Below are 72,089 nucleotides of genomic sequence, written 5' to 3'. Positions count from 1 at the left end.
CCATCAAAGGGAGAGGGGTATGCTGTCTGTTGGTGACGCCTAAATCCTGAACCATAGATCGGTCTGGTTTAGAACATGACTTATAAACTTGCTCAAGAGAAAAGGGGAAGAGATATGGCCTCCTCCGGTGACACCCGCATTATCTAGAAAAGATAAGACTTTTATGTTTAAATTGCTAAACAAATTCTATCTTGATTATCTTGAGTGTAAAAGATACATCCTGCATTCCAAAAATCAAAATACCTAATCCAAACAGATACTATCTTGGCTCAGTTTAGAAGCCAGAAGAGGACAGAATTACCTCTCAGGTCCCGCATCCACTCATCATCATGCAATCCCGGGCTCTAACTCCATGCCAGGCACCAAGCCAGGTACAGTAACCGGTGTAACATGTAATTATTTAGGATTTGCAAGGCATCCCTCTTTCCCTGAACCAAGATTAATAAAACCTCCGTCTTAAATATTAAGACAGAGCCTTCATCTTAGCTGTCACAAGAATAGTCAAGAAATTAACTGCAACTTCTAAGATCAGAGAGCTTTCTTCATCTGTCTTACCATTTCAGTGCTATCAGAAGTTGTTAAAAATAGCATGCACACACACTCAAGCACACGCACACACACTTCCTTTAGACTCTCCCCCAAATAAAATAAGTTAAGTGATAGCACCCAAATAAAGGACAATGGCTAACACCTCCACGTAGAGCTTTCCTTTCTGACATAACAACAAAAATCCCAGCACTGGAGAAGAAAGGATGGAGGGAGGGCACACATTACTCCTGACAGGGGCATGAAGAGGGCACTCACTCTAGTCCACTCTGCAAAACCTGCAGTCCAACTAGGAATGAAAGAAACATCCCCAGCCCCTCCTGGAAGGGAAATATAGGAACTTAGGAATCGATTAATAAGATGCCAGGCCCAATCAAAGAAATCGATCCTTTACTTTTTCAGAAACAGGATTTTAAACAGACACCATGCCAAGATTTCGCATGAGCAAACAAGCCACCTGGTAGACAAGGAGAATGGAGCGATGTATCTCACGGTTTTCTCTGCGAGTGGGTCAGCGGGAAAGCACAGTAAAGCAACCTCTCGAACTCCAGAGTTTGTTTTGTTTCCCCTCTGGTCCATTTAGTGGGGAAGGACTTTCTTCAGTGTTTTCACAGGGATACCTAACACACTCATAAAACCTGACCTGTCTCCTTTAAGACTTTGTTTTCTCCCCCACCCCACCTCCAGTATAGCCCCTGACTTTTACGGGACAGTTAGCTTCAAGGCACTTGGGAATTATTGAAAGCACACTGAAGTGGCCAAACAATGATTTTATACGAAAGCCAAAAAAAGGTGTTAGGGAAACAGGTAAAACAGATGGGCCAAGTCAAAGTGAAACCCAGGGCCCAGTGACAATGACCTAAACTCCCAGGGTAACCTTATACCTACAAATATTCATCCATCTACTCTGAACCCATGTCTACATGGCAGGTGACCTGAGCAATCTGCAATGCTGTTTTCCCTCAGGTCTTTTAGTGGGCCTGCTACCTCAAAGACAGCTATGTGCTGAAGTACTACAACAGTCTCAGCAGATCATGAGAATCCACCCCACCCCACCCCCCACCCCCCGCCCCGAATACCTCTCCGAATCACTAAGTATCCAAAATTAGCAGTACAGGTAAGATGCCCTATACTTTCTTCTTATTTGGTAATTTTTTTTTCTCAGCAAACTGGCGTTTTGTGGGGCAGATTACAAGACATAGCCATAGCATGATATGGGTAAACTACAAATCAACCAACCATTTAACTTTCAAAATAGCCTCCTGGACATATTTGAGAATCATCAACCTACAAGGACGCTTAAAGAATGTTCACAGATAGCCCACCTAACCTGGCGCAGCGATAACACCCCTTTATGACAAAGATAGAAGTCACTGCCATGAATACATAGACAGCAAAACCAAAATTCAACTGAGACTCTGACTTCGGCTCTGTTCTCAAGGTCGCGCACTAACTGGTCTCCATCCTTGCCAGTTTCTACACACCTGAATAAACCCTCATACACTGGTAACGTTACAACGCAGCCCTCTCTTTCTTGGTCTGGAAAGTATTCGGTCTTTCTCCGTACAGCCTTAAGTGTAATTCCTAGAAGGCACTGACAAATCTCTGCTAGGCCAATCTGCAGTGGAAAAACCATGTGTCCTACAGGATGACAGAAGGGCCAACACTTCTAACCCTCTACTTCAGCACTGCATGGCAACAGCCGTTCGTTCTGACACCATCCACGCAGAAAATGGGCAGGATCGAACACGGTTCATGTCAAAAAGGATCTGCTTGACCACAAACAGGCAGCTCTGTGGAAATACAATTTCTGGAACGAAAACACGAGGCTTGCACAATTCTAGAAACACGTCTAAGTGTTCCGTTCCAGCGCTGTGCTAAAAAAACTTTTCCTACCTAAACTTCCCAGCACGGGGCTGATCTCAAACCGATTGCCAAACCATGCACACCATGCACAAAAGCGGCGTGCACCACAACCACAGCCGCGGGGCAATGCCTGTCCCTGCCCAATCCTGCTCAGGCCGGGTTGCAATGTGGTTTAGTCCAGTCTACTTTCTGGTAATGTGTTTTTAAAATCCCGCCACGACCCAGGTCATTCCTTTAGAGATCTAATAACGACCAAATGACCGGACCTGCCAGGCACTTAGCGAGCCATTCTGCTTATGGCTCTTTAATAGCTCTTGGAGTTCTGCTAAGAGGAGAGCGGAAAACTCCAGCTTCCCCGGAAAGAAAGTCCTGCGCCGGGAGCGCGGAGAGGCGCGCGGAGCGTGGCCCCATCTCCCGCAGTCCCGCCGGTCCCCTCCGCGCCTTTACCTGTCAGCCCGTCCTCTCCCCCCGCCGCCGCCCCTCAGAGCCAGCCCCGGGAGAAAGCAACCCAAGGCATCCCATCCCAAAGAAAGAAAGCCGAGAGGCTGCTGCTCCAGGCAGGGGGCCATGGGCCACCGCGAGATCCGAGAGGCGACATGCCGCCGGCGCCCCGCACCTACCAGATAATCCATGTACAGAAACGCCTCAGTTATCCGGAGATCAGACATCCGGCAGCCTAAAGCATCCGGAATGGCTCCGAACCCGGAAAAAAAAAAAAAGCAGCAGCGTCTCGGGCTGCCAGCGAGCAGCTCCTGAAAAAGCCAGCAACAGCGAAGATCGCCGAGAGCAGCCGAGGAGCCGAAGATTACACCAGGGAAGCGACGATTGGCTGGGAGGGCGGGCCGAGGAAAAGGAGCGCGCTCATTGGCCGGAGTGTCTATAAAAGGCAGTCCCCCCGGTGGAGGGCAGCAGAGAAGCGCGGGACCCGGGACGGTGCTGGTTCCTGTTTGCTGGGGGAGGGGCGGGCGGAAACGCGCTGCGGCCCCGGGAGGCCGACTCTCAGCCTCTAGTCCGCTCGAGACCCGGCAAGCAGCCTGCCTGAGATTGAAGAGCAGCGGCGGCGGCGTCCCCGCCCACCCCTCCTTAAGAAAGCAGCCCAGGGCGGTGGGAGGCAGTTGCCCCGAGCGCCTTCCTGTGGCCTTGAAACGCCCTGGACCTGCGGATTAGAAGGGCAGACACCTTAAAGAAGGCAAACTGTGCAGTACTGGGGACTGCATTGACCCTCCAGGGTGTGGGTGTCTGCTACGGCGGACAACTTGAACTTGACCTTCCTGCGGCTCAGCACCAGTGCAGTCCAGACTAGGAACCTAGAGACTCACAAGTAAATTGATCACCCCAAACATTGAAGGAGACAGGCATCTGATCTTTGCATGCTTAATCCAATGTACCTGAATAGAATGAGCGGTGGGATTGTGAAAGTCCTCTAAAGGACCCAAGTAATACTGTTTGTGAACCTTATCTTAGGAAAAACAGAGCCGGTGCACTTGAGACTTGTGCGTTTCCTAAATTAAAAAAAAAAAAAAGAAAAAAAGAAAAAAAAAAGCAAGCCGGGCGGTGGTGGCGCACGCCTTTAATCCCAGCACTTGGGAGGCAGAGGCAGGTGGATTTCTGAGTTCGAGGCCAGCCTGGTCTACAGAACGAATTCCAGGACAGCCAGGGCTACACAGAGAAATCCAGAGAAACCCTGTCTCAAAAAAACAAACAAACAAACTTGGGGCCCGGGCAGTGGTGGTGCACGCCTTTGATCCCAGCACTTGGGAGGCAGAGAGGCAGGCGGATTTCTGAGTTCGAGGCCAGCCTGGTCTACAGAGTGAGTTCCAGGACAGCCAGAGAAATACAGAGAAACCCTGTCTCGAAAAACCAAAAAATAAAAAATAGAAAAATTTTAAAATTTTTTTAAAAAAGAATTACTTGGAATTGAGTGAAAATGGGAGTCAAGCGAGATAAAGACAACGGTCAGTTCTGGATTTTTTTTCTTTCACCTCCAAGATTCAGGCTAGAAAGGACAGTCAAGGCAAAGGTGAGACAAGATAAGCATGCCATTTGGAGTTGGGTATGGAGAGGAGTAAAATATAGAATGGCAAGAAAATAAAAATCAAAATTGAATCTACTGGCTTAGTGCAACTGAGACTTACTAACCCTGGAGTAAAACAAAACAAAACAGAACAACTCCTTTTAAGAAGTTATTACTTAAACACATATATCTTGAAAATTATATCAATAAAGGCCAGCTCTGTCTGTACACGTGTATTCAAAAATGAATATTAAAAGGGTGCCATATCTTTTGTACCAGTAATTCCATTTCTAGAAATTCTTAGGATAAGAGCTGTGGACAGTGTTCTAAGTGAACATTTCCTGCAATGATTATAGTAGAATTTTGTCGGCCTGGTGGTACCTTTAATCCCAGCAAAGATACAGGCAGATCCCTGAGTTGGAGACCACCTGCAAGGCTACACAGAGAAGAAACCTTGTCTCGGAAAAAGAAGAGGAGGAGTCTCCTATGATTTGTTAACACAGCACACTTACACAATAAAACTTTATACAGCTGTTAAACATTTATGAAGTTTCATAATGTAGTGAAGTTTATAGTGAACTCATACTCTTTCCTCGGATGTCACATGTCAAAGGAGTATTCTGAATGATAGAATTTGGAACACTAAGTTGCAAAAGTACTATTCTGTTAGTTCTTGCCAAACACTGCCCTCTTTTAAGGTGGTGACTAAAGTTTCCCTCCATTTCTCTCTGTCCCTACACACACATACACACACACACACACACACACACACACACACACTTTTTGTGTGAGTCTTCAGAAAACAAATATCATTAAAAGTTTACCCCAGGGCAGTGAAAATAGTTGTTAGACAAAACTATATAGTTCATTATAGAAAACCAAAATATTTACCCTAAATTTACACATAATCAGGTTCTGCGCACCCCCCCCACACACACACACACACACACTTATGAGTCATGTGACTAGATCTAATCTCTGAAATGCTTTCCTCAGATACAAAATGAGGAAAGATGGCTTTCAGGGTAATTAGAGGACTTTGATTGTATACATACACGTGTACAGACAAAGCTGGCCTTTATTGATATAAATTTCAAGATATATGTGTTTAAGTAATATCTTCTTGAAAGGAGTTGTTTGTTTTGTTTTGTTTTGTTTTACTCCAGGGTTAGTAAGTCTCAGTTGCACTAAGCCAGTAGATTCAATTTTGATTTTTATTTTCTTGCCATTCTGTTAACTCAAGCACATGTAAGTTTAGAAAAGATTTTTGACCAGGCTTCTGAACCTGAAAGACTTCCAAAAACCTGGCCTTTGTCACATCTGCTTGAAACCACAGAAATCAAAAAGCCTTTCAAAGGTCTCAGCAAAGTGACTCAGTCAAGCAACAATTGGTTTGTTTGTGTTTTCTTTCTCTCGTGGTTCAGCATACCCCAAATGAGAGCAAGAGCTGAGTTAGCAGAGAGACTTTCCATCCATCTTGTTGACCGTGTAAAGTTTTAAGAGCTCTGGTGATGGCTATGCAGAAATGTGCCATAAAGGAGATGGCGACTCCAGATGTGCTCATTGACACAATAAAGCTCAGTAAAGCTGTCTGGGCCAAGGGAATAAGGAATGTTCTGTATCACATCCGAGTATATTTGTCGAGAAAACGTAACAAAGATGAGGATTCGCCAAACAAGCTCTACACACTAGTAACGTATACGCCTGTTACCACATTCCAAAATCTACAGACAGTCCATGTGAATGAGAGCTAACCTGCTGAATGTCAAATAAAGTTGCAGAACTGCCAGATAGATAGATAGATAGATAGATAGATAGATAGATGGATGGATGGATGGATGGATGGATGGATGGATGGATGGATAGATAGATAGATAGATAGATAGATAGATAGATAGATAGATAGATAGATAGATAGATAAAACTGCCTTTAGTAGTTATGCATCACGCATGATAACTCTGAACTGGGTCAGGAAATGCCCCATTAATGTTTAACGGCATAAAGTTCTCTTTTATAAATATACTATGTTAACAAATCCTCTGTGACATAGCATGTTATAACTATCGCAGTGAGCATTTGCTTATGAAACTAGACACAGTTCTATATCCTGAAGCTTCCAGGCAGAGGAGCCACTCCACTTACTCCCTATGGAAACCAGTCAGTTGAGAGGCAACGCGGTCATAAAAGAGTTTTGCTACAATAAGCTAGCCGGTCGGAGAAGATGGGAATTCTTGTCCCTAAAGAGCCATTGTGCTGGGACATCGTGTACAGGCGAGTTGTAAATAGGAGAGCGATTATCCCAGGTTGATGGGTACCTTCTCACCGATGGAGGCTTACCCAAGTGATGTGTACATAATTGTAATCAGCCGGAGATGAGGGGTTACTCTTGCCCGCAAATGTCAAGAAGAAAGATCATTTCCTCTGAGCTGTTGCTGTCACTGGTTTGTGTGCCCACTTTCCATGCCTGACCTATTTATACAATAGACAGGCTAGAGAGAGCCGCTGCCCCAATGCCCTATCATCGGTTGCCAAACTCAATGTAAGAACTCAAGGAACTCTACTTCTTGTGTGATTATTGAAAAAAAGGATGGTGTTAGGGAAATGAACTCTAAGGCTCAACGTGGAACGGCACTAAGAAAGTTGCTAGGCACGGATGGCATCGTTCTTTTCAGCTTCTATGGATGCCTGCATCCCCTTACTTCTGGCAGTATCACATCACTCCTGTCTTTGCCTGTGTGGTCACATTGTCACCTGTTCTTTTATACTCTAATCTCCCCTGGCCCATAAAGACATTGCATTTAGGCTCGCAGATAAAGATAATCTCCTCCTGCCAAAAAATTTAATTACATCTTCCAAGTTGCTTTTGCCATATAAGGTAACATCATAGGTTTTAGAGATTAGGACCTGTGCTGGTTAGGGGTTTGTTTTGTTTTGTTTTTGTTTTTGTTAACTTGACACAAGCTAGGGTCACCTGGGATGAAAGAACCTCAAATGAGAAAATCCTTCCCTCAGACTGGCCTTTGATTAATGATTGTTGGGCACTTTCTTAATTAATGATTGATATAAGAGAGCCCAGCCCACAGTGGGCAGTGCTACACCTAGGCAGATTTTCCTGGGTTGTATAAGAAAGCAAGCTCCAGGGCTGGTGAGATGGCTCAGTGGGTAAGAGCACCCGACTGCTCTTCCAAAGGTCCAGAGTTCAAATCCCAGCAACCACATGGTGGCTCATAACCATCCGTAACGAGATCTGATGCCCTCTTCTGGTATATCTGAAGACAGCTACAGTGTACTTACATATAATAATAAATAAATCTTTAAAAAAAAAGAAAGCAAGCTCCATAACTTATTTAAGAATATTACACACACACACATACACACACATACACCCAAACATACACACACACACATACACACTCACACACAAACACAAACATACAAACACACATACACACACACATATACACACATACATACACACACACATACACACACACATACACACACATACACACACATACACACATACACACACACACATACACACACACATACACACACACACAAACATACACACACACATACACACACACACAAACATACACACACATATATGTGTATATATACATAATATACACATACATATATAACATAGATAATTACAGATATACATATATACATATGTATATGTATATATGTATGTATAGTCACATACCCATGTGTGTGAGTAACAGCAAAGTCGTAAAGGCCATGAATCTGAGAGCAAGAGGATTTACATGGGAAGGGTTGAAGGGATAATCAGGAAAGGGGAAATGATGTAATTATCTTTTAATTTCCAAAAATATAATATTTAAAAAGCAAGCGGAGTGATCCGTGGAGAGCAAGCCAGTAAAGTAAGCCAGTAAGTAGCTCCGCTCCATAGCCTCAGCTTCAGGGCCTGCTTTGGTGCTCCTGCCCTGACTAACCTCAATGATGGCGTGTCATCTGGAAGTACAAGCTAAATAAACCCTTTGTTGGTTTTGGTCAGTGTTTTTATCATTGAAGCAAACTAATACAAGACCCAAGTATATCAGGAGGCCATGTTTTGGTCTACCATGCTGATTTTATGCAGAGAAGGTAAATTGCATGGAATTTGAGGTAATTAACGGAGTTTATTAATACCTAAGAAATCAGAAAAGTATGACTTCTTAACTCTAGAGATGATTCTCATTTCCCCTTTGCATGTTTACACGTATCAAAGCACTAATCCAAACTAGCCCGTAAGTCAAAGCAGCTTGAAATTAGACTCTGTGCCACAAACCTGCACTGACAGCCTCTTCGTAGACCAAAGGAGGAGGCCCACCAGTGCTAGACCAGCTTATGGTACAGAAGACATTCAAGGATTGTCAACTCAACAAGATCCCGTCTCAAAATACAAAAATAGATACAAGCTAGATACACAGTTTGGCGATAGAGTACTGGGTAAGCACATACTAAGCCCTAGTACTTCAGCAGGGGTTATCAGCAGAAGTAGAGATGACCCAAAACAGCTTCACTAGAAACTTTTAACCCGACATGGATGATGGCTTCCCCATAGTCAAGCAGACGGAGTGAGTCTGTATGCTATAACACTCCAGGAAACTAGAACCATGTTCGGTTAGGACACGCTGGCATATAAATGGCTTGGGAAGCAGATGGGCTCTCAGGGGAGACCAACCAAACCACCTTTTATGAGGGGGTGTCAACAGCGATGGACTCTTGAAAGCATGCACACAGCAAGACAGACATGTTGGCACTCTGGGTTAATATATTTTAATAATAAGCTCATTTATCCCATGAGCTTATTAAATACCTACTGTCTAATGAGATGCTAAGGTGATAGGACCATTCATCCCAGATCTTAGTCTTCAGTGAAGACAGATAAGAAAAACATTAACCAGTGACAAGTACTACTTGTTGAAGGAACTTATATTCTAGCAAACTTGAGAAGTGAAGACCCCTTCAGGACTGAAGGGACCTACAAGAAGCAGAAAGAGTTAGGAATGGACTACCATTAAAGAAACACATGTTTGAGGAAGCACTATGTGTGGCATAGTCACTGTCAAATTCCACACAAAATTCCTGGAGCAAAACTGTTCAAACTTGAAATATTTGCAGAGTACAGAAAAGGCACACACACCACATCATCTTCAAGAGCTTCAGTATTCTTGATACCCAAACCTGATCAAGGACTCTGAGGAACTGTATGTAAGTCTCCCGTCACAGAACGGACAAGAAACAAGCAATTCCTCCTCCGATCGATCAGTGGTAGCTTGGTATGGAAAACACGTTCACAGGCCAATTTCTTTTAATTTTGCCACTACCTAAAAAATCAATATAAAGCTCACTGCTAAATTTACAGAGCAACAAAGTTAGCGAGTGAGTTTTAGAATGAGTTTTAAAGCCGTCTTTATACTTTTTTTTTTTTTTTTTTTTTTTTTTTTTTTGGTTTTTTGAGACAGGGTTTCTCTGTATAGCCCTGGCTGTCCTAGAACTCACTTTGTAGACCAGGCTGGCCTCAAACTCAGAAATCCAAAGCACCTAAAAGCAATTCTCAGAACTGTGGGATTCAAGAGAGTGTCTAGAGATACAGCGTTCTCATGGATATAAAGACTGGTGGAAAAAATTTAAAACTCTCCAAATTGACATGTAGATTCAAACCAATAACTCAGAAATACCAAGCACATTATAATAGATATTTCTTAGCTACCCTTAATTTGACAAGCAGTCTCCTCTTTCAGTGAGCTGAACTGTGTATTTAAGTAGAGCTTATATTGTTTCAATGCAGTGGTTAAGAACGTCAGATGCTCTCCTGGAAGGCCGGTCTTGCTAGTATGGGGGAGGGGGGTGCTTTTACATCCTCTCTTGTGCCAGAGGATTTTTGCCCCGTCTGAGTACTAATGTGCCTCGCTCTGACTTTGGTATGTGAGTAAGGGCTGAAGGACAGCACGGCCTGCCTCCCCCGCACTTGTGACCTGGGCTCCCTCCTGGCCTATGGCACCCCTCGTTCAGTGAGTAGTCAGTTGGCCACTAGGCAGTTGCCCTAAAGCAGCCTGATGAAGAGGTACATAGAGGATGGATGCAAAGATCAACACAACAACTGCCATTCTAGATAGCCTTATCACGGTAACTAGAGTTTGCCAAAGGAAAACAGTGGTATAATAAAATTGTTTCAAGCATCGGGGGAAGGGAGGGGGGTGAGATGTAGATTCAATTGCCAGTCTGTCTGGGTTTGAATCTTGGCATTATCTCTTTCTAGTTCCATGACCTCAGGCATTTTATTAGCTTATTACCCAAAACCACTCACCTCATAGAGTTGTTAAGATTAATAATGGCCTAAACTTAGAATGGTGCCTGGCACTTAGCAAGTTATGGAAGTGTTAGATGCCGCTGCCGTTTTTTAGTCCATTACTGACTAGTCAGAGTTCCTTGAAAGAATATCAGTGTCATGTTGGCTTATGTAGTTTCAGAGCCTGCTTCAGTACCTGGCAAACGCTCGGATGTTGGCTGCACTGTTATTTCATGCAAAATAAATGAGTGGCCAAGGTACATATTCAAAGAGTTATATTTAAAGAAGCCTTATGCACATAAACCTATGAAAGGAAAGCCCACGCTCTACGTTAAAGTCTAAATGTGGTCCACAGCAATGCTGTGAAAATACTAACTCTTCCTGATCACCTCCGCCATTTTGACATCCCTTGTCCCACACATCTGTTCATTCTGTACCAACACAAAGCATATTTGTCTGGTTTCCTTCTTCGCTCTCTCATCTCACCACATTCCTTTTACCTGCATTTGCTTTAGCCCTATACTGTAAGACAGGATATTTGAAGGTATTGGATATTGGGCTTAGAAGGCCGGGATTCGGCAGGCTGAAAGGAACTGTGAGCCCTCTGGCTGATACACCACTTCCTCGGTGCCCTGACTTTGGTACAGCCCTGATCTCATGCTCTTGACCCCCACCCCCACCCCCACCCCCACCTCCCACATTATGGCTTTCCACGCCTCAACAGTTTGCACGGCCTATAAATGAAACATAATAAAGCGGAGAATCCCCTGAGACGTGATTTTTCACTGCAAGTTATTTTATAGTTAAATCCTCCAGAAGAAATAAATACAGTTTTAATTCAGTTACTTAAATATAGCACCAATTCTTCTTCTCCTTGGAAAGCAAGGCCTAAAGGAGAAAATGTGCATAAAATAGGCCTTAACAGGCTGCCTAATAGGTGTCTCGGGAGCTGGGGATTCAAGGTTCGTGATTTCCCATACTCACCTTCTATTATTGCTATGACTCTGCTGCAATCTGTGCCCGTGTGTCATGCTTAATTTCTCACCAGGCAGGCTGGTTCATTCCAATGCTGTCATGAGAGGCTTTTCTCCCAACAGGAATCTATGCTGACGCTGGGATATTTTTTCCATGCGTTTTGGTGCTGTCAAATGCTCTGAGGAAATGAGGAGCCACACCCACACACTCTATCAAAATGTATCAGCCAAGCATCCTTTGTATATAACCTGTCAGGATAGGGCTATCTGAACTTGAGAGAGGTCCTCAACATGTTTATTCCACCATGGCCTCTGTATATTACCTTCGTGCATGTGTATGTTCTAGCAGTCACCATGGCTGACCACTAATGGTGTGTGTGTTGTGGTACTATACCTGCTGGAAGAAGCTAGATACTAAATTCTACCTTTCTACTGCTCAAGCTGCCTCCAACAAACAAAAGCATTAATAGAATTCACTCTGGCCTTGTAGAGAATATCATGACAATACATACAGTCTAAGAGGTTTGACCAGTTTCATCAGTAGCAACTGAAACTATGGACCAAGGCCTGTGGCTTCGTGGGATTTCAAGGGATCCAAAGATGACAGTTAACATCTACCAACACGATTGTGCCTTGTTATACCTACACCACATACTTTTCTTCCAGTTATCTCGACAGTTAGATTAAGCTTTGGTAGAAAACAAGATCTAATTTTAAATCTTACATGCTTGATCCTCTGTATGAGCTAAGGATCTGAGATGGGTGTAGCATATAGGTAAATTCCTCAAAGTTGTGATGAGTAGACATAAATACATGGACCAAGGCTGGCTCTCCTTCTCTGCACTGGAAACATCATTAGAAGGTGTGTGAGTGGTGTTGTGGGGTGTTTCATAGTGATTTTGAATTAGATTTAATCTAGAGCTGTAGAAGAATCCTACTTCTACTCAGAACTTTAGGAAACTGACTCAACGTTAGATTCATAATAATCATCAATATGTTGATAAATTGAACCAAACCAACCAAGGATTAAGAGCAATAAAAAGGTGCTGTTGGTGCTTGTGGCCAAAAATAGATTGTAGCATCTAGTATTCGTAGATGAGCAACCATAGTTTGCCACCTTTGTGTCCCCCTAAGGTCTGCATTTTGTGCCACCATGAAAGCAGCCAAGCACATCAGTAAGGGACCCTCTTTAGCATCCAAAAGAAGCAGCTGACCATTAAATTTCCCCACTGTTGCATTTGGCTGTGGTCTCCTTTGGCAATTGCCATCTGTGAGGTTGTGTCTGCCTTCCAAAGGTAGATTTACTAAAAAGGTGTTTCACAGCGAACACAAGATGTTCTCTCTGCCAGTGACAAAGCACTGAAATATAAAACTGTTGAACTTTGTCAGTAGAGATATCTATATTGAGAACATGATTGAGGTAACCCTTTCATCTTGTAGAAGGATGCGTATGATAAATTGGTGTAGGATGTAGCTGTATTAGAAGAACCGCTTTCAGGTATTTTTTTCATTATTTGTATAAATGCTCTCTATGCTACATACTACTTTGATAATGTCTAGACTCTCAAATTAAATTTTCTAAGCCACATACAAAATATCAATAGGTAGGCGATGTTTTGAATTTGCCAAGGGAAAAAAATTGCTTTTTTTTTTAACCAGGCTCCAACCTTTAGGGCATATTTCAAAAGAAAAGGAAAAACAAAAAACAAAAACAAAAACAAAAAAACAGATAATGTTGCTTGATACAAAGCTGTTCAGCATCTGATTCACTAATATTAACATCGCAGTTTATACTATTTATAAAGGTACTATTGTCCAAATGTGATATCCTTCAGTAAAAAGACTGGAGGGCTAGATAACCCAAAAATAACATAGCAGATTTAATTATGTTGCTTTACTATGAGATAAACAATTCGCTTTTTCTTACAAAGGGTTACTTCAATAAGTTAAACACCAAGAAAAAAAGAAATTACAGTAGTCTCCTGACCATGAGTGGTTCCTATTAAAAATGAGAGGTTCAAATTGCACTGTCTCTGTCCTTGTTCTTCTCAGGAATAATTAGCAGTCAAGAGATACTTGGCTGTGGCTGGTGGGGCAGCCACGGAGCTTAATTTCTTTGATTAGATCTTTCAGGAAAAGGCTACCCCTGTGGAGCATGCGACAAGTGCTGGTCGTCATGGGTCGTAAGCAGCACAACACAACAGCAAAACCTTTAGTTCTCAGGATCTGAAGCCCATTTTATGAAAATGATTTGACATCCCACCCTCCTAAAACTTGATGATTTATTTTCAAAATGTCTAAGAATGGAGTAAATGCAAGAATCACATGTGAAAATGTGAGTCAATTTGAATACAAAATCCTTCTATTAATGACAACAGCCCTTGAGCCCATACTAGTTCAGCTGGTCACTTTTAGGGATCGTTATATTTCACAGTAATGAGGTAGCGGGTGAATAGGTAATCAGATTTCTTTGCCCGCATCTTCTTAAATCTGTCTTTCTTTTCGGCCCATCCTCAAGACTCCAGATATTTTGTGTTTAATGCAGCACCATTTAAAAATAAGTGGCACCTTTTGTCATGGTCTGGACTCAAAAGCCGAAATCTGGACAGTTCTGGATCATGGAACAGGGAGAGAATGTCACGATATACCACAGCAAGCGTGGTAAGCCAAGGGTTCCAAAAGCTGAAACACCCTTTGCACTAAAAAAAGAAAAAGAGTAAGGGCAACTTGACTAAAGTTTCGAGATGAAGCTGAGTAAAATCCCAGCCCTCACAAGGATGCTGAGAAGAGAGCAGACATCTGTCACAGAAGAACACCATCCTGCTTTCTTAGGGGACAATCAGGCTGTATGCATATTTAGTAAATTAACAGATGTTTCTGATACAGCTAACTCAGAAGGACTCATCATGTTCCTTGTGTTTGACGAGTACAAAATTAAGCCAGTTAAATCAGTCTCAAGGAGTAAAAGGCTACGTAGGCAGTCTTTCAAATGGCCAAAAGCCGAGGTAGTCCTTGCACAGGAATAAACCGCTTTTCCTTTTCCCACCTACATATTATTCTGCTCAGAAGTTTCTTCTGGCGGAACTATAGGTGTGAAGTTTTCATATGAATTTGTGAGCTCAGTTGTATGCTTCACAAAGTTTGCATTGTATTCATAGCACCAACTAGCTGGAGGAAACTGGAATAGTTAAATACTAATATGTCCCACACATTGGATGCTCCGGTATGAAATAGGCCACAAAAGGCCAGCCCCCTGGTCCTCCCAGGATGTAGAGTAAATTGGCAATTAACATTGTGAATTTTAGGGAAAATCTCTATGCATGTGACTGTGTGGCAGTTAAATGTGAGTGTGCACACACATGAGTGCCTGCACATGCAAAGGTCAGAGGACAACTTCAAGGCTAAACTCTGCTGCCAATCCTCAGGTGCCTCCTGACTTTTCTTTGAAACAGATCGTTCAGTGACCTAAGCCAAATAGTTGTTTAGGGGTAAATAACTGTTCTGTGCCTAACTTCTTCAACTGTGAATTGCTAACAAGAAAACTTAGTTGTGGAGTGTTATGATGAAACCTACTACTATGTTAGCTAAATAATAATAATAATAAACTTTTTAAAAAGAGAACTTGCCTATTAGAATTGTTAGGGTTACATTAAACATATATAAAGCCATAGAATATATGTGCCTGCTGTATAGCAAGCACTAAAAGTAACTTGTTCTCGTGGGCTAGAGAGATGGCTCAGCAGTTAAGAGCACTGGCTACTCTTCCAAAGATCCTGAGTTCCATTGCCAGCAACCACATGGTGGCTCACAACCATCTGTAATGGGATCCGATGCCCTCTTCTGGTGTGTCTGAAGACAGCTACAGTATGCACATATATATTAAATAAATAAATGTTTTTAAAAAGTAACTTTTCCTGATTCATAATTGTAAAGAATCACTTGGTTCATTGCAGGTTAACTAAGGGCTAAGGTGTTGAAATGGAAAATCCAAACTCAGAAAGAACTGAGACATAGAAGGTGTGATGGTTTGTATATTCTTGGACCGCGGAGTTGCACCATTTGGAAGTGTGGCCTTGTTGGAATAGGAGTGTCACTGTGGGTGTGGGCTTAAGACCCTCACCCTAGTTGCCTGGAAGTCAGTCTTCCAGTAGCAGCCTTTGGATGAAGACATAGAACTCTCAGCTCCTCCTGCGCCATGCCTGCCTGGATACTGCCATGCTCCCACCTTGATGTTAGTGAACTGAACCTCTGAACCTGTAAGCCAGCCCCAATTAAATGTTGTTTTTTTATAAGACTTGCCTTGGTCATGGTGTCTGTTCACAGCAGTAAAACCCTAACTAAGATGGAAGGCTTTGAGATAAAGGGTTTGGCTTAGAGGAAGAGGTGGGATATTCAAGAGGTTAGAGAAAGAGACACGATTACATTTATGCTTTAAGAAGAGAAACCTAACAGATTGGCAACATCTAGCTATAAAAAGTCCTTGTCCACATAAACTGTGGCTGGCTAGCCGGGGATCTGAATGACATGGTTGAGGAAATCTAGTTCTGACAGGAAGTCCTTACTGTTTCCTTCGAGCATATTCTAGAAGTGACATTTGTTCCCAGCAAGCAGGGTAGAAAGTTGAGGAGGTCAATTGAGCAGCAGAAAACCCTTTGAAGTTTTCTGAGGAGCACCTAGGCATAGTGTCCCATGCCTGTAAGCCTAGTGCTAGGGAAGACAGGAGGGTCACAACGTTGACACCAGACTGGGACACATAGCGAGAGAGTCTAAAGAAAATTTAGATGGGTATATTCAAGAAGGAATAAGTGAAGTTCTGGTTACAGATGATAATCATAGAGAAAGGCGGTAGTAGGTTAGATTAGGGAGCAGAGAAGAGGGAGACACTGATGTCTCTAGAGCATTGAGGATGTTCCCCCTCACGTCCATGTCCCACCCTACCTAGCTGAGGTAGAAAGTAGGTAAGTGGAAGGTGACACGCTTTCAGAGTTCACGGGGACCTGGAAAACCTACCTTGCCCACGTCTCTGATGGTTCACACATCGCCATATTAGAAATTGAGAGTTAATAAGGAGAGGCTAGGACTTTTGAGAACTGCCCGGGAATAGCCTGGACAGTGGAGAGCACCTCAATACAGCTGTTTATAAGCAGAACCACCTGAAGGGTTAATTGCTCACAGGAGCTAGTATGGAGGCAGAACATGAGCCACAGATGAGCCTGGGGAGAAAGCCAAAATTAAAAATCTTTAAAGCTGCCTAATATCTCCCTCCTTCCCTTGGACTTTCTTGCATCTTTTATCTTAATACTGGCTGAGTCTTATCGTATATTGTTACATTCCACAGGACCTAGTTCAGCTGTGATGCACTTAGTGTTTAGAAGTTCTGCCTATTCTCTTTTGTTCTGGAAAGATCCTATAAAGCAGGCAGAGCTTGAACGAAGCAACCTAAGTTCCCTCTCCCCGTTAGCCAGCCTAATTGTACTAGATTTCAATTCCTTTAAAAAAATGAAGGTTGAACTATTTTACCCATGTGGAGACAGGATGGACTTCTGTAGCTACAAGCTGGCTGAGGAATAAGCTGTTCTATTTCACCCCCCTCCTGATTGTCATAGTACAGTGGAAACTCTATGGGTCATTTGTTCATAATGAGCCATAAATACCTCCCCCTCCCTTAATGTGGTTTTTGCTCTCAGATGGTCATTCCTCATTTCCGGTCTCTAACCAACTATACTTACTATGTCACCCAGATCTGCTGCTATGGGAAATGTCCATTGGAGGTGAGGTGGGAATTGAAGAGCAGTTAGGGAATTCCCCACCCCCACTTGCCTATCCAGCAACCATAACAGCATCAATAATGCTCTTGTTCACAGAAACTTGGTGCTTAGTAGACTTATGGTGGTGGTGGTAATGGCTTCTTCTGCAGACAGTTCTTTGGGGTTTTCCACTCTCTTGGCTCCCCTGTCCAGTTCAGTGTAACAAGTCCCCTCATAAAATCTCTACCAAGCCCAATCAGAAGAGCCTCCTGGTTACCACTCTCTGCAGAGTATGCAATGACGAAACCAAGCAGATAGAATCAGACATTCCAAGTGGACAGGTAACATCATGAAGCTCCATTTCATATGGGCTTCATTTCATTACATTTTCTTTGTAAGGGTTTAGGTATGGACATTTTGTCTACACAGGGGATTTTTAAATGTTATGAGGTATTGTGAAATAACAAAAATTTTTTAAAGGAAACCATGAAGTCAAGTTCACTTTAAGGACACACAAATTATGGACTTGAATAAGTGGATCAAACATTCACAACAGGCTAAGGAAGGGCTGCTGCAAGGGAGTAGAAAAGGGACTTGATTACATGACTAAGACTTCAAACAACCCAGGCGGGAATGGGTGGAAGGACTATACAAGGTTGATGTCTCTGCCTTGGGTTTTGAGCCCAAAGCCACTAATTTAGCTAAACCAGCAGATAGGGAGAAAGGCAAAGGTAAACTTGAACTACTGAAACTACCGAGCATGAGCTAGAATCTCAAAAAATAACAGACTGGATCAGTTTCCTACCGTCCTCATCACTGGTAGTACCAGGGGCATAAGCGCCGCCCTATTTGTACAAGGGGAGCAGATGACTGGCACAGTGTGGCACCCTCTGCCAACATGCTGATATCCAGGGTGTAAAGTAAGCCGACTGTACCATAACTTTTGCTTTATAAATCCTTCTGAGGTTTCTCTCATTGCCGGTGCCAGCTCAGGGACATAGATATCAGTTCAGGAGAGTAGAGGGTCTTCCAGCACAGGAAACTCAACAGTTCAAAGCCACCACAGTTCATCCCTTTATAGTTGGCATCTACATGCACATTCCTCCTTATCCAGACTTGCTATCTAACTAAAGACCTTTGCAAAATCACGCTTCTACAAAAGCCACTACCATTGCTACACCACCTGTTAAAAATGCCTTAACGCTTTCTGCCAGAGAAAAAAATCTCTTTTATTCCTCTTGGATCAAATTCATTTCAATTTTTGTTGATACAACTAATAGATCAATATAAATTTATTACTACTGTGAGTAGGGAACTGGGAAAAATACAAGTGTGTGTGTGTGTGTGTGTGTGTGTGTGTGTGTGAGTGAATGTGTGTATGTGTGTGTATGTATAAATATGTATGTATGTGTATGTATATATGTGTGTATATGTGTGTGTATATGTGTGTATGTGTGTGTACATGTATGTATGTATGTGTGTGTGTGTGTGTGTGTGTGTTTGGTGTATTCACACCAAAATAAAGTACAAATACCTGTATGTATCCTGTTTTTACAGGTGATTATGTAGATTTTTAAGTACTCCATATTCTTTTCATCCTCACGGTTTTCCCTGGGCCCTTGCCTGTTAGAGAGATGCAAGCCCTTCATAGTCCTCGAGAATCAGAGCCATTGGCAACCTGAACTGGATTGAGTTTGTGGTTTTCTCCTAGTGTTGGTATTAAAAATATATGCACTGCACATCCCTATACACAATCATATAAATCTCCCTTGGGCTGACATAAGAATTACCAGTGCTCCGTATCTTTAAACAACAGCAATGTATTCGCTCATCACGCAGGAGGACTGAAGTCTGCAGTAGAAATATCATCAGGTTTGGTTCTTTCTTGGAAATGAAGAGGGTGAACAGGCCACCCCAGCCCACTCTCTTAGCTCTGGGCAATTTTCAGAAATTCCCAGAATTCCTTGGCTAGAGCAGCAACCCCAGCCTGCATCTGTTGTCACATGCCCAACTTCCCTCTGTGTTTCTGCTTACAACACCAACCACGCTGGACCAGGGCCCACCTTAATTATTTATGATCTCATTTTAATTTAGTTACATCAACAAAGACTCTGTTTCCAGATTACAAAGGATTAGAATTTCAACCTATAGGTTGAGGGGAAGCAATTCTGTCTAAAATATTGGGATGCCTGAATCTACATTTCAGAAGTCCCCCACCCCCACCCGCCTCAGTTTGTAGGGATGAGAGAGAACTGAATTTCACCTGCTGCCCACCATAGCCTTCCCAGGCAGTAACTCCCGTTTTCCCCACGTTGACCACATGAGGAGTGCAGGGTGGCTCCATTGCAACCTCAGCTTTCAAGGTAATGAACTCCTGTCTGTGTCTCTTGGTAGAAGCATTCTCCTTTTGGGACTGGAAAACTCTCAAACAGTAGGACCTGAAGTTATGAGGTCAAAAAACAAACTTTCGCTCTGTGTCACCATCAGTAACACTGAGAAGAGCCACTCCTACTTTCAACCTTGATTCCAAAAGTCCTGGCTACGGAGGAAAAGTGCAATCTGACTTTCACCATACATCTCATCCCAGGGCACACGTATGTTCCTGGGCCTAGCGGGTGTTACCATACAGCAGGGGCTATTATTCTTCAAAACCTGACTCATCATTCTTTCTGCCATTTGCTTTAGCAATCATGGGGACAGGATGAATTCCAAAGTCATGAGTCCGGTGCCATACCTTGTCTACTGTAAAGTTAGTTTCTTGTCCAGAGCGATGCTCTGTAAAACACAGCAAACGTGTGGTGATGCTACCCCAGATGGTATCGCGACGCTACCCCAGATGGTATCGCGACGCTACCCCAGATGGTATCGCGACGCTACCTCAGATGGTATCGCGACGCTACCTCAGATGGTATCGCGATGCTACCCCAGATGGTAGTTCTGATACGAGCACAGTGAGGGAAGGCAAACCCCTCTCCTACTGCGAGTATCTATTCCACTGAGAACAAAGCAGTGCTACTTCTGTGATGAGTGTGGCTCGATGTATCAATGAAATCGATCTGGCAGCAGGTGGCTGGCAGGTAGTTCTCCTGGGCTCACGCTCCCCCTCAAGGATTGGTGCCATGTGTGGAGTTCAGCGTTGGTTTGCAATGCCAGGAGATGGGGCACTCTAGAGCAGCCTTAGTCTGGTTAGCTGTGGTAAAAAAGGGACCCATGTTGTGAGCCCATGCATAAATGTCGTCCTCATGGGATCATTGGCCAAGGGAAAGGCTGGCTGGGAGTCGGCTAGCTATCACCTAAGGAGCAGGGCCAGAGAGTCTACCTAATGAGGAAAATCCTCTCCTGATCTTATTCTTGGGGAAGTGTGGACATAGACAGACATGCCTTCTATGTGGCTGCTGAATAGTCACATTCTGGTTCCCCAGACACAGTCTTCCTGTCATGATCCCTTTAAGTCCTTGATTAGCCACCTACACTGTTAACTGTTCTCCATAATCAATGTAAACCTTGAGCAATCTTGAACTCCAGACCAGCAGTTGTCAATGGGTATGCGTGTGCGTGTGCGTGTGCGTGTGCGTGTGCGTGTGTGTGTGTGTGTGTGTGTACACATGATGTGGCAGGGAGTGAGATCCGTGCCACAGTGTGGAGGTCAGAGGACAACTTTGTGGAGCTAGCTCTCTCCTTCTACCATTTTGTGGGTTGAACGCAGAAACTGAAAGCAGGCCACCAGCCTTGTGCCTTACCCACTGAGCCATCTCACCAGCATATGGTTGTGATTTTTAACTTAACAAACGGAGCATGTTTGCACCTTCTACACTGTCAGCAGTAAACAAATCATTACTTCTCCAGAAAGATCTCGTTTCTGCTGGGAACGCAGGTTAGGGCACATCCAGGTTCTTGGCATCGGTTCCTGTGACCTAGTTGCTCCTCTTGTGAAAGGATGAGAAAAGCCCGCCATGTCCCTTACTCTTGTGTCCTCAGTGCTCTGACTTCTCCCCAGAACCACAGCTTGGTGTGTGGGAGTCTGATTTATTCTAAGATGGGTGATCCTACCTAGTCTTCTCTTACTATGTGCTTTGTAGAGAAGGTACTTTTAAAAGCAGCCCACTCTCAGCCTAAATACAATCCTAGGCAAGAGAGGGGTGGCTCTATGCTGTCAGTTTAACACAAACCTAGACATATTTGGGAAAAGGAGATTGGAACCAAATAATTTGCCCACAGATTGGCCTGTAGGCAGGTCTGTGGAGGCATTTTCTTGATTAATGACTAAGGTTGGGGTAGGGGCAGCCCACTGTGGGTTGTGCCACTTGGGGGCAGGTGGTTTGTGGTTGTACAGAAAACCGGACTGAGCAAGCCGTGTTCCTCTGTGGCCTCTGCTTTAGTTCCTGCCTCTGGGTTTCTGCCTTGGCTTCCACTGACAGTGGGCTGTAACTTGTAAGCCAGATCAATCCTTTCCTTCCAAATTGCTTTCAGCCATAGATAGCCTTTACAGCTAAGACACTTACTAGGTCCCATCATTTTGATCAGACAAGCATCTTAACTGCCTACCTTCTGCACTCCTGGAACTCTTATCGGAAAGAACAAAAGTCAGAGACATAGTGGGGGAGGGGCGGCAAGGGAAAATCTCATAGACTGAAGTAATCAGAGCACTAATTGTGATGGAGAAAATTAGCTTAATGTTATATTCTACTTTTAAAGCTATGGAAAAATTCTCGCCACATGCATATGAAGGCAAAACAAAACGTAGGCATGGAAAAAATGACTGACTTTAAAAATAGCAAAATACTTAGCCAAGCTTGGAGTCATTAAAGTAATGCAGCTCCCGACGGTTTATAGGCTTCTGTTTTTAATTAGCTGAAAGAGTGCAGTGCTCGGCCCAAGCAGGCATCTAGCTGCTCCAACAGACTTGTTAACTTTCACCCCACGTCTTTAGCTTCCCAAAAGGTGCTGAGACATTGGATCAGGGCAGTTCTAAAAGTCACAATAATCTAGAGCAGTAAGGATTTGTCTTTTTCAGGGATTCATAGCTCTGAAGAGGCACTTGTGACCATGGCAACTCTTATAAAGGAAAACATTTAACTTACATGTTAACATTTAACACATAACATTTATAGTTCAGATGCTTAATCCGTTATCATCACGGCGGGAAGGAAGGATGACGGTAAAGACAGACATGGTGCTAGAGAGGTAGCTGAGAGATCTACATGCGAATTGGCAGGCAGCAGGGGGAGAGAGAGAGTGACTCTGGGTGTGGCTTGAGCTTCTGAAACCTCAAAGCCCTCCCCAGTGACACACTGCCTCCAACAAGACCACGCCCCCCTCAAGAGTGCCACTCCCTATGAGTCTATGGGGCCACTTTCATTCAAACCACCACAGAAGTCTTCAACCCTTACTCGACAGGGAAATATCAGAACTTCTGACTAGGCGTTCCTAACTTGGAGCTGGGAATTGTTTTAGTTCTGCCAATAAAGAGGCAAACCCCACCACAGCCAAAAGGTGGTGTAGTGATTAATCCACTACCTAGATGATAAGGATTTGAAAGGCTCACCACCAAGTCCTCTGACAGAAAAGGCCTCTGGGCTTCTATCTTAGATCTCATAGAAAAGTCACAGCACCCTGTGTCCTTTCTAGGGGATGGAGTGATGGGCCCCATTTTGGCCCTGGTCTGGGCCTTGAGGACAAACCCGAGCCTGGCTCTAGTTTTGAAAACTGTCTCAGTCACTTTCATAGTGGAGTGACTTAGTACGACCTGCTCAAGCCTGCCTTTGCTTAGCCACTGCTGACAGAGAATAACTTTGTTGGCTCTGTCAGTCACCCCATACCCTCTGTCACTCTTCCCCACCTCTTACGTCATCTTGCCTCACCAAAATTCCCCACCTCCTTCCTCAACCCTATATAAACAAAAGACTGATACAATAAAACGAGTTCCTGCTTTGACAGACTCCTGGCTCTGGGTGGTTATTCTCTGGACCGGCAGGAGATCCGAGACACTCAGCATCCTGCTTCAGCCCCAGGAAGAGACTCCGCTGGATCCAGTTCTCTCCTCTCAGTCTAGACCTGCCAGCAGAGAGCCGGCAACGCGGTTGGCATGAGTGCTAACCATGCATTCCAAACACAATACCTCTTAAAATTAGGCCTTTCCTCTCTGTCTTCTTCCTCCCCCCTCCTCCTCCCTCTCCTCCCTCCTCCCCCTCCCCCTCCTCCCCCTCCTCCTCCCTCTCCTCCTTCCCCTCCTTCTCCTCGTCCTCCTCCTTCTCCTCCTCCTCTTCCTCTCCTTGTCCTCTTCCTTCTCCTCCTCCTTTTCCTCCTCTGTCCTTTCCTTCTTTATTTTTTTAAACGTGGTTTATTTATTGTTATTTTATGTGTGTTGGTATCTTGCCTACATGCATGTCTGTATGAGGATGTCAGAGCTCCTGGAACTGGAGTTACAGACAGTTGTGACTTGCCATGTGAGTGCTGGGAATTGAACTGAGGTCCTCTGGAAGAGCAGCCAGTGCTCTTAAACTCTGAGTAATCTCTCCAGCCCCCCTTTTTTTATTTTAAAGACTTTATTTCAATGGTTATGTGTGTGTGTTGGGGGGTACATACATCAAGGAAGTATCCTTCTTCATCATTCCCTTCCTATTTGAGGCAAGGTCTCTCCCTGAACCTAGGACTCACATTTTCTCATCTAGGTCAGAAGCTTGCAAGTCTCAGAGATTCTCCTGCTTCTGCCACCCTTGAAACTGAGGTTCCATCTATGAGTGGGGCCTCCGGCTTGTTGGGTGGATACTTAGATCCAAACCCTGGTTCTCACCGCTGTACAACAAACTTATAAACTCATAGCTGCCACACTATCTCTCCAGTCCCTCAGTTGTTAAAATGCTGGGGTACTGATATAAATAAAGATGTATAGATGAATGGAATACAATGGAGAGACTGGAACTAAGCTCATGGTCAAGCAATGCACATCTGCTCCTCTTTTCAACAAATGGTACTGGGAAAACTGGATATCCACATACCAAAGAGTCAAGCTGGACCCTTATCTTAATACCACTTGTCAAGACTAACTAAAAATGATTCAAAGAACACTTAATGTAGGAGATAAGATTACAAAATTTGTAGAGGAAAACAGAGGGAATAACTTTGAGACTTTGAATTTGGCAATGTATTTCTTGGACATGACACATTGCACATATCATATACACACAATAATAAATTTAATAAATCTTAATCCAGTCCTCTTTCTTTGCATATTAAAAAAGTTTTTTACCTGTCCAAATATTAAAAGAAGGATTAAATTGGGATTTGGGCCACAGTCTAGACTTTGTAGATAAATGAAGTAAGTCAAAGAGAATAGAGCATGAAAGGCAGGGCTGATACACAGTGAGAGGTGTCATGTAGTACACTAGGGCTTCTTTACTCCGATTTGTTTTGACTCACGGATGCCTCTGTTGACTAATTAAGTTGTCCAAATGTGACTCTAGGCCAAGGCACATCCCATTTCCTTTTCAGTAAATCAGTGTAGCAGGCAGAGAAGAGTTATTAATAACTAAGCACCAGGGGTGGAATTAATCAATTAGCACTGAAGCAATAGTTGGTCGACTACAGCTCTTCCTGGAGAAAGTACAAAATGATACAAGTAGAGTAAATGAAGAAGTACAAAGCTTCAGCTATGTGCGATGCTATGGCTGCACTTACAGAGCTTAAGCACGCTATTACGTGAACTATGCATGGGTGGTAAAGTTAAAAAGGGCAAAGAGCTTCTTGAATCTTTTAATAACGATTTCTACCACCTAGGACACTAGGGGGGCTGAAGGATGCTCGGGTCCCCCAGAGCATTCTATCTCCCACACAAAAGCAACTTTACAAGTATTTATGGTGTAACGATTTGTCATGCTATATACTCGTCGAAGACACTTTTCCATAGGTGACATTGAACAATAAAAAAAAAATGAAATTTAAAACGGACTGGAGCTTGGTTTCTTGTTTGAAAGTTGGGAAAGCCATGTGGATGGAGGACCACATCCTTCAGGGCGCAATTGTGTGGAAAAACCAAGAGCACTGGAGACAACGGGTGGAAATGATTCCAAACATAAGGAGACTGCAGAATCGCTGTTGGAAGAGCAGTGCTTGCTAGCCTCTGACTTCCATGCGTTCTTTTTCCTTTCTTGAGAAAGAATCTCTGGGTAGCTCTCTGACTGTCCTGGAACTCACAGATCTGTCTGCCTCTGTCTCCTGAGTGCTGGAGTTGAAGGCATGCATATATACCCAGCATACAGAAAGGATTTTGATGGTGAATTGGTAGAGAAAGTTGTTGCTGTTGTTTGTTAGTTGGTTCATTATTTTAAAAAAAATGAATCATGGGTTTGGAGGGATCACTGGATTTTTGATATTGTAATTTTTTAAATGTACAGATCAATAGCTGTAAGTAAATGTGAGCTCTTGGGCAACTGTTGTGCTAGTTCTAGAAGCATCAGCTTTAAAAATTAAGAGCCAAAATATTGTGTCATTTTTGGATGGATGGAGGCAGTTAGGGTATTCATGTATAGGTAAGGAGGAAGACCATGCTAAGTGGGGATGCTTCCTAAACCCTGATGCTCCAGCTTAGCCAGTTTGTCTCCTCACCTCCTGCTTAGACCCTTTTCACATTAAACCCCAAGGCAAGAGCACCACTTACCCTGTGCAGCCTCCCTACTGTGCTACCAGCAGACAGCAGTGCATCTTAGCTTCCAGGCTGGTTTCAAAGGAGAGCTACCTCAGGAGGACAGCATCAAAGGAGCTGCCACGCATCTGATTCTGACATTGTGGATCTGCAACTGTCTGGCTGTGCCTTTGATTCTATAAATGTACCTTTTAACAGTAGCTTTGTGCTTTTTTTTCCTGGCTGTGGCTCAGGTTTTTAATATTAAAATGGATAGTGTTAAAACATTTTTCCTTGCTTTATTGTGACTAGTCAGACACTCTTGGGAACAAAATAATCAGAACTCAGGATCTCTAATAAGGCTTCTTTATTTTCCTTTTCTTTTCTTTTTTTCCCCTCTTTAAGTTGGCCTCATATAGACCCTGACATTATAATAAAGGCACAGGATACTAACTTACAAAATAAAACAATCTAACCCAGATGTTGATGTCAGACTACTATAAGCACAAGTCTGAGAGCTTGCTTCAAAAGATGGAAAAGTGTTGGGATCCTAGAATAGCAGTCATGGCCCACAGCTAAAATATTCCCATAGAACTTGTAATCAAGGCCATCACCCATACACAGAAATTATAGTAACCTCCTTGTCCTTTCTTATCTCCTCCACTTCTCTTCCTTTCCTTCCATGGCCCATCTTTCCATGTTGCTATTCTTTTCAACTGCTTAGGCTCCCATGATCGACCAGAAATCTGTCAGGACTTGTAAAAACTAGACTCATATCTTATGGTTTCAGAAGCCCCAGACACTGGGGGGGGGGGGGCATTTTCCTCCATAAAACATGAAAACTATTTTTCAGTGGCATTAAAGTAAAGATAAAATGTAATCCACATTACATCACGAAGCTTCTGTTAATTTTTCTTTAGTTGGAAATTAATTTTAGCTTACACAGGTTCCTGCAAATACTATAGACCCCAAGTGTTGTGCCTGCTGCTCCTTACGCATAGAACAATCTTGCGTGTGAGGCATGCCTAAACATTGACAGGATTACATTAGTTTATCAGATTGAGTCTTTATCATTTAGGGTGGTGCTGATTGCAAACAATGCAATAAAATGCAAAGTAACTTAAGCAATAAGGGAAAGCATATGTTCCCGTGAGCTGGCAAGTACAGAGGTTGGGTTGACTCGTCATTTGCTCTTAGAGATTTGAATTTTGTCGATATGGACCTAGAGACAGACCTTGTTAAAAATTGCCTTTTTGTCTTTTCAATGCCTTGCTCCCCTGACTACCTTACAACAGAGGCCATCTTTATGCCATGGAGAACCTACAAATGGTGGACACTTGCTTTCTCAATCTCCCTTGAAGCTGACCATTACAACTTTGGTGAAAGTATTCCACTGGCTCCTTGGAAGATTTTTTTCCTTGGATGTGCACTTCTCACTGTTTCCACTCTACTTCAGAATATGTGTGGCCTCTGTAGCTGCCTGGAAGCTGTGAGAGGTCATAAGAACAAAGTGAAAATGGAAGCGCAGAAAGATCTAATTCCAAGTTGTTGATGATAGTTGACCCACTTAATCAGCATTGGATGCCAATCCCTGAACACTTCATTGAGGGTGTAGTTCTACTTCATGTTGCTTCTAGCTGGGCAGCCCTATTAATAGTAGCTTGTTAAGATATGGAGAGAACAAATTATGTGCCATAAAGTCTTAAATATTGATCAGTGTCATGAACACAATAAATATCGTGGAGATCACTACAAGTTGTACAATTGCAGAAGGTCTCTCTAAAATGACCTTTGAGGCTGGTCGAGCCAGACATGCATCTGGAATGCATGGTGCTTCAGACAGAAGAAACAGTAATTCTACACGTTCTGATCTTTAGGCATGTGAGCTTGAACAGCAGGACGATGCCAACTGGTAAGCAGCAATAAGTAAAGAGAAGGAAGTATAGGTAGTGGGGTTAAAGAAGTGACAAAGGACATTTTTGCCTTTTAGGTATGTTTTTGAGACAGGATCTTGCCTTGAACAAAATTCTCCTGCCTCAGCATCATGAATGCTGGGATTAAAGGTATGTGACAGCATTCTCAGCTCATGTTTTGCTTTTTAACTAAAGGCTTCAGGATACAGACAGTTAGAATGAGAGAGTGGCTTTGAAAATTTGATTGGGCTGGCTAATTTTAGAGATCTGAGGTGGCAAGATCTCATTATGGGGGTAGCTGATTAGTATTCTTGCTTATATCAAATGTGGTGTCGGGATCTATCCATCTTTTTTTTTTTTTTTGGTTTTTCCAGACAGGGTTTCTCTGTATAGTCCTGGCTGTCCTGGAACTCACTTTTTAGACCAGGCTGGCCTCGAACTCAGAAATCCACCTGCCTCTGCCTCCCAAGTGCTGGGATTAAAGGCGTGTGCCACCACTGCCCGGCTTCTATCCATCTTTCTTATCCTCTTCACCCTCCGACTGTTTTGGTTTTTAGAGAGCACCATGTGCACATCAGAAATAGAAGTAGCAATTATGGAAGAATCCTGTCAGCTTATAGGATTCTTTAAAAGTTGGGGTCAGAGAGCTAAACTTGCACATTGTAGGTAGTCAAAAGCAAAGGCTTGTATGTATAGTCATAGATGGAGTCATAGATGGAGCAGTTGTCATTTGGGAGAAAAAATATATATATTTTTTTTTTTTCGAGACAGGGTTTCTCTGTGTAGCCCTGGCTGTCTTGGAACTCACTCTGTAGACCAGGCTGGCCTCAAACTCAGAAATCTGCCTGCCTCTCCCTCCCAAGTGCTGGGATTAAAGCCATGTGCCACCACTGCCCAGTTAGGTTCTGCTAGATTCTTAATGTCTGTTCCACCTCCCATGACTCCTCCCCCTTTGTCTTAGGATTTCCATTGTTGTGATGAGACACCATGACCATGGCAACTATATAAAAGAAAACATTCGATTGGGGTCAGTTTACACTTTCAGAGGTTTAGTCCATTGTCATCAATGAAGCGTGGCAATATGCAGACCTGGTGCTGGAGATCTGGATCCTCAAGCACCAAGGAGAGACTTGTATCACACTGGGTGTAGCTTGAGCATAAATGACTTCAAAGCTTGCCCCCACAGTGACACACTCTTTCTCCAACAAGGCCACACCTTCTAATAGTGCCACTCCCTATGGCCAAGCATTAAACACATGAGTCTACAAGGGCCATACCTCATCAAAACACTTCCAGTTTTGTTTTGTTTTTTCCTCCATCTCTACACCATGGTCTGTTTTAATTATCCTTTTTGCTGGGAGCATGAAGAAGGTAGTTGTCATAATTGGACTATGATTTGGGGTAATAAAGGCAATACATTTAAAATACAGAAGTAGCTGTGAAAAGTTGAGTCGGGAATGGAATAATGTAGGAACTGAATTGACTTTCCATGTTTCTGTGACAACAACAGAACAACTGACCTGTGGACCTAATAAGAACTTGGTAACCAGCAGGGCTTTTGTTATTTTTTTAGAAGAAATAATTTCTAGTTCAAACTGGCATGACTCTAAGTAAATAGAAGAGAAGAAAAACTCCAAATAGTCTGCTTTAATATTTTAGCTTATTTATGTATTAATATTATTTTGCTTTATAATCAATCACACCTCTGGGATCGCTATGGCTGATACATTGCTTGGCTAAACTTGAGAATGAAATCCTTTTTCTTTAAAAGGTTTTATTCAATCAATTGTCTTTCTGCCTTATGTTATTAAAAACTCTTTATGTTATTTCATATGTAGGCCTATTTCCCTGCATTTATGTCTATACACCACACATGTCTGGTGCCCAGAGAGGTCAAAAGAGGGTGTCAGGTCTCCTGGAACTAGAGCTAAAGATGGTTGCAAACTACCATGAGGGTTCTGGGAATTGAACCTTCGTAGGAACCGCCAGTGTGTTTTTAACCACTGAGCCATCTCTCCAGATATCTCCAGCTAAATTCTTTTTTTTTTAGGTTCAAAGCATTTATTTTACAACTTTATGTTTTGTGGGGAGCGGGTGTGGCGGCAGTCCCAAAGATGCCAGGGACTGCAGCTAAGTCCCGGGTTTCGGCACCAATTGTTATTAGACGCATTCTCACGCCCGGCCAGGAAGAACACCACAGACCAGAATCTTCTGCGGCAAAACTTTATTGCTTACATCTTCAGGAGCAAGAGTGTAAGAAGCAAGAGAGCGAGAAAACGAAACCCCGTCCCTATTAAGGAGAATTATCCTTCGCCTAGGACGTGTCACTCCCTGATTGGCTGCAGCCCATCGGCCGAGTTGACGTCACGGGGAAGGCAGAGCACATGGAGTGGAGAACCACCCTCGGCACATGCGCAGATTATTTGTTTACCACTTAGAACACAGCTGTCAGCGCCATCTTGTAACGGCGAATGTGGGCGCGGCTCCCAACATCGTTTTTATATAAATTTCAGAATAAAAAAGAATCAAAAGTTACAAAGCAGACACCTTTCAGAATACACTGTATAGCAAGCAGAGTATGTTTTAGTCAGCTGGAATGATCTCAGAAAGTCCGTGCTCTGCTGAGCAGTCTCTGCCAGCCTGCCACACTATTACCTGCTTTTAACATAATAAGCCCAGTGTTTACTCATAGACAGTATACACGGGTCAAAAGCCCAGATATTATACACATGATGCTCTACTTAGTTGTAGTTCTAAGTTGGAAAAAAACAGATTGCAACAAAACGTTTCATTTTCATAAATTGTTGTGTTTTGTTGGTGCTAGAAACTGAACCTTGAGCCTCACATGGCAGGCAAGTGCTCTGCTAGAGCTGTGTCCCCATCCCATGGCACTTTGTTACATAAGAACAGCAAACAGACTTGTGTGTGGGCACAGCTCTGTTACAAAGAATACTTCTCGAAGTGATTGAAAATCTGAGTAACACGAGTCATTCCACATAAAATCCTTCTGTACTGATTTTACCACACAGCTCTCTGCTTCTGCCACCTTCAACTCTTGCTATACATAAAATATAATAATCAAACACTTGAGTGAAAACAAGTGATACATTATGTAACAAAATAATGTGTAGCCAGGGTTTTCATTGAATCCTAGAAAGTGAGCACAAGCAGAGGTCTTGTTAGGACATCCAGCTAAATTCTTAACAACATCTAAGATCAAAGGCCATTATTAATCTGGAAACTGAGGAAACAGAAATCTTATTACCCTACTTTCTGGTTTGACTTTATCCGATGCTAAGAAGGAAAACTGTCTTTTATTGCTAACTTTATTGTATCTCTAGTTTCTCTTTACATTTTAATTTCCAATTCATATCCTGAAAGTTTTCTGAGGCTCCAGAACTAGGTTAGATACCCTCTTAGAAGCCTTTATGTCACCGTGTTCTACCTGCACACAGTACCTGTGATGGTTTGTATATGCTTGGCCCAGGGAGTGGCACTATTTGAAGTTGTTGGAGTAGGTGTGGCCTTGTTGGAGGAAGTGTGTTACAGTGGACATGGGCTTTAAGTTTCTCATCCTAGCTGCCCGGAGTCCATTCCTAGTAGCCTTCAGATGAAGATGTAGAACTCTCAGCTTCTCCTGTACCATGCCTGCCTGGATGCTGCCATATTCCTGCCTTGATGATAATGGACTGAACCTCTGAACCTGTAAGCCAGCCCCAGTTAAATGTTCAGAGCAGTAAAACACTAACTAAGTCAGTACCCTAATTGTCATCTGTCTCTCTCCATTTTCATACTCTAAGTTGAAAACTGGGCACACAGTATACAGGTTTGTAAACAGTCTCAAGGGAAAGAAAAGTTGTGCATATGAAATGATGCATTCAGAGCACTGGCTCACAAGCAATCTATTAAGTGTTTGTTCTCTTCTTAAAGAAAATGTTCTTTTTTTTTTTTTTTTTTTATTTTTTTTTTTTTGATGGTTCATTAAATACCCTTAGGACCTGAGAACAGTGTGGTACATTGCATATTTGAGTGAGAGTCAATCTGTAGATGGAAATACAGGTGGTGTTCAAAACCTAACAACTTAAACATCTGCTCTCACTGATTGATCAATCCAAACAGAAGCCAGCTGGCACGAGTACAAGTGCATAATGTTTGAGGTCAGGCTCACACTGCTGTCTCCAATGCCTCGCTGGAGATCCCAGAGACTCTTAATGAGGAGATTATTAGACTTACTCTCAAAACTTTCTGTAGATTTTTCTTAGCACCTGGAAACACACTGGCTACATTTATGGAACGTTTAAGTTAAATGAACAACCTGATTGAAAATTGTTTATTAACAATAGTTTTGTGGACAGCAGACTTAAGATCTCAAGCAATAATAGCTCTTTTACATATAACAGTAATCGTGAAAAAAAGCAGTTGTTCCAGTAACTGTAAATAAGAATATGATCTAAGGATATGTTTAGGATATAAAGAATAATGAAACTGCAACTTTACTGAAAATAATAAAAAGTATTAAGATAAACTAAGGGAGAATAGGTGCTTTTAAGGAATTCTTCAATATTGCAACATGCCATTTTTTTCCAAATGGTTTTAATGCAAGAGGAACTGAGCAATGTATTTGAAGAACCTTCCCCCCCCCCCCCCAGGGCTCTTTTCAGTTTATTTCATGAAGGAGTTATACTAGTCCAAGTTAAAAGAAGACCCCAAATAATTACATTATACAAGCTCACAGGTTTTTAAACTTGTGACAGGGACAGAAGGGAAATTTTACTTGTTGCAAGGAAATCCTCACTTAAGCTTCAGAGAGCCACAAGCTCTTAAAGCCATGACCCTTCAGCTGATCGTCCTCAGCCAGCCCAGTCTCTATCAGGAGCTGGCATATGTTCTTGGGCTGGTCACCCTGTAGCTGAAGTACTTCTCCATATTCTGGATGCTCAATTACGGTACCATTGCAGGCAAATTTCTTCTTAAACGCCTTCACTAGTTTCTTTTTATCGTAACCATCAGCAATCCCTTGGACAGTTGTAAGGCTCTTCCTGCCATTCCCCTTGAATTCTTATACTAATATAATCCTTAGTGCCAGTAGGAAAGGGGTGGAAAGAGTGGAGGTTCTGGATAGTGGACATACGCTAGGATTTCTTTTCCTCAGTGGAAACGGCCTGTGAATGAGGGAGAATGTGGGGTCAGGGTGGGATGGAGCATCAGAAGCAAGGGGGCTCAAGGGGGAGTCTTTGGCGGTGGTTCAGTGACTGGGGCCAAGCCTTATATATTCAACAATGGAATAATGAGATCCTAGACAATATGCCCAAGATATAAACAGAAGCACAATATGCATAAAATCATACCAGAAGTACACAATAATTCTTCAGCTTTTTTAATTGACTGAAGTTTATCTAAAATAGAAATGGAGTAACATAGTATAATAGATTACTATAATATAATAATATAATAATACTCCATATTTTTCTTCTTAAACACATTCGCTCATTTCTTTTTATCGTAATCATCAGCAATCCCTTGGACAGTTGTAAGGGTCTTCCTGCCATTCCCCTTGAATTCTTATACTAATATAATCCTTAGTACCAGTAGGAAAGGGGTGGAAAGAGTGGAGGTTCTGGATAGTGGACATAAGAAGACACCAATTTTGAAACTGTCACAGCTTTACAAAATCAGTAAAAAATAAAATTCAGAAGACAGACTCAAGAATGATGTATGGATTAAAATGTGATAGAGTGATTCAAGCTGCTAAGTTGATAGATTTAGAAAATAGTGTTAGGTTAATCATGATAGAAGTATTCAACTGGCCCTGTAAATAATAAACATATAAAACCAGAAGCTAATAAAACAATACATATTTAAAGCCCTAAATGAATTGCAATAGAAAAGTTAGATATATCTCCACATAGTGAGTACATCTCTACGGAAAAGACTCATAAAATTACAGTTTAACAAGATGGAGGAAGGTGTTTAAAGTGTTGATGATGTCCCAGCTAACCTGGCTGATGGGACTGAAGTGTTCTCTGCCAATTGCATAGGCAGAGTCTGGCGTCAGATGGCTTGTAACTTGAAACATCCCAAAGGCCAGCTAGGATAGACTGAACATTGGTTGAGAACAGAAATGTTATGCAAGAAATGTATTGAAGAAGTCCTCTCCAGGAGCACCCAGAGGAGAAAAGTAAGTACAAAGGTGAGGTTTCCGCTTGCTGAAATTAATACGTTAGCTAAATGAAATCAGACGTTTTAGGCAAAAGGTGAGTGAATGATTCTTTCCTCCCAAGAAACTCAGAATCGGGAGTTCAGAGGGCTCCCCCTTGCAGTATTTATAAACAGAGAAGGAAGTGACTTTAGTCTAATTGGTTACCATTAGGTATTTGCTTTATCCTGAGTGTGGCGTGATGAGACACTGCTTTATCTAGACAGAGTTGAATCTGATTGGCTAGGGCCATACTCAAGTTGTTGCTGCAGTTAGCTAATACTGAGGGGTACTGAGTTGCTGTAGGCGACTCAGCCTGGTCCTGCTTAAAAGATCTGGGATACGCAGTGTTCTATGTTGTGTCTGGCCAGTAGATCACAACCTGGGTTCTAGCCTGGAAAGGCATTTTGGAAACCTGGAAGAGAAGAGGGGCTGGGCTACGTGAGATAAGGAAGGAACCAAGACAAAGCTCTCTGTTCAAGGTTCAATTCTTACTATTTTGGCACTCCGTTATAAAGGAAGGGGGAGGGGCCCAATTCCCGCCAAATAATCTTGAGGTCCAGTAGCAGGTCACGTGATAGCTTCGGAATAGCAAAGCGGCAGGTTTCAGCAGTGGGTGTGGCAGAAAGATTGAGCGGGAAGCTCCACCCCTGAGCAAGCAGGTTTCAGGCTGGGGGAGGGGAGACTACAGTTCTAGAGTTTTCTCGTCTTTCATACCACTGTCTACAGTAAGCCTTTCATTTTAGGTTGTCATAGCACACGTGCAGGCTCTCTAGGAAGCTAAATCCTCGAAGATTAGGGGAAAGATAGGTATTAGTTCTAACATTGAATTAGCATGATAATGCGGTCTCCCTGATTGTGTTACTCAACGCTTTGGGGGCACTTGTTTCTACATTTATGATGAGTAAAATTGTATGGGAGATACGGGCTTGTAAGAGAGATCACAGGAAATAGTTTCTGTCAGGATCCTAGCCCAACAAAACGCCCAAGTGTTAGAAGTTAGGAGACTGCAGGGGTGATGATAATTTTTGGAGGCTGGGAAGATGGCTCAGTAGAGAAAGTGTTTGCTGTGTGTAGTGGTTTGAACAGAAATAGCCCCCATTGGCTCATAGATTTGTATACTTGGTCATTAGGGAGCGATAGCCACATTTGACAGGGATTAGGAGGTTTGGCCTTGTTGGAGGAGGTGTGGCCTTGTTGGAGGAGGTATGTCACTGAAGATGATCTTTAGGGTTTCAATTGCTCAAGCCAGGCCCAGCATTTCTGCCTTTCCCTGCTGCCTATCTGGATATAGACCTCTGAGCTATCTCTACAGCATCAGGTCTGCCTCCATACCGCCATGCTTCCCACTGTGACGATAATGAACTAAACCGCTGAATGTAAGCAAGTTCTCTTTTATGAGAATTGCTGTAGTCAAGTGTCAACAATGGCCCCAAGTGTCTATAAGAACTTGGTTCCTAAGCCTGCACCACCTCCCTCCAAGCCCAACGCCCGGAAAGCTAACAGAATGGAGCACAAATCTGGATCACTTTGCTCAAGCCGGGAGTCTGCTTTTACCAATCCAATTTCTGTTGCTAAACCAGTGGTACTGGCTGCTGGTGCAGGTCTCCGCTCTCCCAAAGAGAGTCCCTCCGGGACCACCCCTCCAATTGAGATCAGCTCCCCTCGCCTGACCAAACTGACCCCACGAACCACGGACAGGAAGAGTGAGTTCCCGAAGACTCTGAAGGATGAACGAAATGGAGACTGCTCAGAAAGTAGAGACTGTGACAAGCTGGAGGGGCTAAGATTGGAGGGCAGCCACACATCCGAACCAAAGGAAAATGGAGAACAAGGTTGTCTTCAGAACGGTCTTTCTCTACCCATGGTAGAGGAAGGGGAGGTTCTGTCACACTCTCTGGGAGCAGAGCACAGGTTATTAAAAGCAATGGGATGGCAGGAATACCCTGAAAATGATGAGAGTTGCCTTCCACTCACAGCAATGGGATACGCTCAAGGAGTTCCACGTGAGAACAGAGCAGCTACGAAGACATGGGTTTGGAAAGATACAAAACCGTAGCTGCAGCTGTTCTCCCCGTGGAGACAGCACTTGCATTGCGGAGTGTGAGGACTCAGACACGGAGACAAGCAGCGGAGAGACGGCAGACGATGATGCCTGGAAGTAGAAAGACAAATGCTCACAGTGACCTGCGCCGCTGAGCGCAGCCTTGTGTTTAGAGAATATAGTGTTCTTTTCCTTTGCTTAGGTTGTTGGATGCTTCGAGCACCAGGGAAATAATCATATCCCAAAGAGAGAGTAATTGTCTTGCTTAGCTTTTGTTTTCTTCCCTGTTACCTGCTTAATAGACATTTGTGTGGTGGGATGTTTTTAAGCACACACACACTGTGGGGCTGTGCACAAGTAGGAGCTATAAGGGCAAAGATGCAAGGAGGCGATGCTGCTCTGCTCAACAGCTTCCACTACCAGCCCTTGGGGACTCACCCCTGTGCTCAAGCAATCATTGTCAATGACAAAGTGACTATTGAAGTTATAATTGTATTAAATTAATGCTAATAATTTGAATATTTTATTTTATTTTTGGCTGCTGGGGTAACTTAGCCCTTAACCAAGCATATGTGGTTGTTTTTGATTTTTTTTTCTCCTTTTTTTTTGGGGGGGGGGAGTACAGCTGTAAAATATTTGGATATAGGAAATGTTATTCTTGCAGCCTTGATATTCAGGGTGGATTGTAAAATATGAATTTTTGTGAGATTTCAAAGATTAAGTTTATTTTGATAACATTATTTACAGATTTAAAAGATGTGGTTACCACGAGTCTGTTGAGGGTATAAAATAACTAATGTGGAATAAATATTTTGCATCAGTTTGGATTGTCTTGTGTAAGAAATATATTTTCTTTAAAAATTAAGAAAAAAAAAAAAGAATTGCTGTAGTCATAGCATCTGTCCATAGCAATAAAACACTGACTAAGACACTGTCCAAGCCTGGAGTCTTCAGATCCTCAGCTCCCACAAAACAGGAAAATCACAAGTGAAGAAGTCCAACTATCTGAAACAAAAGGATTTTTTTCACTGTAATTTTAGAAATGGAAACTTTAATGAATCGCCACTTATTTCCTATGAGGGATAAAGTCAAAGCTAATGTTTGTGCCTTGTTGACCCAGCAGCCAGGTAAGAACAGAGTGGGATCCTTTACATTCCCGTTAAGAAATCAAGGCGATGGGTGGGCACATTGGAAATCTACCTAAAACTGTTAGTGCACGAAAGCCTTCCGAATGATGTCTTCTCACTGCCAAGAATTCATTTGTGGCGAATTTGATCAGAAACTTAAAGATACAAGGAAGTGCAACGTTCTTTCGGATATTGAAAAATTGTCATTGAACTGAAAAGCTAAAAGAAAATAGAAAGGAACAATGACGATAAATACATGTAATCTCTCCTACAGAAGTAAGTCACTCCCACTGGAGGAGAGGCTTAAAGGTTGTATGCAGACAGAAAGAATCAGCTAGTAGATTGGGAATTGCATACACTGGTGTTGGTTTTCTTCATGCCGTTGGCCATTCTGCTTTCTTTACCCTTACTTCTATCTTTCTGGTCGCTCTACTCATGCATATGTACTCAACAACAAGCCTCGCAAATCTCAAGCCTTCTGGGAGAAGTCTGTAGATTGGCTCCTTTTAAAGGAGAGCCTACAGCCCCCATTCTTAGCTTGTGTTAGTTACTAATTCTTCCAAACATAAAGGTAAACACATAAGGGAATATTTAAGGAAAGAATACCAATTAGAATGAAGCAAACTATTTCCATAAGGCTATTGAACAAGCAAACAAGAGATCACTATAAGCATTGAACGTCCATTGTGCTGGAATAGAGGATCTTTTGTGTGCTTTGAGTGGCTGTTTAGACGATGATCTTAGAACACTGCTTTGAAAGCTGATATTTACTTCCTGGGTGAATTATTTTATGCATGTGGGAGCCAGCTTATTCTTTCCTTAGGCTCATTTCACACTCAGCAAACATGCTGTCAGTCAGATTCTTGATGGAAAGCACAAATAATATACAGAAGAAAGAGGAGAGTTCAGGAAGTGCAGATTTCAGGGGTTAAGTGTAAGGTTCCAAACAGAACCAGAGCTGGCAAGAGCCTGGTTACCTCCCTTCCGTTGAAGGAGCAAGTAGGAATTGCTGGTCTCATTGCATCCAGAGCTCTATATGAGGGAAGCAAGGGAAGGAGGGAACGCTATGCCCGGCAGGCAGTGCGGCTGTCTTCAGCTCTTTGGAGAGCTTTCATCTGGGAACTCTACTGTACCAACACATGTTTCCACAGATGTTGCTGCAGAGGAAGGGAGCAGAGCATGGTATCCACAGCTCTTACACCAACTACAAGGAAGGCATCACACTTCACATCTGTCGAGCCCTACTTACCATATGTGGGTGCTTGTGGGGATCAGAAGAGGATATCAGATCCCCTGGAGCTGAAGTTACAGGCAGTTGTAAGATGCTTAACCTAGGTGCTGGGAGATCGATCCTCTGGAAGATCAGGAAGTGTGCTGAAAGTACTGAGCCATGTATCTAACTCATGAAGTTGTAATTTCTCTGGTTTTCTTAGAAGTTCAGCCAGAGACCTTTCCTTTTCTCTTTGGGCTCTCTATTACCCTGAACCAATTCTCTGCCCCCAACCCTGTAGCTGACCTGGACGATCTGAACTAAGAGGTCTCTTTACTTAGCAAATGGAAAGATCTATAGAGTGGAGTAGAATCAGAGCCTCTGCTTCCTTCCCTACAAGGCTGAGTGCTTGGAGGTCCGTTAGGAGAAGAGGACTGCTAGCCAACAAAGTAAATAAATAAAAATAAATTCAAGGAGAAAGGAGCTACTGAAACAGAAGATGATAACCTCCCTCAGCCAAAATGTGGGCAGCTCCAGCCTGGAAAGGTTTCCAGCAGAGTCAAACATTTGGAGAAGTAGTGAAAGTGTCTTCAGCTAGTTCATAGGACACCAGGGTTTCTGAGTCAGGCAAGTTGGTGCGTTCTGGTATGCTTGGTGGTTGAGTGAAACACATAGATAGGAGATTGGAATGAAGTCTGTAGAAACCACCACTGCCATGGGCCTGAAGCTGGACTGGAGGCTGAGTGGCATGAACCCTGAAAAAGGAAAGAGGTGAAGACAGAGTAGGGAAAGAGAGAAATAGCAGAACCCACCAGCTTCATCTACATCTGTCTGTCTGTCTGCCTGTCTGTCTGTCCATCACAGTGTCTAGTCCACACACACACATGATCTTTAAAAAGTCGTGTTCTTTCTTGCAAATCTCAAGTGAGTTCCTCTGCATACTAATTCTTACTGAATTTGTCCTGGGACAGGGATCCTGGCAAGCTGACTTCCCAGCTATGGACAGGACCAAGCATTAAGTTGACAACTGTCAGGTTGACCCATGACTGAAGACTACTGTTTCCTCCGAGACTGTCTGTATCTTAGGACTGCTGGGCCCAGCATTGTATTTTGGGGGCCTACAAAAGACACAATTTCACTACCACCACCCATTTTAACCCCCTACTTTCCCACCCTCATCTTAACGTTCTACTCCCTAGAGACTCCCCAAACTCTGCTGACCCCTCAGAATGACTTTAATCTGAGTGCACCATCTGTGTTCCGGTTTGACTCAGGGTGACAGTTAGTTAGCTGGCAACAAGCAGGAGACCACAGCAAAGCAAGCTTAGCATCTCTCAGCCAACAACCAGCACTTACAGAAAACCGGCATTTTGGAAAGACCTTTGCTCAAAACTAGGAAAAAGGCAACAGTCTTTCATCTTTAAGATGATTTTTTGAAATGAACCTTGTTATCTCTTTTAGGCAAGATAGACTCCTTGTACTATGATTAAGATAAAAGGAGTTATTGGGATAAACGTCAGTTATGTGTTTATTGTTATGTATCAGTTATATAGTTTACTCTTAGACAAAAAGTGTCACATCTCAACCTCCTTTTAAGCCCAACCCTCATCAGTTCCTTATCTTATAAACTCCACCATATACTTTTGCTTCAGACAGCAGATTCAAGACTTTATCTGCTTCCTCGAGTGCACACTAATGGCTAACACTACACTAAACTTTCATGAGTTCATGACACTTCAGTCAAATGTGTGATGTATGTTTGTGCGGTAAATGTGGAGTGGCCTTTAGGAAATACCAGGATGGATATATTTTGAAGGATATTTTACCTCCCTGTGTGACTAAGACTCAGGACTGAACATCTTTTGCTAATGTTTTCAAAAGCATTTTGTAGGAGAGTGATTGGTCCTAATAGCACCACTGCCTAGGTCAGAGATGGGGGGAAAGTAACAGGGACAAACCAAGCCTGTTTGGTAGGTGTACTGGCTGGTTTTGTGTTAACTTGACATAAGCTGGAATTATCACAGAGAAAGGAGCTTCAGGTGAGGAAATGCCTCCATGAGATCCAGCTGTAAGGCATTTTCTCAATTAATGATCAAGCAGGGAGGGCCCCTTGTGGGTGGGACCATCCCTGGGTTGGTAGTCTTGGGTTCTATAAGAAAGCAAGCTGAGCAAGCCAGGGGAAGCAAGCCGGTAAGTAACATCCCTCCATGGCCTCTGCATCAGCTCCTGCTTCCTGACCTGCTTGAGTTCCAGTCCTGACTTCCTTTGATGATGAACAGCAACGTGGAAGTGTAAGCAGAATAAACTCTTTCCCCCCCCAACTTGCTTCTTGGATGTGATGTTTTGTGTAGGAATAGAAACCCTGACTAAGTCAGTAGGAATGTGGCGGATTTGTGTATGTCCTGCTGTTGCACTGCTTTCCCACTGTGGCAACACAGTTGAACGGTCTGCAACAGAGGTCATCGACCTACAGAGATAGGAATACTTACCCCTCGAACCTTTACTGGAAAAAGATGCTAATTCCTGGTTTATGTAAGAAAATTTGCCAGCAGCTCTCTTCAGGAGGTTTTTCTTTTTCAGAAAGGATATGCCCTGAGGTCTTGCCACAGGCTGACAAAATAGGACTAAATGTCTTTTGAGAGTACAAAAGGAACTGAATGTGAAGAAACGCTTGAGGAAGAGTCCTGGGCGCTGAGGCCTCTGGGTCAACTATGTTCTTTATTATACTGGTTGCCTCGCACAAATTGTTAGTTGTAAAACCCCTTGGGAGGATATGTGGAGCACCCTAACTTCTACCCCAAAGAATCCAAAAGTTAGGGATTCTGACAGTTAATTGTGACCATCTTGATAGGATAAGGTTTCTTGGTTGAGACAGAGAACTGAATCCTGAAAGTTGTCCTCTGGGTGCATGTGCACCCCACACACTCACACACACACACACACACACACACACACACACACACACGGGCGCACACACACACACACACACACACACACACGTGCACACACACACACACACTCACACACACACACACAAAATAAAGTTACTATGGAAACAGACTTCTGGGCATGTCTGTGAGTGTTAATTGCTTGATTAGGTTATGGAGGGGGGAGGACAGACCCTGACTGAATACCAGACTGAATGGGGAGGAGGAAGTCAGCTGAGGATCAGCAGTTCTCTGTTTTGTCACCGGTAATGTGACAGCTGTCCTAAGTTCCTGCTACCCTCCTTCCCTGCTGTGATAGACGGGCTGTATCCTCAGACCGAGAGCCTCAAGTTGCTTCTGTCGGGCATTTTTGTCTCAGCAACAAGGCAAGTCACTAGTACAGGGATCGTTAAATGTTATTAAAGCTGAGGAAAGAGAGAACACCCTGATCTGTGAGATTAAGCGATGACAAAATGCATAACACAGCTGTAGAACTCAACATGTGATGTTCTATGCATTATTAAATAATTTCCTGTTCTTACCGTTGCAATACCATTCCTTCAAACAAGCAAACAAACAACCCTTGAATTTCTCCTGCAAGGGACATGTTGAAAGAAACAAAGGAGAATGAGACACCAACAACCAATGATACAGGCTGCTAACTCTATGCCAAGACCCGGTTCTCCAGGCCCTGAGAGTGTTGGAGCCCCAGAGCAATGAAGAACTTTATAGCAGCCAAACATGTGGGTTCTCCAGAGGCTGCTTCCAACTACAGAATCACAAGGCACTCCATGAACATACAAACCTGCCATGATCTTCCCACATCCCTTGCTTGTCAAACCTGGATCTAGAAAGAGCTAGACCTGGAACCCAGCAAAGAAACTCAGGAATAGACTAGGGTTTAAAGAAATAAGTCTGATATTCAAAACCAAACAAGAAATACTGGTAAGTAAAAGATATTAGGAAATAAGTCTTCACTCTTCCCTTGTGCCTCTGATGGGTTCAAAGTTCACCGGCACACACTTCATTCTCTGCTTAGCCTGAAGTTCAGCACTTAATGAGGTCAGTCTTAATGATTAATCAGCGCCAGCACAGCCCTGGGGCCAAGAGGGGACTTTAATTTCCTTTTACAGACGAGGAAAGGGAGGATTTGAGGAGTCACTACACCTTCTATCGTTCAGGTTTCCTCTTGAGGATTGAGAACACATTTCAGGGTGTCTGATTCCTATAGTGTTCCTCCAGGTCGCCCTGGAGACCCAAGAACTTGGGCTCAGACTCACTGGACTTTTATCTCATACACTGCACGACCTCATCATTAGGGGGAATCTCTGTTTGTGCTTCCTTCTCTTTGAAACAGTCAAAGTTCCTGCTTATGCTCAAGTGGGAACTGAAGCTCAAACATGATTGCAGGTATGACGTTGTGATTCCGTGGGCTCCACAGAATCTGTTTTCCTGCATACAACCTGCCCCACTGAAAAACAGAAGCAAAACTACAGTAACAGTGGCAACAACAGCATTCAAGAACTCAACCACAGTGTCTTAAAAAGAAACAGCAATAATTTTACTAGTTGCTTACAAGGCTTACCTTTTCCTGGCTACATGGAATCTATACAGAATGAAGGCCCTAGATATAAATTTAATTTCTTTGCCCTAAAAATGAAGGGATATAAATTAAAAAAAAAACTTTAGATATTTATTTACTTATTTGTATGTGTGGGTACCCATGTAATGGTCAGAGGACAACTTTGGCAGTTCAATCTCACCCACAGCGTTGGTCCTAGAGGTCTAACACAGGTTCTCAGGCCTGATAGAAAACATCTTTATACCCTGAGCCATCTTACTTGCCTAGAATATCTGAATATTTAGGGATGGTCTTGGTGACTTATAGTTTGTCTTGTTTTGTTTTTTAACTGTTGTGTAGAACTTGGGTAAAGGTGTAAAATATTTATTTGGTTGATGAGATACGGAACTAAAGCAATTTTTACCAGTCACATAGCTAGTATCATTTTTGAAGAATAGGGTTTTCCCCCCATTATTTTAGCAGTTGCTTATTTATGGATACTCTCTCTCTCTCTCTCTATCTCTCTCTATATATATATGTGTGTGTGTGTGTGTGTGTGTGTGTGTGTGTGTGTGTGTGTGTGTATTCCCTCAGTGCTAAGAAATAATTTTTAGAATTATTGTAAAATTTATGATTTTAGAGTTACAAAGATGTAGTTTTCAGGAAGCTTAGGTCTAGGCTGTGGGATTTTTACAAACAGTCTGGACCAGTGCAGATAAACATATGTCTGGTTGTAGGGCCTCGTGCTAATGACCCTGGCTTATGACTCTTGTCAAACTGTAGTGTTTATGATGCCCTCTACTCTAAGCTTGATTTGGGATAAGAACAAAATTCCTGTTCAGTTGCTTAGTGATCTGGGAGATCTGTACTGTAACTTGGTCCTTTGTAGTTTGAGAAAAACCTACTTGAAGGGCACTATGTTCACACGTCTTGGATTCCCATTTAATCCTCAGTCAGCTCTGAGGTTCAGGGGCTTGTTGAAGTTTGGGTCTTTGGGGCTGCTATTTCAGAACGGGTGTTAAGCTGACAGCAAGAGTGTAACTTGTACAGATTATCAGTTACAGTCAGAGCCATGCACTTTGACTAAGTTATAAAGCAATGTGGAGCCTTTGTTTCCCTCTTAACACCCACCTATGTCCCTCCCTGTAGCTTCTACAAACCTGCCTTGAAACAAAACAAAACAAAACAAAACGAAAAGAAATTTATTATTATTATTATTATTATTATTATTATTATTATTTCCTCAAGACAGGGTTTCTCTGTGTAGCCCTGACTGTCCTGGAACTCACTCTGTAGACCAGGCTGGCCTCAAACCCAGAAATCTACCTGCTTCTGCCTCCCAGGTGCTGGGATAAAAGGCATGCGCCACCACCACCGGGCGCTCTCTTAGAAATTATTTAATAAAACAGCTCTCTTGATGAGGCTTGACTTAAGGTTCTGGGGATACCTTATTTGCATGGAAAGATAATCCAGGAAGTTGAACCTGTAACTTTGCTAAGGACGTTCCTCAGGTAGAAGATGGGGGGGGGGGCAGGGAGGTAGTGGGGTTGGGGAGGGGTCAGGCTTCTCAGATCAGGCAAAAAAGAGGAAGCCCCGATAAAAAAAGGGAATCCTCCATTTTGCACCAAGGTCAGAAAAGCTGTCCTGACAAGGTAGATTTAGTACCAAGGTGCAACAACTAGGAGCCAGTAAGATTTCAACTTAAAGAAGCTATCCCTTGAAAAGTGTTCTTGTCGAATAAGGTTGGGGTATAGCTCAGGGAAAGAGTGCTTGCCTAGCATGCAAGAGGCCCGCGGGGTTTGATCCTCCACAGAACCACAAAAATGACTGACTAAATGAAGGGATGAAATCAACACTGATCAGTGCCGTGGTGGGGTTGATGACAGCACACATGATAGTTTCAGACCTGAAACTGGGGACCCACATCAGCAACACCCATCATCCATTCAGAGTTTCTAAGTCAATCTCATTAGTATCATTATCTTAGGAGTTATGAATAAAGGTTTTTATTACAATGACTTATGAAACAAAACAGAAAAACCTAAGTATGAATGTTTAAATGACGTTCATCTGTGTAATGTTCTCAGTGCCACCATAGAATGCTTAAGAAAAATTCATACTGCGATTAGCAGAGTAAAAGCAAGAAATCGAACTTATACACAATAGTCAGGTTTATATTAAGTGCAAATACATAGAAAAATATCTTGCACGGTTTTCCTTTCGTGTTTACAAAAGCCAGTATTTGGCTATTACTGTAAACAGGCAGTTGCTTGTGTGTCTGCACGTGCCAGACCCTGAGAAATCTATAAATCTCCTTCCTCACTCATTAACCTCAGGATGTCCTGTATCTTTTTCACCTTTGCCATGAGCACTGCCCTTTATTTATTTATTTTAAAAGCAGACTGTTATAAGTAGATGACTTGGGCTATCTTCTTCTTCAAAAAAAAAAACCCACAGTATTTTTAAAAATGAATTTTCTAAAATATTTTGAGAAGTTTGTACATGAGCACCTCATCTATATGACTTCTGCCCCTCCCTTCCCCAGATCCTTTTGTGCCCCCATCTTTCTTGAATTCATAATCTCTTCTTTAGTTATTTTTGTTGCACATATATACATGTATATAGAACCTGCAGAGTCATATATTTAGGATTCCTCGTATATACACTTGCCTGGGGCTGCACGGTTGGGACTGGACATCCAGTACAGAATTCATCAATGGAGAAAGCGTGTATCTCTCAGCTGCTGTTGACCACAAGTAGCTGTTCATCTCTCAGTAAGGCTACATGCAATTTCCTTTGTACACACTGGCATGTCAACTGGTGCTGCCGTGACAGCCTTGGTCAGGTAACCATACTGTTACGATTTCATGGGGACATTTTCCCGGTTATGTCTAGGGGACAATATGTAGCAGCAGCCATTCTAAGCATCTGGACTTCACAACCATTCTGTCCCATCCTCTGCTGTGTTTCCCTGAGCCTTCCTTCAGTGTAGGGGTTGTATTGCTGATGTGTCAGTTGGAGCTGTCCTCCCCTCCTCCGCCCCACCCTGTCTATTCCCCACATTTTGACCATTTGTACATTTCTGTAACAGTCTCTATCTGCTGCAAAAGGAGGCTTCTTTGATGAGGGGTGACAGCTACACTTTCCTGTGGGTACCAGGATAACTATTTAAAATACAGTTATAAATTATATTGGTTTAAGAACCTGGCAATAGGTTCTGCTCCCAGGTTGTGGTGGTTGGAATATGCTTGGCCCAGGGAGTGGCACAATTAGGAGGTGTGGCCTGGTTGGAGTAGGTGTGGCTTTGTTGGAGGAAGTGTGTCACTATGTGGATGAGCAATGAGATCTTCCTCCTAACCACATGGGAGCCAGTCTTCTGTCTGCCTTTGGATGAAGATGTAGAACTCTCAGCACCCCCAGTCCCATGTATGCCTGGATGCTGCCACGCTCCCATCTTTACGATACTGGACTAAACCTCTGAACCTGTAAGCCAGCCCCAATTAAATGTTGTCCTTTATGAGAGTTATCTTGGCCATGGTATCTGTTCACAGCAGTAAAACCCTAACTGAGACACGGATCTATGGCCTCTTCATCTACAGATACATGGCTAGTTCCTCCTACTGAGTGAGCCTTTAGTCACAGCTGTTGATTAACCCTGAGATCAAAGTGTCACTGCTGCACCACTGGGGATATCTTGCCAATCCAGTCATTGTCGTGGTTCATAGGCTTCACAGCTGGGCAGGACTTCTGTTCTTCCTCTCCCTTGGCAGCTTACATAAACCTTCTCCTCAACGTGAACCAGTTCTCAGTGACAAGCTTCCCGGGTCGGTTCTAGCTCAATTCCTCCAAGTCCTGTTTCCAAAGGATGTGGTGTCTTCAGCAGTGTGGCCTTACCTTCAAGGTTTGGAAAGCAATGAAGGGCAATGATAATGGCTTATAGTGTTTTAGCCCGGTGGTTCTCAACCTTTCTAATGTTGCAACCCCTTAGTACAATTCTTCATGTTGTGGTGACCTCCAACCATAAAATTATTCACATTGCTACATCATAACTGTAATTTTGCTACTGTTATGGATCATTATGTAAATATCTGTGCTTTCGGATGGTCTTGGCCAACCCCTGTGAAAAGGTCATTTGGCTCCCAAATGGTTAAGAAATACTATTTTAGGAGTCTCTTGTATTCTTCCAACCTTCAATTCAAAGGAAGATTTCCCATGTCTGGTAGTGAGATTTTGATTAGTGACTGGGCCTTACAGAGAGCACCAAAAACTCCATGTGCCATGTATGCATATATGTATGTATGTACATATGCATTTATGTATATGTATAGGCATGTCTGAATATGCACACACATATGTGTGCATGTATGAATATGAACACACATGTATTTAAGTAAGCTTCTAAAATAATGTCTCTCTATAGCTTTCAAACATCTTTAGTGTTATTTGTTTCTTCTTCTCTATCCCTCTGTAGCTCCCTTCCCCACACCTTTAAAGGTCTTCTTTATCCCCATTACCCCTGCACAGTGCCTGTCTCCTACCAGCCCTCTCTAGGTTTCCTTTACTCTCTTTCTTCAAGGTCCCTTTTCCCTGGCTTCCTTGGATACTTCCAGTTTTATACTCAAATCCAAAGGCTGGAAGCTTGGATCCACGAACAAGAGAAAACACGCTGCCTTTATGTTTCTGGGCCTGGGTTACCTCACTTATTACAATACTTATCAGCTTCCTTTATTTACTTACAAATTCCATTTTTCACTGAGGTTGTTTCCATTTTTTAGGTGTTATGAATAGAAAGGTAGCAACGAAGATGGCTGAGCAAGTGTCTATGGAATGTGATGTCAAGTCCTTTGGGCAGATGCTAAGGAATTCTTTTAATGTGATTATTCCCAGTTTCATCCATTCACCTGCAAATGGCATGACTGCATTCTTTATGGAAAAAAGATTCCACTATACATCTTAAAGTAGCATTACACTATAGTAGCATTATATTAGAGTAGTATTATAAATAGATACTGCATTCTGCTTATCCATCTTCTGTTGTTCATTACCTGGGTTGGTTCCGTAGTTAGATATTGTAAATACTGCTACAATAAGCACTGATGTACAAGCATCTCTGTGACATGTGGGGTTTGAGTCTTTTGAATAAATACTAAATTGTGCTATATATTGGTCATGTGGAAAATCTATTTTCAGACTTTTTTTTTGAAAGGTTCTACATTTTATCACTGGACAAACTACACCTCCAATTTAGACTTGAGCAAGTCTCCAGGTTAAAAATGTTAAACTGCATCTGGTAGAACTGATTGATGATGATAATTCAGTTTAAACCTTCAGTCTTGCCACTGTGTGAATCCTTACAGACCCAGCTTCGTTCTCCTATGCTGTCTTCTCTTAGAGTTGTACCTGATTTTGTTACCAGTTTTAATCTGAATCCATGAGGAGTAGGACGATTTTACTCTTGTTTTTGGTCCAGGAATCACTTGGTTCTGAAAGTCTTGTGAGAAGACGAGGCGAGATTCGGAATCAGGTGCAGACTGCACGATGCTGGAGAAAAAGAGGAGCCATTTTTAGACTTTTTTTTTTTTTAAAGAAACCTTTAACTGGTTTCCATATTGGTTTAACTGGCCTTGATTATGTTCCCCAGCAATTCACGAGTTTTCTTTAGTGCATGGATTTATCAGCATGCCTTTTTCAGGCATTGTGGCTGTGAGTAAATGGGTCTCCCTGCAATTTTGATTTGCATTCCTCAAATAGCAATGAGGTTGGGTGTGTTTGTGTGTGTGTGTGTGTGTGTGTGTGTGTGTGTGTGTGTGTGTGTGTGTGTTATGCTGTTTGCACTTCATGTTTTGAGAACTGTAAGATCCTTTTGTTAGCCCATCTATTGGGCTGTCTGACTCTGTATTTTGGTTTAAAAATTCTTTATATTTCCTAGATATTACTCCTATATCAGATGTTCAATGATCAAAGAATTTCTCCAGTTCTGTAGATTGTCTCCTTACTTGTGTAACTGTCTTCCTTTCTGTAATCTTTTAAATCTCATCAAGTCCCACTTACCCATTATTGGCCTTATTTCCTGGCTTATTTGTTGCCTATAGTATATCTTGAAGTATTTTTTCTTTTTCTTGTAAAAAATTGGGAGTTTCAGGTCATATGTCAATGTCTTTGGTCCATGTAGAGTTGACTTTTTGAAATTGGATTAAAGGAGTCTAATTTCATTCTTCTACATGTTTGATGGTTTGTATATGCTCAGCCCAGGGAGTAAGTAGCACTAGTAGAAAGTGTGGCCCTGTTGGACTAGGTGTGTCACTGTGGGTGTGGGATTTAAGACACTCATTCTGTTAGCAGTTTGCGGATGAAGATGTAGAACTCTCAGCTCCTCCTGCACCATGCCTGCCTGAGTGTTGCCATACTCCTGCCTTGATGATAATGGACTGAATCTCTGAACCTGTAAGCCAGCCCTAATTAAATGTTGTCCTTTATAAGACTTGCCTTGGTCATGGTGTCTGTTTACAGCAGTAAAACCCTAACTAAGACAGTATGATTATCCATTTTTTTTTCCCCAGTAGCATCTCTTAAAGAGGCTGTCTTTTCTCCACAATGTCCTTTCCTTTCCTTTCCTTTCCTTTCCTTCCCTTCCCTTTCCTTCCCTTCCCTTCCCTTTCCACGCACGCACGCACGCGGGCGTGTGTGTGTGTGTGTGTGTGTGTGTGTGTGTGTGTGTGTGTATACTCACTCTTTAAAACAACCCTGTATCCTCCATTCTGCAACTGATGCTGTTGTTCTAGCTAAGACTTCAATACTATATTGACTAAACTGTGGAAGGGGAATAGCCTTGTCTTGCTCCTAATTTTAGTTTTTCCCCATTTGGTATACTGTTAGCTACAGATTTACCATGTATAGCCTTTATTATGCTCATACATATTCCTTCAACTCCCAGTTTCTTCAGGACTTTTATAATGAAGAGATGTTGGATTTTGTTAAAAGCTTTATCCGCATCTATTGAGATTAATGTAGACACTTAGAGCTATAAATATCCCTCTTGGGATTGCTTTCATCATCTCCTGTAGGCTTTGGCACGCTATGTCTTTAGTTTCATTAAGTTCTAGAAAATATTTTAATTTCCTTCTTGATTTCTTCAATGACCCATTAATCATTCACTAATGTTCAGTCTCTCAGGTATAATGATATTCTATAATTTCTCTTGCTGTTGGTTTATAGTTTTATTCCATTATTATCAGAATATAAGAAATCATTTCACTTCCTATATTTACTAACATTTGTTCTATGCACTAATGATCTAGTTTAGAGAAAGCTCTATGGGCTGCAGAGAAAACTGTGTATTCTACAGTGTTTGCATATGACAGTCTGTATGTATCTGCTAGGCTTACTTGGTCTATGACATCACTTAATCCAAATGCTTCATTGCTGGGATGACCAGTTAGTTGGTGAGTGTAGAGCATTAGCATCACCCGCTATTTCTGTGTTGGAGTTCATCTGTGACTTTATATTTAATAATATTTATTTTATGAATTTGGGTGTGTCGGTATTTGGTGTATATATGTTTAGTATTGTAATGATCCATTGGTGGATTATTTACTTCATCAGCACACAGTGACCTGCTTTAGATCATTTTTACTTCCTCATATCTATTTACAGCTAGCTCCCATTTCTACTCTTAAGTGTCCACAGTCAACAATTTAATTTCTAGCTCTAAATGTGCCTTTCCTAGATATTTCATATACATGGAATCATATAGCTTATGTCTTGTATATGACTTTTTGTTTTAATTTTACAGTGTCTGTTGGTAGATAATTCATTTTGATTACTGAAAAAAAATGTTCTAATGTGTGAACAGACCAGCTTTTGTCTTCCCCTACATGAGATAATTGGCATCTAAATTATTTACGATTTGGAACTATGAATAGATACCAATTTTTAAAATGAAGAAACTGTCTTTAGGAGATGGTGAGTGTACCAGCACTTCCTGCACAGCATTAGAATCTGAGTTTGTATCCCAGCATTTATCTAAAAAGCAGGGTTTGGCTGTGGGCACAGTTGTAACACCAGCACTGTACTGGGCAGAGAGAGGATGCTCTTTGTGGCTTGCTGGCTGCCCGTCTCCTATCCTCAGGTTCAATGAAAGACAATCTCAGAGGAGTAAGTTGAGGGTGATAGAGCTGAACACCTACTCTGGCTTACGAATGTCATATATACACATGTGTGCATATACTTCGTAAACATACAGAAGGGAGGGGGATAGAAAGGGAGGGGAGGGGAGGGGAGGGGAGGAGGGAAGAGGAGAGAAGGGAAAGGAGGAGAGGAGAGGAGAGGAGAGGGGAGGGGAAGGGAGGGGAGGGGAGGGGGGAGGGGGGAGGGGAGAGGAGAGGAGAGGAGAGGAGAGGGAAAAACTGACTAACTGGCTCAGAAGTTCTCCACAGATTATATACTACCCAGCATCTGAGTCAGGGCTTGGGTCCAGCTCACTTTCCTCTAAGGCCTAGACACTGTTTTCTTTCTCAAAGTGTTTGCTATCAATGTATAGAAAGGCTACTGACATTTGTATGCCCTGAATCTGTATATTCTTTTGCAGAATATCTAATTTTAACTATTCTAGCTTTGTTGGGTTCATGTATTCATTTTGTCTTAGTAGCTTTTTCTTGCTATGACAAGATACCATGGCCAAGGCAAGTAATAGAAGTAAGCTTATTCTGGACTTATAATTACAGAGGTGAGAATCCATGACCATCACAGCAGGGATCACGGATCACGGTAGCAGGCAAGCAGGCATGGTGCTGGAGCAGAAGCTGAGAGTTCCCATCTTGGTCCACAAGCAAGGCAGATAGAATTAAATGGGAATGACAGGGGCTTTTGAAACATCAAAACCCTATTGTAGCCATCCAGCAGCCATGGAGAACTGGGTATACCTGAAAGGGAGGCTGAGAATGAAAAGGGATGGGCAGGTGAGAGAAGGATGAAGCCAAGGCAAAGGTTTCTGATCAAGGCTCGAGTTTAATTTTCAGCTCTGTGTTTATATAGGCAAAGCCCACAGAGCCATCCTTTTGTTTCAGCTAGATTGAATTGCAAAACAAGCTCAGCAAGCGGTCAGCTCCTCAAGGCTCTGTAGGAAATTGCAAATGCCAGGCACCAACTCCAGCCAAGTTGTAAAACCATCTGGGTTTGTTTAGCTTATTCAAGGATTGGGGAAGGACACACCCTACTGCCATGACACATGTCTTCCAACAAGGCCACACCTCCTGGTCCTTCCCAAAGATTCCCATCAACTGAGTCCAAGTTTCATGAGCCTATAGGAGAGCCATTCTCATTCAAACCACCACAGTTTTACCAGATTTCTTGAAAATATGTATAGACTATTTACAACTATAGTTTCACTATTGTGCCATTTGTGAACAGGCACTTTTTACCCAACTTCAATGCCTTTGATTTATGTTTTCTTGGTAAGTAGCTCTGGCTAGATCCAGAGTGATTGTAAACAGGAGTGGTAATGAGAGGCATCCTGGCCTTCTCCTAGATCTCAGCCAGAGTTCTTGGTCTTTCATTATTGCACATGATGTTTGTTGTAGGTCTTTCACATGTGCCTTTTACTTTGTTGAAATTGTTTTCTCTTAGTCATGGTTTGCTGTGTGTTTTCAGCTATGATAGGGGGTTGAAGGTTGTCAAATTCTCTTCTTCATCTCTATATTGTTACTGTCACATGTGTTGTCAAAGTTTTGTATTTTGAATGAGCCTCGAATTTGAGGAATAAAATCCACCATTGTATGCATCCTTCAATATGCTGCTAACATTGTTTTGCTAACATTTTGTTGATTGCTTTTTGCATCATTGTTCATATGACACACTAATCAGTAGTTTTCTTTTGTGCTGTATCTTTGTAGGCATTGGTATCGGTACACTAGTGTGGTGATTTGAGTGAGAATGGCTCTCTAGGTTCATAGATTTGAATACTTGACCCCAGTTGGTGGGACTCATTGGGAAGAACTAGGAGGTATGGCTTTGTAGGAGGACATGTGTCACTGGAGGAAGGCTTTGAGGTTTCAAAAGCCCATACTGTTCCCATTAATTCTCTCTGCCTTGCTTGTGGATCAAGATGTGAGTTCTCAGTACCTGAATCAGAGAATTCCTGCCTGCCTATTGCCATGTTCTCTGAAGTGATGGTCACAGACTCTAACCTTCTGTAACTGTGAGCACCGAATTAAACACTTTTCTTTTATAAATTGCATTGGTCATGGTGCCTTACCATTTCGTCAAAAATTAAGTAAGACAACTAAACTCATAGAATGAGTGAGGAAGTGTTCTCTGCTTGCTATTAGCTTTTTAATTATTGAGTAGAAAATATCAGTCAACCCATAAGCTCTGGGGTTTTCTTTGTTGAGATATTAATTTATTACTCACTTAATATGCTCACTAGCTATAGGTATAATTAAATTTTCCATTTGTGTAAACTTATTTGTTTTTTAGAATCTCATACATGAATATATTTTTTTTCATAAAAATCATCTCCACTCCCTCCTTCCAACTGTTCCCACCATCCTTTGCCACTGCTTCTCCCTACTAACATCCTGATCTCTCTTTCAATATTGATGTAGTTTGATTATTTTGGGTTTTTTGCTTTGTTTTGTTTTGTGTGTGTGTGTGTGTGTGTGTGTGTGTGTGTGTGTGTGTGTGTTTTGAAACAGGTTCTCTCTATGTAGATTTAGCTGGACTAGGATTTGCTGTGTAGAGTGAGCTGGCCTCAGACTTGGAAAAATGTCTACCTCTACCTCCTGAGGGCTGGGATTAAAGGTATGTGGCACCATATCTGGCCCATGCACTCTCTTTTAAATCCCACTGAGAACACTTAGTGTTTTCAGTATGTGCATTGATGAAAGAATATGCCCTGGGATATGGACAGTCTCTCAGGGACCACATCTACACAAAACTGGTTCTTCCTCCCCCAGCATTCACCAGCAAGTTCTTCGCTGATGGTAAGATTTCATGAAGTCCTTCCCCAACCATGATAGAATTTAATCCAGTTTGATCTTGTTTACATCCTGCATACACATGTAACCACAGCTGCTGTGAGTTATATGTGCAATATCTCTATCATGTCTAGAGAAGACCATTTTACAATGGTCTTCCACTAACTCTCAATCTTACAATCTTTCCAGCCCCTTTTCTGTGATGATCCTTGACCTTTAGGGGAAGGAAGTGTGATATAGATGTCCTTCTTAAGGGTGACCACTTCATAGTCTTTTGTTCTCTCTGCTTTGACTAAGTTTCTGTATTGTTACCTCAAAATGAAGCTTCTCAAATGAAGGCTGAGAGATGCACTCATCTATGTGCATAAAGAGAAGTATCAGCTGGGCAGTGGTGGCGCACACTTTTAATCCCAGCATTTGGGAGGCAGAGGCAGGCAGATTTCTGAGTTCAAGGCCAGCCTGGTCTACAGAGTGAGTTCCAGGACAGCCAGAGCTACACAGAGAAACCCTGTCTCGAAAAAACAAAAAAAACAAAAAATCCCAAAAAACAAAAAACAAACAAACAAACAAAAACCCACAAAACAAAACAAAAAAGATAAGTATTTGGGGAGCAATGTAATACAAAGTCTGTTTGGCAGAATAATAGTAGTTGGTTCTCTCTTAGAGCCTTTGGCCTACCCAGCCACAGGCTCTTCTCTCAGTTTAAAGTACCAGGCATGAATTCCATCTGATTTGTTCTAATAGGTTTGGGCTGTCTGGAAATGTTTTCATTTAATAAGTTGTCCAATTTGTTGAAGCACAAACTCTAAACTCTTAAAATTATTGTACATTCCATAGATTTTCCACTCACTCCATACCTTCCAGCATGAAAACCTGTTCCTTTTCTGATTTTAGTAGTTTGAGTCTTCTCCATTTTTCAGTGTGTCTAGCTAAATATCTACCAATTTTATTGATATTTAAAAAAGCAAAGTTTAGACTCAATGATTTCTCTTTATCCTTTTTCTATCATCTATTCATGTAACCTCCTCCAATAAGCACACACATCCTAATTCTGCTGATTTTTTCCTATTTCAGTAATTTTTGTGCAGTTTGTCATTTTGTTTCAATCTAGGTATCTGTTTACTGTTTTATATGTTGGATTTTGTAAAATTACCGTGTGCTTCATGTTTCAGTGATCAGCCTGGTATATAAATCTAAGCTCTTTGGTCACTTTCTAATTTTCTCCAGATAGGCAATTATCTTTAAAATGTTCTCATTTAAAAAATATTTTTATTAGTTCTTTCAGGATTTTACATGATGTTTTTGATCATATTCATTCTTTCCTCAAACCACTCCCAGATATTTCCCACCTCCCCAACTATCTGTCTCTCACTTTAAAAAAAAATTAAGCCCAGTTTATGTTGGTCAACTCTTCCTGTGAGTGGGGCCTGCCCTGGAGTATGGTCACCATAGTGCCACATCATTGATGAAAACTGACTTTCCCTCTCCCTGCACAATAAAATACCAATAAGTCCTCAGCTAAGGGTGAGACAGCATCTTCCCTCATCTCCTCTATGCTCAGAGTTTTCATCTGGCTTGAGCTTGCTCAGGTCCTGTACATCCAGTTACAACTACTGTGAGCTCACATGTACAGCTGCCTTGCTGTGTTAGGAAACATTATCTCCTTGAAGCTATTCACAATCTCTGGCTCTTGCATTATTTCTGCCTCCTCTTCTGCTCTTGCGTTATTTCTGCTTCTTCTTCTGCATAGATTTCTGAGCATTGAGGGAAGACATGTGATACAGACAGGCCTAAGGGCTGAATAACCTCGTAGTCTCCTATTCTCTGCATGCTGACTTCTTGTAGGCCTCTGTTAAGTACAGCTATTGCAAAAGGAAGATTCTCTAGTGAGGGCTGAGTGACAGCTGATCTATGGACATAGCCATAAGTCATTAGGAGTCATTTATTGCTATGTGCATTTAGCAGAATAATAGTAGTAGATTGTTCCCTGAGGCCCATAACCTATCTAGCCACATACTTCAGACCTCATAAAATATCCTTGTTTTTTTTTTTAAGTTGAGAGAGAGGGAGTGGGGGTAGGGAGAACACTAGGTCTTAAAGTGTCACTTCAGATGGAGAGGAAAAGGCTTGCAATAGAATGGGAGAGAGGCAGGACAGAAATGCCCACTTACCCCCCCCACCTCTGCCTTGTTTTTTTTCAAGACAGGGTTTCTCTGGGTAGCCCTGGCTGTCCTAGAACTCACTTCGTAGACCAGGCTGGCCTCAAACTCAGAAATCTGCCTGCCTCTGCATCCCAAGTGCTGGGATTAAAGGCGTGCGTCACCACTACCCAGCCTGCTCGCTTCTTTATCCACACATCCATAAGGAGAGGCAGTATCAGTGACCAGCGCATGCATCTCTTATCTTTAGGAAAAGATATCCAGAAGGACCGAGCCCTTTCATTCATACTGGCCTCAGCAAAGCTTAGTTAAAGCTGCTATAGGAACATGCTGTGTTCCAGGCACAACTGCCATGGACTGTGGGTGGGTGATGGGTAGCTGCTAGTGCCAGTGTCTCCAAAAAGTCTGTGCCTTCCACAGACTCCTACATTCCAGAATGTAAGTCCTTCCTTATAGATGTCTGTATGGAGAGACCATCCCAAGGGCTTCCTATTCTATCTTTATCCCTATTCTCTCTATTTGTCTTTGTGTGATAAGATTTGCAGTCAGTAAAATTTGAAATTCTAGGTCAGTAGCCTGATCCCAGGATTGCTCTAACCTCTAGGTATTCCATTTCTTGAACTGTCTCTTGCCGTCTGGGCCAGTGTCCTGAGCAGACCTTGAGCGATAACTCCACAGCCAGCCCCACAACACCCAGAGACAGCTCTACTCCCAGGTGCTCTAACATATCCAGGATTAGAGGATCCCAGGATCCCAGGAGCTTAGTCACACCAGAATCTCAAGGTCTCAAAGGCAGCTTGACTCCCAAGAGCTCCGTCACACCCAGGATCTCAGGATCCCAGTAGAGACAGCTTGACTTGGAGGAGTTCTGACATAACCAGGATTACAGGAAGGACAGGTTCCAGTCAGACATAGCCAGGGAAGGTAGCACTAGAGATAAACAGATGGCGGAAGGCAAGCATAAGAACATAAGCAACAGAAACCAAGGTTACTTGGCATCATCAGAACCCAAGTCTACCACCACAGCAAGTCCTGGATACTCCAACACACCAGAAAAGCAAGATTCAGATCTAAAATCACTTCTCATGATGATGATAGAGACATTAAGAAGGCCATAAATAACTCCCTTAAAGAAATACAGGAGAACACAGGTAAACAGCTAGAAGCCCTTAAAGAGGAAACACAAAGATCCCTTAAAGAGTTACAGTAAAACACAATCAAACATGCAAAGGGAAGGAACAAAACCATCCAGGATCTAAAAATGGAACTAAAAAAAATAAAGAATTCATAAAGGGAGACAACCCTGGAGTAAAAAAACTTAGGAAAGAGGTCAGGAGTCATAGATGCAAGCAACTGAATACAAGAGATAGAAGAGAGAATCTCAGGTGCAGAAGAAACCATAGAAAACATTGACAGAATTGTGAAAGAAAACACAAAAAGCAAAAAGCTCCTAACCCAAAACATCCAGGAAATCCAGGACACAGTGAGAAGACCAAACCTAAGGATAATAGGTATAGAAGAGAGTGAAGATTCCCAACTTAAAGGGCCAGTAAATATCTTCAACAAAATTATAGAAGAAAACTTTCCTAACCTAAAGAAAGAGATGCCCTTGAACTGTCTGTTTTTTTTTTCCCATTAAATTGGAGTTGATCTTATATGAGCAATGAGAAATGCAAGAATGATCAGACTAAGTTACAAAAGATCTTGAAATCTATCTTTTTATTCAATGTCATGAATACAGTAATCCCATCTCAAGCAGGAAGTGTGCCATTCTTAGAATTTGAGTACATTTGATGACTATTCTCAGACTTGGATTCATGGAGGTCATGAAATTCAAATTTACAGGCACATCAACTCCTTTAACTAAATCTCAAGTGGAATATTCTCTGTGTCCCTCTGTCTGCCCCTTATCACTATGTAACTTATAGAGTGAAAGATCTATGTATATCACATATAAACCATTTTGAAGAGATTTTTCTGGTATTTTGCTTTCTGATTTGCTGGTGTTGCATGTAGCAAAGGAGAATCAAGTACTTGGGCTGTATGGAATGGGGAGATGTGTGCTAACAGGGTCCCTATAGATAATTTAAGAGCCTTATTTAGAAAATAAAAACACAATGAAAACAGTAAAGTGAATGGAGGTAGACTGTTAAAGTCCTCTTTCAGGCCAGCAAAATGGCTCAGTGGATAAAGACAGCCCCAAGCCTGGTGACCTAAATTCAATACCTGGGCCCCGTGTGCCATGTGGTGGAAGGAAAGAATGAGCTCCTACAAGTTGTCCCCTGACCTCCACCTGCACACTGTGTCACATGTGTGTGTGTGCATATACAAGACAAACGTAATCTAAAATTGTTAAGATGTCTTTTTTCCAAAACTTTTCTTTGTTATCTTACTTATAGATCCCTAGTCCACCAGTACTTTATCTACACAACCTCAGCTCTTCTATATCTTCCAAAATCAGCAAATGTCCGGTATTGATCTGTTTTTCCTCTTCCCTTGCTAATTGAGCTTTCATTTTCTCTCCTCAATTAGCTCAGGGGTTTTTTTTTTTTTCTTGCCAAAAAAAAAAAAAAAATGCCATTCTGTAATGTTTAGAGTCTTGTAACATTTGTAGGCTCACTGCGGGCCATGTCTTACTGTCGATGTGCAATTTGTGGGTTAGAGACATGATGTTGGTGATGATGATGATGATGATGGTGATGGTGATGGTGATGGTGATGATGATGTTGATGGTGATGGTGATGATGGTGATGGTGATGATGATGATGATGATGATGATGGTGATAGTGATGGTGATGATGATGATGATGATGATGATAAACAAACTCCCTGCTTCATGGAGTCTTGAGAAGCCTGTTCCAAGTCAAACATGAAACCCAGGCAACAGAGGCATCCTAGCAGGCTGGCTTCTGGGAGCTCTGCAGAGGGACTAGAGAGGAGAAGGTTCTAGTTAGCATGGAAAGACCACTTTTAAGTAAGTGGCGAAGTTTTGAAGAGATTTTTCTGATATTTTACTTTCTGGTTTTCTGATGTGGTATTCAGGGAAACTGCCAAGTCTTTGGAGTTATCTGGCATGGGGGAGATATGTACTAACAGGGTTCCCATAGGGCAGGGTCATATTTCTTCCCATGAAGCCTTATGTAGCAGGTTAAGCAAACAGGTGCCATTAGAGGTGTGTAACTCAGTTTTCTCACTTACCAAACCTGTAAGAACCTGAAGTATTTTTTAAGTCAATATTAAATTTCCCCTGAACAGTATCTACAGGGTTCATCAAATCAACTTATTTTCTCAAGTGAAAATACCTTGGGTTTATTTATTTATTTATTTCACTCTAAAAGTATTGGTTTCAGAGTCAAACCTATAAGGAAATATAGACTTACTAGCCATCTGGGAGAAGCTATTTGAAATTTCATTTTCTCCCCATAAAATGTATCTGGGGGAGTATTACACTGTCAGATTTTGAGGAATACATGCAACTCAACATCCAAACGATCTGGCAGACTTTAATGCTGTTCGCAGCGAGATGTTGCCATCTTTCCCCTCGTCTGGGTTAACATTAATTCAGAAATACCCAAGGCTCCTACCCATAGGAATGCCGTGGTGTCAAGGAATCCAATGCTGCCTGGGCCTGGCATACTGTACCCTAGGCAGAAATGTTGATCCATCAGTTGGATCAACTTTGTTGGCAAAGTACTGGACAGGACATAATAATGGCTATTATAGTCCCCTATCTCTAGAAACATATCAAATATACACAAACCTACAAAACTGGATCCATTCATCTGGATTAGTCTTTTTTTTTTGTACTACATCCATCTGGATTAGTCTTTTTTTGTTTGTTTGTTTGTTTTTCGAGACAGGGTTTCTCTGTATAGCCCTGGCTGTCCTGGAACTCACTTTGTAGACCAGGCTGGCCTCAAACTCAGAAATCTGCCTGCCTCTGCCTCCCAAGTGCTGGGATCAAAGGTGTGCGCCACCACAGCCCAGCTGGATTAGTCTTATACAAGCCTTGTGCTTCCCAGTGTCTAAATCTCAGAGCTCTGGCACCTGACAGAAAATGATTTCCTATCCAGACTCTTTACCGATAATGTGAGTATCTTATGTACACTCACAAGGCCTTGCTTATTTATATATAAATGTGAGTATATAGCATAAGGAATAAACACATACAAGTTTCTTAAAGCTGTGCCTTCAAAGTGAAAGGCTACATGATATTTTAAAAGCTATAGATACAAGATCTGGATTATCACATGTACAGTAATTATGTACCAATTTTTTTTTATTAAGTCACCATGGTGGAAGAACCTAAAGTTCATTGATCAATCTGATGGGCTGATTGACTTATTGCCCCTCGGTGACTTTGGAGCAGTCACTATCACCTACGGCATGCAACAGTGTGCTATGACTTTCATGGCCCCTCTAGGCAGGCAAACTCTCCCATGTTCTGGAATTTTAAAGTAGCTGAGCCGTCAATCACCCAGTTAGTTGCCTCTCACATTCTTCTGCTTTTCAGACCAGTTTTTTCCCAAGCAGATAATGTATCTTTTTTTTTAAAATGACAAATCCATATCTGAGAAAGAGATGTTCCTTTTCCACCCCTGTCCCCACTAAGGCCTGTCCAATATGGCCAGGCGACAACTATATGGCCTTCAGGAAAAGTTTTGATTGGCAAAGTTGGTGTTCTTCAATTCAAACCCATTGTTTGTGGGTACCGCTAATATTCTACATACGCCATCCAACAGCAACGCTTTATTTTCTGCCTGATCTGCGGCTGTATTAGATTTCTCCGTCTTAGCTTTGTGCTAAGTAGAAGCCCACCTCATCAACTCGCTTCTACCTCTGTTGGTCTGCCAGCAGCGATTGTTTATACCACCCAAGGGCTGCCCCGGGGTCTCTGGGCCATTCTTTTGTAGGAAGGGCGATGGAAACTGCCTCTCTTGATTTTCTTTTCACCCTGGCTCTCGCTACTTCTCTGCATCTGAATGGGGGATGTTACTTACTGTGGACTGCTAGGTAAGCCTAGGTTTCCTCTCCGTCGAACCAGTTGACCCTTTTTCCGAGAGGTTATTGCTTAGCCTCCAGATGAGGAGTGTTTGTTGAGAGACGAAAATATCAACAGCCGACTTGGAAGTACCTTGCGGGTAAGGAGGCAGATTTCTTTACTCTTCCTCAGTGCAGGGTCCTCTAGGACCCTGAATTCTTCATAGAGGCAAGACTGTGCTTTAAAACCCCAACAAAAGAGACAGCATGCTTACCTCAGACCAAGATGGCAGGGAGGCGAGTCCAGTGAACAGTGACTGCCTCAGACACAACCACGTGTTTCTCGGGACACTTAACCTGCCTCGCCTCAGCCTGTTCACTGCAACTGGGACGCTTCCGATGTTACTCGTAACAACGCTAGGTCTCCCGCTATCCTCTGCTAAGGCAGAGGAGCAGCCACACAAGATCCGCCAGTTTTGGTCTTCATATTTTTTCTCTTGGGACCAACGGGTACCAGGAGCAGATGTGGCTTCAGGTGTGACTGTGGGAATTGCTGTGCCAAACGTTTTCCTCTGTCTTCCCGTTAAATCCTCCCTGCCCAGGTATGTCATCCACTTGGGTGGTGGCCACCCCCGACGGTTTCAAGGTAGAATAGATGTAAGGGGAAGCTTGTTGCTTTAGGGAATGCAGCTCCTCTCTCAGTTCTAAAATAAGACCTGGCGGATGTTTGTTAGGAACTTGGCTCTTAACTCTTCAAAGGGAGGAAGGCAGCTTAAATGTTATTTACATACCTGTAGCTGGCACAGGCAGAAATTTAGGCTTTTGGGATAAGCAGTAGTCTGGGGGGATTCGGAGGGAGAGACAATCAAGGAAATTGCAGCCCTCTGGGCTCCGACAGAAGCATCAATTAGAGGAGGTTGAGAAGAAGAGAAAAGAAGAGAATGCCTATTGTCCATGCAAGGGGGTGGGGGATGAGGGTGTGTGTGTGTGGGGAGGGGCGCTTCCTAAGTCATTTAGGCCAGAGCAAGGTTGTATTTGGAGACACACTGAATTCTTTCAAAGATACTTAAGATATAGTGCGTGCTGTCAAATATGTTATTACTAAGGATATTGCAGTTTTTCACCTATTCAAAGTGCTTTGTGTGAGAATTTTTTAAAAATGTTGACAAGTGGCCATAGAGTGTCTGAAAAAAGATCACTGAATTCTTTCGTTCTGTGATGTTCTGAAACAATCGATGCTGTCTCAGTGGAATTGTCTGGATTCTAAAGACTGGATTCTGACTGCACTGGAGTATTTGTGCCAGATAACAGTATGGGTGTGTGTGTGTGTGTGTGTGTGTGTGTGTGTGTGTGTGTGTGTGGTCTGTGTGTGCATGCATGTGTGTGTCTGTGTGTGTGCATGTGTGTCTGTGTATGTTTACATGTGTGTATGTGTGTGTGTGCATGTGTGCATGTGTGTCTGTGCTTATGTGAGTGTATGTGTGTATGTGCTTGTGTGTCTGTGTGTGTGCGTGTGTGTGTGTGTGTGTGTGTGTGTGTGTGGTCTGTGTGTCTGTGTGTGCATGCATGTGTGTGTCTGTGTGTGTGCATGTGTGTCTGTGTATGTTTACATGTGTGTATGTGTGTGTGTGCATGTGTGCGTGTGTGTCTGTGCTTATGTGAGTGTATGTGTGTATGTGCTTGTGTGTCTGTGTGTGTGCGTGCGTGTGTGTGTGTGTGTGTGTGTATGTGTATGTCTCTGTGTGTGCTTGTATGTGTATGTGTCTGTGATTGTGTGTCTCTGTGTGTGTTTGTGTGTGTACTTGTGTGTGTATGTGTATCTCTGTGTGTGTATCTGTGTATATGTCTCTGTCTGTGTGCTTGTGTGTGTATGTGTGTCTCTGTGTGTGTATGTCTGTGTGTCCATCTGTGTGTGTGTGCTTGTGTGTTGTATGTGTGTCTGTGTGTGTATGTGTATATGCGCTTGTATGTGTATATGTGTGTGTCTCTGTGTGTGCTTGTATGTGTATGTGTGTGTGTCTGCTTTTTGCCTCCTACTATGAGTTTTAAATCTGTATATCAAAATCAGAAAAAGAAAATCCAGTCCTGAGGGTCCCCGTTGTGGCATATTTATGCTGCAGGCAGATTGAGAGCATAAAATAGACTTTTCACAAATGAAGAGACACGAAGCTGTTCAGCCTGTGACAGGAAACTTCAGCTGTTGCCAAGGCAACTGCAGATCTCCGACTCTCGGGCTGGCTGCCTGAGGAGTGTCTCAAAGCCCCAACCTTGTCTGCTGTCACTCACTGTCAGGCCAAGCACAAAGGAACTGGTAGTGAATTCACAGTCTCTTAGCTTTCCATAAACAATGGGACAACCCATGAATATGGAGCAAAAGCAAGCAGGGAATCTCAGGACTGAGTATACACACAGTACCTGATATGGTTTGTATGTCTTTGTCTCCTCCAAACTTTGTGTGTTGGCAACTTAATCCCCAGGGCAGTAGTTTCTTCTGGTGTAGCCCTTTGGAAGGTGTTTAGGTTCTGAGCACTTTGCCCTCCTGAACAGATTTAAGGAGCTCTTTGTTCTTCTCTTCTCCCATGTAAGAACAGTTTTCCTCTCATCTGGAGGATGCAGCTATATGTACGGTACATACTGGAACCAGAAATGAAATAGTCTACCAGTGACTTCATCTTAGACATCCCAGTCTCCATAAACTGTGAAATAACGGCTCTTCATAAATTACTGTACTGGCTGGTTTTGTGTGTTAACTTGACACAAGCTGGAGTTATCACAGAGAAAGGAGCCTCCCTTGAGGAAATGCCTCCATGAGATCCAGCTGTAAGACATTTTCTCAGTTAGTGATTAAGGGTGGGAGGGCCCCTTGTGGATGTTGGCCAACCCTGGGCTGGTAGTCCTGGGTTCTATAAGAAAACAAGCTGAGCAAACCAGGGAAGCAAGCCAGTAAGCAGCACCCCCCTCTATATCAGCTTCTGCCTTCAAGTTCCTGTCCTATATGAGTTCCAGTCCTGACTTCCTTTGGTGATGAACAGCAGTGTGGAAGTGTAAGCTAAATAAACCCTTTCCTCCCCAACTTGCTTCTAGGCCATGATGTTTTGTGCAGGAATACAAACCCTGACTAAGACATTTACCCATGCATTCATATTCTGTGGTAGACAACGTATACCATACTAAGTCATAATCAGCCATGAGTTTGGATGTACACAACAGAATTTCATCAAAGATGTAAATGGTACATACCTAGCCTAAATAGATCTAGAAATTAAGGGCAGATGATCCAACAATCAAACTCGTTTGTTACCAAACGAACTGATAATTTATGTACCTATAAAGTTCTGCACACAAAAGTTTACAATAGCCTTTACCAAAATGTTCCTCAGTAGGTGAACGGATAAATAAACTGTGGCGCATCCAGACAATGCGATCTTATTCATGGGCTGTGATAAATGAGCTGGCTGGGAGGGTCATTCACTTGGAAGAGTGTTTGACTAGAATGCATAAAGTCCTGGCTTCAGTCCCCACCACCACATAAAACCCACTGTGCCTCTAATCTCAGCATTTATAGACGGAGGCAAAAGCATCCAAAAGTCAATGGCATCCTTGGTAACATTGAGCTTAAGCAAACCTGGGGTCCATGAGACCTTGTCTCTGGGGGTGGGGTGGGGGAAGCATCATGAAGCATAAGATGTTATGAAATGTTAAGCATACGTTACTTGATCGAAGTCACCTGAAAAGCTATGAACTATATGAGCTCAATTTTCTGGTGTGCCAGAAAAAACAAGGCTGTGAGGACCACAGATTGTTCAGTGGTTGTCAGAACAAGAGGAAAAAGTAAATAGACAGAGCACAGAAGATTTTAGGGCAGCAAAATGATTCTCAATAATACTATAATGGTGGGTACATGCCATTAGACATCTGTTCAAAGCCCATAGAATGTACACCACAGAGACTGGTCTCTGTCACCAACTGTGGACTTGTCATGACAACGATTTGCCACTGACAGGTTATCAACTTTAGCCGATGGATTCTGGTGTGGGGTGGTAATAGTAGGGGAGGCAGAGTGTGTGTGCGAAGAAGGGGTATGTGTGTGACTCGGTAGGTAGTCTCTGCTCGGTTTTGATTTGAATCTAAAACTGCTCTGAAAAACAAAGTATATTGTAAAATCATGAGCAGAAAACTCAAGACAATACTATTTAAAGATAAATAATTGAAGGATGTAATAATGGTGGCCCCATGTCATTCACTGCACATTTGTCTAGTCCCATGCAATCTATGGCACGAACAATGACTGGACTTTTACTAGCACATCATTTGTTATAAACAGACTGTTCTGTATGGGATGTTGACAATAGAGGAGACGTGGAAAGGGGATGCAGGCATGTACTGAAACTTTGGGAATAAGGTTTAAGCAGACACATATGTAAGCTCTATCTCAGTTGATTAATAAAAATGTTTCAGGATATTTTTTTTTTGAGCCAGAATCCTGTAAAGTGACAATGAAAGCAGAAAAAAAAATTGTCTACAATATTTTTGTTGGATTCTGTAACCTGTATAGCTGATTAGAATCTTAGAGACAAGAATCTAAGAATACAGGGTTTGTTCCGATTAAACAAACAACAATAAAAAAGGAAACTCAGGCTTGAGGTGAACCTTAAGTCCTCCTAAAGCATAATTTCTTCAAGTTTACTCTCTTTTCAAATCGGTGTGTGTGTGTGTGTGTGTGTGTGTGTGTGTGTGTGTGTGGTGTGTGTGTCTGTGTGTGTGTCTCTGTGTGTGTGTGTGTGGTGTGTGTGTGTGTGGTGTGTGTGTCTGTGTGTGTGTCTCTGTGTGTGTGTGTCTGTGTGTGTGTGTGTCTGTGTGTCTGTGTGTGTGTCTGTGTGTGTGTGTCTATGTGTCTGTGTATGTGTCTCTGTGTGTGTGTCTGTGTGTCTGTGTGTGTGTGTGTCTGTGTGTGTGTGTCTGTGTGTGTCTGTGTGTGTGTGTCTGTGTGTGTGTCTGTGTGTGTGTGTCTGTGTGTGTGTGTGTCTGTGTATGTGTCTGTGTGTGTGTCTGTGTGTGTGTGTGTCTGTGTGTGTCTGTGTGTGTGTGTCTGTGTGTGTGTGTGTCTGCCTAGAGAGGCCAGGAGTCAGAGCCCCAAGAGCTGGAGATAGAGCAAGCTGTGAGCCACCTTACGTGGTTGCTGAGAACTGAGATTTGGCCTTCTGCAAAGGGCAGCAAGCACTTTTAACAGCTGGAGTCATCTCTTCAGCTCCACCCAAGTCTAACTTTTAAAAAATAAAATCCTCTAGGCTTTGTAGAAGGAGACAACCAGTTCAAAGGACTTTACATAAGACTACTTGGAAAAGTTGCATTTCATTGCGCTACAATGAGCAAAGAAACCGAGTGGCTATAAATGACTCCAAGTGCATTCTAATGCCTATAAGGACCTCCAACCGCCGCCTGGGTGAGAAAATAATTTGGTTTGCTCTAGCTGGGATGCTGGTAATGCTGGAGCTGACTGTGTTTCTTGTTTGCATTTGGAAATGAAATGTGGAAACACGCTGAGATTTGTAAAGGTTACTGAAGAGAGAATATGGCCTGAAGAAAGGTGATGTTTTATATAACGATCTAATTAATGCAGGTATCTCTCCATCTCAGGCCCCCTGCCTCGGGGCAGGAAACCTTACCCTCCCCCATGTCTTCTCAGAGCCCAGACATTGGGGAATGTTGCATAACCCCAGAAGGGGCACCTACAACTACTGCTATTTTGTTTCATGCTCTCCCCTTCTCTTTCTTAGACTGGTTTTTGCAACTAGTACTGTTGCCAGAGAACAGAAAGTATCACTGTCAAATTAGCCAGGAGGCAGTTGTTTTTTGTTTTGTTTGTTTGTTTGGTTTGTTTGGTTTTGACAAAGTAATCTTGCAAACCTTGGAATCCCAAGTGTCCAAGCCACACTTGGTTACGGGGTAGCTTTCATGTCCCCGCCCTGATGGCCAGTCCATTCCTGTGTGTCTGATCTTAACCTTGAAAAATCTCTGATCTTAACCTTGACTTTTTTTCTTTTAAATGAAGTCTATGTTGAAAATAGTCAACTACTGTCTTAAAAAAAAAAAAAAAAGCTAGCCTGACTGGATTCAAAGTTCAAGTTTACCACTTACTAGCCGTGAGACCTTAACTAAAGTTGTTTAGAATCTGTAAAAGAATAACATTGCTACTTAGCTCATTGTGAGTTGTGGGAATTAAATGACGCAATCTCTGTGAAATGCTTGGGACACTGTAATCTCTAAGATTGGCTTCCTATGGTATTGGCTAGCTGGCTTCCTCTAGTTTCATCTTAGGTTTGGTTAGCTCATGACTTGATGTAATACACTTGGGAATGGGAAACACTGAGCCACATGACACGGAACAACATATTCACAAGGAACAGCGGTATTACATTTCAATTTCATAACACAACTGTAAAAACAAAGCCAGCAAATGTTGATTTAAAAAAAAAAGAAAGAAAAAGACAGTTGCACTGACAAAAATACTGCTAACTCTGCAAAAATCCTTCCAGCACCAACACCTGCTTTATCGATTCTGTTGTCCTGTGCATGTTTACCCTAAGAGGCCAAGATGTTTTCAGGGGTAAAAATCTGTTCAATAATTTTAAAACATGACAATGGGGATGACAAATCCTAATATTCTAAGAATGAGAATAATTCTCATTCTTGGTTCTTCCGACTGGGCCTTGTTTTTTGGTTTATAAAGAGGATGTATCATCCTCTACTGGTTTCCTGTTTGCACTCTTGAGGTCAGGGCTGTGCCTGGACAGGTTTGTGCACTGGCTTTGGGCCTGATGGGCCACTCAGTGGGAATTGTGGCTTTTGCATCTCTTCCAGTATGCTCTGCTTGCCAGTCAAGGAAACAGGTTGTTCTTTTGGATTATTATCCATGAGTTTAGGTGTAGAGGTGGTGTGGATTTGAGTGATGTCCATGCTGGCCTAGGGAGCTACCATCTTTATTGTGGTATTAGGTGCTTCATCTACTGTTGAGATATTCTTGCTTTAAAAATATTTTTGCCATGGTAACCATTGTGAAATAATGGCTTTTAATGTGTATGAAGTTGATTAATGTTTTCATAGAAATCTATAGCAAGGCATAAGGCAATTCTTGGCCATGCTTTATAGAAATGTGTTTATGAACACATATGGAATTACCTCTCACAACGATAGCTAAAAGAACTGACTGTCTTGACAGATATCTCTGTATCTTCTCTGATTAATGTGGTAGCCACTAGCTGCATGTAGATATTGAATAGTTGCAAACTATGTATAAGTTAAATTTTATTTACCTTGAATGTATTTAAATCTAAACAGCCACCATGTGGGGAATGGCTGGAATACAGGATAGGGCAAGTTTAAAACATAATGAAAAGTTACTTAGACCCCATGAATCTCATTTCCTCCATGTTTGAATTTGGCCACTGAGTGTCTCAACCTCAGTTATTTAATGAATTCACTCAGGAGACATTGGAAAATGCTGATATGTAGGCACATTCTCCCAGTGTTGTTACTTAGCATTGATATTTTATCAGCCTATTGAATTATGTATTTTGTACGTGGGGAGGTAGATGCGTACGTCCCACAGACTGTGTGTGGAAGATGGAGGCCCAGTGTTGTTTATTGGGTTGCAATTTTGGCATTGATATTTTATTAGCTTATTGTTTATTTTGTATTTGGGGAGGTTGGTGCATATATCCCACAGGCTGTGTGTGGAAGACAGAGGAATTAAGTCTCTCCTTGTATCATGTAGTTCCTGAGGACCAAACTCAAGTTGTCAGACTGGGTGGCAGGGTCTTTTCCTGCTAGGCCATCTTGCTAATCTGCAATAGATATGTTTTGAGAGCTACAGATAATAGGACAATAATCAAAGTCGGGCACTATTACTGAACTAAATTCTCTCTACGCTTTCTTCTAGCTCTATATTTCCATGTAAATTATGCTCAATTTAAAATAAATAGGGTGCTTGTTTTTTAATCCTATAATAGAAAATTACATGTGGGTTTTAAAAAAAAAATAGAAGCTTCCCGGAAAACACACTTGAAACAATTATTTGGAGCATTATTCTAGGTTGACTTGATGTACTTCTCTTAGGAGTTTGGCCGTGTTGTTATAAATCACGAGTTTAAGCTAGAAACAAGGAAAAGGTTGTGTGTGTGTATACTTGTTTTGGAATCTGATTACAGCCTTGTATCAAAGCTTGGCCATCTGCCCACGGACCTGCATGGGGTGACCTCACTGAGTAACCCAAGCTGTAAGTTTATGGAACTCTCAGTGGGAGGTCTTTGGGCGGCTGGTTTGGAGCAACACACTATTGCTGAGTTTGTATCTTCCCTGGGATTAGACAAATAAAGTCTCTGGCCAAGGCATTTTGTCTCAAAGCTACCACAGAAACGGGTCCAGGAAGAATTGGAGCATTTGTCCCTAGAACATCTGGAGTTTCAAGCAAATGTGCATTTCTCTTAGCTATGAATGGCACAGTGGTGAATAAAATCGTTTTCAAAAAATATTTGATTTTTAAAGGTTAGTCTGACTAGTTATAAGATATATACTTGTTGGTTTGTTTTTTGTGGGCCTTGACTCATTATACTATTTCTGTGGGAGAGCAAAGAACTATGCGTTCAAAATGTCGGAGATCATAAAGAAAGCATTACATGTTGTTTTAATTAGCATCACACAGAGTCTGTACGTAACTCAATGTCATGTTTCTCTGTATATCTTATGGGAGCGATGATTTCACAAACAAGTACATCTCACTAAGAAAATGCTGGTGTCTGTTCACAAGAATAAATAAGAGTCTGTTGTGTGACTTTTACTGGGGATATATAAAGAAGGCATAATTTCTATAAATAGGGTACCAAGAAGCTGGAGAAGTGATAGCATCCAGGTCCAACTTAGAGAACCAATTAATTTATTGATGTTGTTTATTTACAAGAGAATGGGTGACTCAGACAGCTGTGTCACTAAATGGTCCCACCCTAACATGGATAATGACATGTAAAGGCTTCCTTCATGAGTCCTATCCCCAGTCAGCTTTCCACCTCTTTTATATACACCAGCAACACATGGTCTGGTATATATATATACCAGACCATGTGTTGCTGGTGGCCAGAGGGAGTACAGTTATACTGGAGTAAGTTCCTGGTGATGCCCTCTTCTTTTCATGATGGTGTCAGCAGTCCCATCGTGGTCACTACAACCTAGTTCTCACTGTATCATTTTTCTTATCTTGTTACCATGAATTTAGGCTTTAGGATGGCCAGTGTCACTGGCCAGGTTGAAAGGGCTCTATTACAACAATGCTAATATACAATTCACTTCAGAGAATATCACAGATATAAATGTGAAAGGCAGAACTCCTAGACAAATTCTTGGATGAAAAGTATTCTCTATCTCTTAGGTTATGGAAATGAGACAAAAAACACCAACAGGGAAGCCTAACATTGGCCTTCACAAAACTAAAAATAAATAAATAAATAAATAAATAAATACGCATTCGGATAGCAAAAGTAAAGAGAAAGTATGGATGTGGTAAATATATTTCCCAGCCATAGTTTCAAAAAATGAGAGAAATCTTACAAAAAATAAGACAGAAGTGGTGGCGCACAGCTTTAATCCCAGCACTTGGGAGGCAGAGGCAGGCAGATTTCTGAGTTCAAGGCCAGCCTGGTCTACACAGTGAGTTCCAGGACAGCCAAGACTACACAGAGAAACCCTGTCTTGAAAAACAACAACAACAAAATTCTTCAGGTCCACCTCAGACCTACTGAACTAGGAACTCTTGAGAGAAGGCCCCACATGCTAACATTTAAGACCCTTTATACTAAACAGGACAGTCAAACAAGTGACTTAAAATTGCCTAACCACAAAGTCCAAACTCACTGGAGGTCAGGTTGACAGATAAGGCAGAGAAGGTCTAGGGTTTGGGGAGAAAATGGAGGAAGCATGGAACTTGCATGGATGGTGCTCAGTGGGGACAAGCCATGGTTTGCCCCTTCTGAAATTTAGGTTGAAGTCTAATCCCCATCATGACATACTAAAACATAGGACAAAATGGGCCATAAGAGATACTTGTAGGGGCTGGAGAGACATCTCAGTGGTAAAGAGTGTGTACTGGTCTTGCAGAGAATGGGAGTTTGGTTTCTCATACTCATGTGGTGTATCTCACAATTGCCTGAAATTGTAGCTCCAGGGTATCCAACACCCTCTTCTGGCCTCCATGTGCACTGGAAATTCATATGCACAACCCCCACATATGTGCACAAAATTAAAAAGAAACAAACAAACACAGGAATAAAAAAGAAGTGACTAGGTTTCTACCCTCATGAATGGATTAACCCATTCATGCAAGTAGTGACTTCATGAATCTGTAAAGTTAATGTGCTGTCTTGATAGTAAGTCTGCTATAAAAACCCATCTAACTAAGTCTTTTGCATTTCCTGCCTCTCCATTTGATGCCCACACTGTTGCTGTCTACTCAGAATGTCATCACCATTGCCAGTAAGATGGCTCAGCAGCTAAAGGAACTCGCTGGCAAGCCTGTTAACTGTGATTCAAACCCCAGGACACATACAGTAGATGGAAGAACTGACTGCCACAAGTTGTCCCCTGATCTCCACACATGTGCTATATGGAGCATTTTTGTATGAAAAATCAATCAACAAATAAAGAAATCTAAAACTAAATTAAAAAAATAATGTCACCACCAGGCACAATTCCCTAAAGTCTGGACATGAAGCAGAAGCCAAAATAGCCCCTTCCCCCCAACCCCTTTTAAAATAACCTACCCATTTAGTGGTGCTGAAACAAAAAAAATGGATAAGACTATGTGGGAAATGCACCTGATCTTGGCTCTTCGTTGGAATAGCCAGCAGTGAGTCAGTGTTGCTAAGCAACAAAGCACTGG

At 42.3% G+C, this 72,089-nt stretch overlaps 1 protein-coding gene, 1 long non-coding RNA gene and 1 pseudogene across 6 annotated transcripts in view; 1 reads left to right on the top strand and 2 right to left on the bottom strand.

Annotated features, from left to right (window-relative positions):
- Arl15 (ADP-ribosylation factor-like 15) overlaps positions 1-3,223 on the bottom strand; it is a 362,957-nt gene extending 359,734 nt beyond the window's left edge. For 2 of the 4 annotated variants that reach the window (XM_030247239.1, XM_006517630.3), the window contains exon 1: positions 3,033-3,220. Coding sequence is in view for 3 of the 4 variants with exons in the window: in XM_006517630.3 (XP_006517693.1) it covers positions 3,033-3,080 (48 nt within the window). In the remaining variant the exon portion in view is untranslated. Of the gene's footprint in view, positions 1-3,032 lie in introns of all 4 variants that reach the window. The other 2 variants (XM_006517629.4, NM_172595.4) reach the window with 2 other exon arrangements.
- On the top strand, positions 35,597-36,542 carry Gm6343 (predicted gene 6343; annotated as a pseudogene).
- Positions 36,543-47,197: 10,655 nt separating this feature from the next.
- Positions 47,198-61,578, bottom strand: Gm31276. 2 transcript variants are annotated; one of them, XR_001781061.2, is made up of 3 exons: positions 61,438-61,578; positions 61,183-61,316; positions 47,198-48,591 (listed from the first exon to the last, which is right to left on the bottom strand). It is a non-coding gene; the product is annotated as a predicted gene, 31276 (long non-coding RNA). The 2 variants fall into 2 exon arrangements; XR_001781062.2 differs by lacking the exon at positions 47,198-48,591 and adding an exon at positions 58,930-59,111.
- Positions 61,579-72,089: the final 10,511 nt, after the last annotated feature.

The sequence above is a fragment of the Mus musculus genome, chromosome 13 (assembly GCF_000001635.26).
Source record: "Mus musculus strain C57BL/6J chromosome 13, GRCm38.p6 C57BL/6J".
NCBI lineage: Eukaryota > Metazoa > Chordata > Mammalia > Rodentia > Muridae > Mus > Mus musculus.
Note: the sequence above shows the minus strand (reverse complement) of the source record. Positions and strands in the feature narration are given on the sequence as shown.